Source organism: Chrysoperla carnea, chromosome 5, assembly GCF_905475395.1.
Source record: "Chrysoperla carnea chromosome 5, inChrCarn1.1, whole genome shotgun sequence".
Taxonomy (NCBI): Eukaryota; Metazoa; Arthropoda; class Insecta; order Neuroptera; family Chrysopidae; genus Chrysoperla; species Chrysoperla carnea.
The window spans coordinates 36,376,596-36,448,684 of NC_058341.1; the positions used below are offsets into that span (position 1 = coordinate 36,376,596).

The 72,089-nt window shown below is 29.4% G+C and overlaps 2 protein-coding genes across 2 annotated transcripts; one reads left to right on the forward strand and one right to left on the reverse strand.

The window, feature by feature from the left end:
- Nucleotides 1-7,573: 7,573 nt before the first annotated feature.
- Nucleotides 7,574-34,213, reverse strand: LOC123301150 (muscarinic acetylcholine receptor DM1). Its single transcript, XM_044883884.1, has 6 exons — nt 33,953-34,213; nt 11,709-11,932; nt 10,337-10,678; nt 9,361-9,687; nt 8,781-9,229; nt 7,574-7,905 (listed from the first exon to the last, which is right to left on the reverse strand). The coding sequence occupies exons 1-6, from the start codon at nt 34,211-34,213 to the stop codon at nt 7,574-7,576; spliced, it is 1,935 nt and encodes a 644-aa protein (XP_044739819.1).
- A 34,974-nt stretch (nt 34,214-69,187) lies between these two features.
- On the forward strand, nt 69,188-70,189 carry LOC123301152 (tRNA selenocysteine 1-associated protein 1-like). Its single transcript, XM_044883885.1, has one exon. The coding sequence runs from the start codon at nt 69,188-69,190 to the stop codon at nt 70,187-70,189; it is 1,002 nt and encodes a 333-aa protein (XP_044739820.1).
- The last annotated feature ends 1,900 nt before the right edge of the window (nt 70,190-72,089 follow it).

Genomic DNA, 72,089 nt, shown 5'->3' on the forward strand with positions numbered 1-72,089 from the left:
TTTCTTGGTGTACCTAAATCAGATACTAATGTAACGTATAAACCAATTTTCAAATTAAGGACAAAAGCCGATTAGTTTGACGAAGTTAAATTACTATCTGGTTGTCTAACAATCCTCAAATGCTTGTTTTTAAGCCATCGCCCTTAAGTATTATTTAAAAAAACATTTTAATTACATTCTACAGTCAATTAAAGTGTGTCTGAGATGTTCTAGATGGTACTATTGGGTCAAATGAACAAAGCTACCTAGGGTCATGATCAAACTACCTAGACCAAGAGCTATAATAGCCAATTAAATTATCGCTCTTGATTCAGTCAATGTTTTATAGAGCAATAACGAATGTTTATTTTCTTACCGCGTGAAACATAAACCCGAGGGTATTTATCTGAATAAATTTAATCTTTGGTTTCGTTTATATTAAAAAAATGTTAATACCAAAAATAAGTTAAGAGTTAAAACGTTAAATATGTAATGACTGTCATTACATGAATGACCGTCTTACTTGAGCCTCTAAACATATAATGAATGTCCTTCAAAAGAAAATCCCTGCAATGTATATTTCACTCCGATAAATAAACATAAAGTTGATGATTCAGTGAAATAATTATGCATGTGTTTATTTTACAAACTTCAAAAAATATTTTTCTAGAAAAAAAAAAACAATTAAATCGTAAAAATATTTGTCTTTTTTTTGATACTCTACATTATTCTTTTCGAATAGCTTACATTCAATATTCTTAAATCGTTAATAAATGTATTTTTTTTTTATAAATAATCTAGTACCTACATTTTACATCAGCGTATTACCCGTATTTTTAAACACCATATATTAAGGATGAATTTTTCTTAGTACTTAAAATGTATTTTTTAATGGATATTTTGTTTCTTAATCAGCATGCAATTATTTTGAAATGTTATGAAAATTGTTTAGATTTTTTGTTTCTTCACCTACAACATATTTTTGTGTGTTTTTTTTTTCGTAAGTAAAAAGATGATTTTTTGACATGCTAATACAAAATTTCGTTATGAAAAAATTATTAATTATGATATTTTAATTAATAAATTCATTGTGTTTTGGGGATTTAGTGTATAAAAAACGTTTAATTTAAAGAAAAGAAACGTATTGATGTTCTGAAGAATCAACAAATTAAAACTTTGAAAATTAAATTATTTCCGAAACCATTCATCCCCTTTTAAATCAAACTTAAGACATATTTATTTGTTAGTAACTAAGAGGAAATAATCAAACTGACACAGCAATGGTTTCGTTTATGTTCCAAATTTTGATTCGCACACGTAGAAAGTGATGGTCTATCCACAATATAAGAGTATTACTTTATTTAGAAATAGAGACAAGCAGCTTCGGCTTGACAAATCAAGTTGGGAGCCACAATACTCGTACAACTTGATTTGAAGTCATTCGAGTCGAAGCAATTAATCTCTAAAGGCACCGGCATTACTTTAAACTTAGTTCATATTCGATCTTTAAAAAAATAGAAAGACATGATTTCCTCTAAATCAAATAATTAAATTGGTTCATTTTTACAGGAAGGAGATTGATAAGGCTTAACCGATGAAACTTGGATATTATACCAACTCTAGAGACTATACCAATAAAGATATATTCTCTGACCAACTCGTAGTACTTGGATATACCAATACCATTTTATTGATTAAGCCATTCGCAAACCTTTGAAGGAGTTTTCGGGGCTTTGTTAGGTTTAATTTATTTCTGGCCAGGCGCGAGGAGGAATTAGAATGTGGATTTAGGAATGACAACATAAATTTTACCAGAAAGAATGCGTTTGATAAACAAAATTATTCCTATAATCTAAAAAAAAAATATCTTTAAGGTAACAGATTCTTTTTTGAAGGAGGGGTATTGATGTGGTTTAACCAATAAAATTTTCGATATTCTTACCATCTCGTATACTGGTTATAATACCGTTTTATTGATGAAGCCACTCGAAATTCTTTGAAGGTTATTTTGGGCTTTGCTAGTTATAATTTCTGTTTTGCCATGCGTGAGAAATTATAATAAGGATTTAGGAATGAAAACATAAATTTTACCAGAAAAATTACGTTTGATAAATAAAACTGCCTCTATAATAAAAATAAAAATCAAGAAGATATATTTATTTTAAAAGGAGGGGGATTGGTAAGACTTATCCTATGAAACGGCCCAATGATGAGCGCCTTGCATGAACCGTTTTATTGATTAAGTCATCCAACATTCTTTGAAGAAACTTTCGAGACTTTGCTAGGTATAATTTCCTACTAGTAATACTTGGAGGGAAAATTAAATTTTTCATAGAAAGAAAATGCTTTATAACAAAAGAATTTTAATTGGAATTTAAGAAATAAAAGAGTTGAAGCAGTAAGGCTTTATCAATGAAATGATTCTTCCCTTTATTATTGTAGTCAGCAAACCACTTCACTGATTAAACCTAGAGAGCAAAATCTACCCAGAATAAAAATACTCAAAGAAAAATATAAGAAATGAAGGAATGCTTCCAGCAAGATACAAAAACCAGGATATCGATATTTATTTGGCAAACAAAAAGAAGCCCGGAGATTTTCCATTTATGTTAGAGATATTAGATGCGGATATAAGGATGAAATGGATTATAAATGAAAAACAAGGATATGTACATGATTTCCCCTCGGTTATGAGGGTTTAGGGGAAATCAAGGCTCACGTGGGCAGGGTCGCAAACCTGAAGTAGATACATCTTTTATTGGGATTAAAAAAGATCGTCTACACGTTACCCAAAATGATAGGATATGGATGGTAGCAAATAAGGTAAATCAGAGGAGCAGAAGATAATAAACTAAATGAGAAAGTAAAATGAGAAACAATCTACACCAGCTTAGCTTTGATGAAGATCGTGCCCATAATCTTTGATACCAGAAAGAACTTTTCATAGATTAGGCCAGTTACCAATTATCAAGTGAGCCCACCTTAATACTTTTTCTCTGCGAGAGAAAAAGTATTCAGTTTCCATGAGCATTGGTACGGCGCTTTCAGTGAAATGATCGTTGATGGCGATTTGGAATCCCTGAGCTTTAGAAAGGTTAGGGGGGATTTATAAGAGATAATTATACAGCTGGGGAGACTGGGTGGAGATGTAAGGATAAAAAAAAGTTTAGAAAGGGGAAGTGGATAAGGGAAAGGACATGATTTCTCTTCGCTGTTGGGAAGTGAGAGAAATCAAGGCTCGCGTGGGCAGGGTCGCGTCCCTGAAGTAGATACAACTTCTACTGGGACTGTAGAAGAAATCTACCCGCTACCCTTAACTACAATTTTTTTTGAACTGCTGATTTAAAAAAAATATTTTTACTATTTTATATTAACTAAATGAAATTAGCTCATTTGTACCTGTTTGATAAATAAATTCTGTTTGTTGAATTCGTCTAATGAGAGCGTAACTCGAGTTGATAAAAACTGGAAAGAACTGCATTTGGAAGTCATAGCATAAAAGTAAGTATAACTACAGTCAAAAAGTGCTCTTGTAACCTTTCTCATACATCTCGATAATTTACAGTACCATCGAAACATTAGGCAATCAAAAACATATAAATGGGAAAAATAATGCAATATAAATAATCGAAAAATATGGTTAAAATAATTGGTACACTTATATTATGAAAATGATGGGGTATGATTACTCTTATATTTTAATAGTGCATCACTTTCGACAATGTATTGTAATTCTTAAGTATATCAGAGTGACCACAAGACTAAATTTTTAAAATTCCTTAACGATTTTCATTTTTATTCAACATAAATTATCATACTGCTCCTTGTTATTTTGGAAATTCATAAAGGTGGAAGTCACATTGAAGTTTTTTAGTATCGACCAAAAGCTATAAAAATCCGGTTCTTTTGACAATTAAACAAATATTTTTTAAATCTCTGTTAAGACATCGCTTTTCTTGTGGAATTTTGGACGATATCTCAGCAGCTATGCCCTCAATCATCAAATAAATTCCACTTTTGTATGTTTGGGTTACAATTACTTTATGAACTGAGTTTAATGAGAATGAAAACATAATACTTTTAATATATAAAATAATAATCTCAGATGGTCGTGGTTTTCACAATAATTCATGGGCAGTCATTCATAATCCCTGATAATTTCTGTTTTTTTTTTTGTCACTCTGTATATAGAATAAGTACTATTAACCAGTAAAAAATGATAAAATTTTTTAAAAAGTTAAATTAAAAAATGATTAACAGAAAAATTTATTGTTTTGTCCATAGAAAATCAATACGATTTCAATAACTATAAATATTTACCAATTAAATTAATTAGGTATTATTAACAATTTTAATATAAAATATACAATTTTTTTTTCAAATAAAAAATACATAATATACAATTTTTATTATTTTGTATTTCTATTTAAAAAATCCTTTTGTGCAAAAATTCCATAAATTTGTTTTATATAATATATAGTTTCCTTTTTTTCCTTCTAAAATTAATTTCATTATTTTAACAATAAAACTATAAGAGTATAAATTCGTAAATATGTCGAGAAAATAGTTGTAAAGTTATGTAACAAAGGGTTTCATTAAAAAATTATATTGCATGCATCAATTTTTGTTAACGTTTAATGGGATTACAGTAGTGCGAAAAATAAAAATTCTCAGATCAGTGCTAGACAGTTAGTATAGTTTACAGTATAGACAAGAATCTTTTAGTCTCCTTCATACAGAATACAGAAGATTCCAGGCAAATGCGGGGTCTAAGGCAACGATGGATGGATGGATGTTACCTTAAAGTTTCAACATGTGAAACCGGAAAATGTAAAGTCGAAGCCTAGTACAGAAAAGTATAATAGATACAGGCTTGTTGGCTTGTTTATATTTTTTCCCGTGGCTGTGTGATTTTTTTTCGCTCGGTGTAAAAAACGGTTTGCCAAAACACACGATTTGACCAATTAATGATTGTTAGGCTATTTAACAAATTGTAAAAGAGATATCTTTGATTTAAAAAAAAGAAATTGTTGTATTTCATTTCCTTTTGTGTGATATATAATACTAACCATATGACAACAGCTGCATTACTAAGCGACAGATAAAATAAGTAACGACAGATAAAGTAACTTGACCACATAAATCGGCTTCAATATCATCGAAGGCATTCTTTATTTTTAAGGGCATCTAATCAGAGGTCACGTTACGATGGTGTTCTTCAGATTAGGTATTTACTAAATTAGTTGATTTTTTAGGTATTAGGAAAAAATAGACCGGAAAAAATAAACCCGGGAAAAATAAACCAAACAATATTTCTGTAAAAGTTCCCCATTATTGAACCGAAGGGCAAAAAACTTCAGAACCCAACCAATTCCTCTATAGTCGAAAAATTCAACCCAACCAACTCGTAATTACAACAATATTTGGGGTCTACATAATTTTCATTCTATTTTTTCCGATTATCGATTTATAAATATTTGACAATTGGTTTGCTATTAAACATCAGGCTTTTTATTGGAGGAATTAAATTTTGCCAGATTTCCACTGTAACAAATTAAATCCAAATTTTGCAAAATAGATTGAAGTAGTTTCAGAACAATAAAAAAAGAAAGTGAAAATACCATTACAAATATAATTTTGAAATAACAAATCCGAAATCATGATCAAAATCATAGTTAGTGATTATAAGAAGATTTCTATATTAATATATTAACAACAATAACCATAAAATGAGGGTACTTGCCTTCATAAATAGAACAAAGAACATGCTAAATATCGAACCACCTTAGAATTAATGAACATTTTTCAAATCTCTTATTTACATTTAAAAATATAAAATCCTAGTCTAATAGATCGAATTATATACTCTTACAGTTTTCTGTGTGTTACCAATTACTTGATTTGACTTGAATACTTTTTGCCAAAAATTTTTTTCCCAGTTCGCAGAAAATCGTTGAATAATTCGTTTCAAATACATATTTTACTTACATAAAAATTTTTATGGAAATGTGACGATCATAAGGTATAATGGTACTATTGGGTGATCAAATTGAGTTTTTTTTCTTCAGATTTTTGACATAAGAGCAAAGCGGTAGGGGATATCAATATGATTTCTTTTTAATTAAGAAAATTAGATCTTGGCATTTTTATTTCATGGCGATTTCATGTAAATGAACATCACTTAATGATAACTGCAAGGCTATTTTCTTTTGCAAAAATTATAGTCAATTTCACATGAAATAATTTAGTATTAAAAATTCCATAATCCAACGTCTATAATGCTTAAAAAAATCATATTGATATCTTATACCGTTTTGTTTTGCTTTCAATTTAAAAATGTATACCTCTTATCTGATCCCCTTTATTATAATTATAGTCATATTATGAAAAAATGATAAATATATTTTATTCAGTCGACATAAAAACTATTTTCATTATTTAGATAAAAATTTTACTAATAAAACTTTGTACCATTATACGCTTGTGTAAATTACACAGTTTTTTTTATCGATTGCTTTGTATAAAGACGTTTTTTCTTGCACTATGTTAAATTTTTTATGAATATAAGTTCTGCCAAATTATTATGATTATTGCCGGGCTATTGTACTTATGTTTCAAAGTATGGAAATAAACAATACGTTCGGATTGGAATGGCAAGTATTAGGCATTATTCACTAGTTATTTCTTGGAGTTGGCAAGAATCAAGCAGAAACCGAATACGCTATAAATATACGGAGAAGTATTTCTACGCAAAATTGTAAAGATAAACAATGACTTTCGCATTTCGCTTCCAAAAATACGCACATACTTAAATGTACACTGTAAAACTCGCTTAGTAGGCAAGGTGATTCCCAATAATATAATTACGTCAAACTTTATCGTAACAAAAAGCTTTACAAAAATGTTAAAGTCATTACATATCATTAACTTGAATCAAAAGAGCACTTTCTTGCCTTTCCCGTCTGTTAAAGCTGAGAAAAGATAATGAGATTTTCTAGAAAATTATTAGTTCTCGAAATGAAAATTTAGTTACCAGTGAAATTAAAGCTTTAATAACTTTTGCATTTGGTTTTCTCCAAACGATAGCTGTGGGTAGGAAGAAGTGTGTCGTGAAAGCTTCATATCTCCTTGGGGGTAAGCTTTTTTGACTAACCATCGCTTGTATCATTTTGTAAGAAAAGATTTTCACCCAACACTCCAACCCATCCACAGATAATGTTACCAAACTCTCTTATTAATCATGGGATAACTGTAACCATAGTCGCGATTCGTAGTAGCGAACAGTAGCTATCCCGACATTTAAAGTTTTGTTTTCATGTGAAAATTTTTCTGACCTCTGCCCCGATTCGTGACGATGGTGTCTTCTTAAAATTATAATATTGAAATGTTTGGACTAGGAAAGAAAGTTCGCATTTATAAAAAGAAGAGTGATTTATTGAAACAATTTCCAAAAGAAGAAATGTTCTCTCTAAAGTGTCTAAAAAACGTCTTTATTAGTTGTCATGAATATAAACTGATGATTGATTTATGCTACAAAATGATGATAGTTAAAAGTAAATTTGTAGAGAATGTTTTTTTCTTAAAAATTAATTAGTTAGCCATAATGTCCACGATTCATTGCTGTACGATTTCTAGTATGCCATTTACATTGTAATATACGTAAATATGTTCGACGAAATGATGCATTACATAATGCATAACACATCGGATTTATTGTGCTATTTATGTAACATAAATAATAAAAGAAATCCCATAATTGTTGTGGTATACAACTGGCACACGCTGTTAATGGTTTTATCAATACTAATATGTTGTATGGCGTCCATGTTATTATGAATGTTAATAATATAGCTGATAATGTTTTTGCTGCTTTTTTATCCGCTTTCTTTTCTTGAGATTTCTTCTTCTTTTTTACAACGTGTTTACCTGTACACAAAAATTTAATTATTATAATATGGTTAATGAGCATTTGAATACGATGGCAAACTGCTAGGCCAATCATCTAAGGGCACCCAAATACTGTATCGTTTGGATGAAAATTATTGTAGAAAATTATTTTTATTCAACTAGGAGAAAAAAATAATTTACCGATTTTTTTGCAATTTTCTTACGGTACTGTTTACTACGGTTTAGTAGTAAAAATAGAGAAAAAATTTTTTTTTTCAGAATTTGACAAAACTTGTTTTATAGGGTAAGTTTTACTCAAACATCTAACGAATAAGGAGTAATTTTTGAGACAGCGTCAAAAATAATGTATAAAAAGGGTTTGTTTTATGAGTGATCATGGAGATATCACGAAAACTATTATCCATTAGTCATTATCACGAAATCACGAAAACTATTATCCATTAGTCAAATCAGCTGGATTTTTATGTTTATTCATCTGGATTTTTATGTTTTAATAACCAGAAATAGCCTCATGCGAAATATTTGTTTAAAATACAATTTCAAACTCACAGAAATTCATTCAATTTCAAGAAAATTCTAGATAGAGTTGTGAAAATGTATACTTCGGACACACTGCAGAAATTAGCGAATGTTCGGCTGCACCGAAATCAAAATTCATGCCTGAACTCGTAATAAATCAACAAAATTCTTATTCGAATTAATTAAATTTGTTAAATTTCGCAATAGATTCGACGCTTTCAAAAGTATTTAGGATGAATTTACTTAACCCGACTGCCGTGCAATTGAGTTTTTTGAGAGCACACTTCAGATTTTTTCGTACCAATATATCGTATCAATTTTGCTCGTATCAAAATTTTTGCATTCAAAGCTCTAAATAATAATAAACAACTTACCACCTTGTGCTAATAATGATTTTTCTGCTAATTGTTTTGGAATAATTTTTGCATTTAACGGTATACGTATATCTGGCATTTGTGATGGTCTTCGATTTAAATGATTCGTTAAGCAAAAATCAGTTGGATCATTTCGACGATGTATTGTATTAACACCACTTTCTGGTATCATTTTTATACTTGGCTGTAAATCCGTCACTTCAGTACCCCCAGTACCGCCCGTCGTGGTACCATCTGATGTTGGTTCATTTGGTAACCGTATTAATATTGTATAAACACTCTCTGTACTTATTGCCGTACGCAAACGTGTTTGAGGCGGTAAACTTCGTGAATCACGTGCTTCTAAACAATTACCACTTGTTATATTTGTATTTACACCTCCGCAACCACTAGATCCTATATGTCGTGTTGGTGTCATTTGTCCATAACTTGATGATATATATGGGTCCCTGCAATCATGCACTTTGTTATAGTATGTATCGCAATTTTCTGGAAATAGTTTCTATGTGAGGCAAAGCCTCAGACTAAGCTTTGACATCGGAGGGTGAGATTCAAGGTTAAATTGAATTCAAATATTTACCTGATAACATTGAGACTGATACACCGTGAAACACTACTTTGTAACGGTGTTTCTACACTAACTGGTGTTGTTGCACCTTGAGCCATAAATTCACTAGGTGTATCTTCTGTATCACTCGTATCCTCACGACCAGAATGCCACCATTGAACACACCATCTACGTACACCATTTACACCAAGTGGACCACCACCACGGCCATAACTTCGACCACCATGAGATCCACGTCCCAAACTACCATCTGTACATGATGGTCTACGCCAATCGTCACCCAATTCATGATGTAACGTTGTACAGGTATTATTGGCTTCATCACTAAAAGATAATACTCTACATAGAAATAAAATTATTGATTTTAACATTAATTGAATTTAAATTTAATTTACTACTTCTACTTTCTCTAAGAAGTACCTAAAAATAATTGTTGTTTATTACTACATTGTTGAAATTCGTAGATGCTTTAAAGAATGGTTTATATTTAAAATGTCAGCATGCATTAATCAATTTTTTTTGGTGCTTAAAATTGAAAAAGATGTTTTAGTGAACAATAAAAAGACGATGATTAGTCAGAAAGAAGGCAAATTTTTTCGCAATGTTCAAGATTGTTTTATGGAATAACAAATTCTCATTTTTTGGTGCATTTTAATTTGGTTTAAGAAATAGATTATTTTAGAAACATTTGATAGCTTTGCGGAAACTTCTTTTAAAGAAAGTAGGCGTCATTTTGACAAAATAATTTTTTTTTTGCTGTATTGGTTCCTTAGTTGTTTGGCTAGTTGTAGGAGCGGGAATTAAATCTAGGAAACCTTACAGCAAACTGAATATAAAGAACATAACCGAGATTCCATTATATTTTTCACTGAACTTCCTCGAAAGCTTAGAAACTTTAATATCTTATCAATTTCCATTTTCCACAAACACATACATGCTTCACAACATCTATGCGCAATGTTTTCCATTGCAAAAAATTTCTACCTACCTAGAATTACTTCGTTTCGATGAATCTTTTTTACCAGCTTGCAAGTTTGGTAAATCTTTTTGTCGTTTCTCTGTTTCCCTCCATATTCTCCAATATAAACCACACATAATTGTAACTGGCACATAAAATGCTGCTATTGCTGTACCAAAAGTAATATAATGATTCGTTTCTATAAATTGTATATAACATTGATTATCGGGCACAGTACGTTCTCCTTCGATATACGGCCAACTGTATATCCAAGGCGGCCAAAGTAATAAACTAATACCCCATGCCATACCGATCATAAATGCTGCACGATTTGTTGTTCTTTTTACTCGATACGTTAGAGGCCTTGTCACACTGGAACAAATAATAAATAATTCATTATTATATTTTGGGCTAGTTATTTATATACACAAAACTACTGAAGATTTTGAGATGCATTAAGTTTTAAGGAAATTAATGATTTTTAAAATAATATTCATTTTTACACTGCAAAATCATACTTCATGAAGTAAGAGGCTTAGATTTCTCGGGAAAAATTGCGATAAATGGCACTTGGATGAATGTAACGGAAATCAAAATAGTTTTTCTTTAACCGGACACAAGTAACATACTACAGTAAATTTATTTTCGCTAGTTCACAAGTACATTTCTATGTGGTGAGATATACAGAGTGGCTCAAGTAACTACAGGCAGAAGAATATATCATCAGTTCGTCAAACATCCACAAAAAGTTATTTTGCAGTTTTTGGATCCCAAGTTCCATTAATGAGCTATGGTCTGCTTAGTTATCGTTTGTAATTTTAAAATTTCTGGATGAATATGAATCAAAATGAAATTTTTATGATAAACAAAATTGCGGGAACCGTCAAGTTTTATTTTGCTGGTAATAAGTATTTATGGGAGACAGAAAACAGACAGAAATTGTTCGATTTGCAATTTACAAACTCTGGAAAATCATTTTCATTTTATTTTATGATTGAATGTCCTGTTTTTTAGAATATACGAGAGTTCTATCTAAATAAATACTTCGAAAAATAAATACTTCTATTTCGGAAACAGTCAGCAACTTTTGGCTAGCTTCTTAAATGATTTGTATAATTACATAACAGGAGGCTGTAAATTGAAGGCATTAATAATTAATGCATAACATTTAAAATAGGTTACCATGCAGTCTACAGCGTGAAATTTTGCTTTGTTATGGAAATTTTTGATGGAAATTAATGTGTCATGTGTCTATCTGTCTGGAATACCCTGTATCATAGGATATTGACACACAAACAAAATTCATATTATTTACATACAAAATACAATATATGAGACGTTCAAATGACAATTGTACTAGCGAAATTTAACTGTCTATTATTAAAGAAATGTAAATACTTACCTAAAATATCGATCAAAACTTATAATGAGTAAATTTAAAACAGAAGCATTACTAGCTAAATAATCAAGTGCGAGCCATGTATCACATATAAGTGGACCCAATGGCCAATAGCCCAATAATATGCTCACTGTGAATAATGGCATGGAAATTAATCCTATTGCAAAATCAGCAACCGCCAATGAGAATAAGAAATAATTACTGATTGTTTGTAGTTGTTTGTCAATCTGAAACAAAACAAAAAATTCATGTTAAAATATTGATTATTGTTTAATTTTATTCTATGAAAATATTTTATGAAAAGTGTTACAATATATTTAAATTTTACAGTCAGGCTTCATAGTGGGGTAGGTAGTAGCTAAATTCATATATCGCATTAAATTGAAGAAGACAAACACTAATCGAATACCCTTCGTGTTAAATCAAATACAGATAAAAGGTGTCTCATACTGGTCGCATGTGGACAATAAAGTGATGACTTTTAAAGGACATTGAGACTTATGTTTTAAATTTTGAGGGTAGATTCTGTTAGAATTTGGGATTAGACGAAAATTAAGTGAATTTTTTTTATATATACCTTTGAAATATTATTAAGAAAAAATCACTTATAGAAGAAATAACACACAAATGCCAGACATTTCATCATTTTAAATGTGTCTATTTTATGGAAAGTGTTGCTTGATATAATGTTGCTTGAAGCCTTGTTATATAATAAAGCATACCTTTGAAAAACTTCAATATAAGATTAATATATTATAAACGCAAACTTTAAGAGTTTTAATCTATAAATTTAACACCGTAAGGAGTATTAAAAAATTTAACTTCTAAGGGCATTCATGAAATGTATAAACACGATTTACAGATGACCCTAAGAAAACGTCACTTTTTGGGAATTATGAACTTAATTAATGTAAAAGCTTAATTATTTTCGTTACAATTTCAAAAAAAAAGTAGTTGTCGAACACTGTAAGAATTATATTAATACTTGTTGTTAAAGTTTTTTAAAACATTGCTTGCGTGTCCGTTAAATCTTCATATCTTTAAGTGCTTTTTTGATCATGATAATATATATATATATATATACATAAATATATATATATATATATATATATATATATATCCTTTTCAGAATCAGAATTGTTATCAATTAATTGTTTATTTTAATGACATTTTGCTGATATTAATTTGAATTTTGAGCTAATCTTGGGCGAAACATCGAGTGAAATCGCTGGAATGATAATCTAATTAAAGAGCAGCATTTTTTCTTAGCTATGCAAGGATCTTTGGAAACCCTATGAAGAGGAAGCTCTATAAAGAGTTATTTTAAATATTTAAAATGAATTCTATCCTATATTTCTAAAAATACAATTACTTTCCCATTTAAATTATATTGCATTCTCGTGAGAGGTCGTGTGGTGTTCGTAGCAACTCTTTTTGTTTTATTTCAAAGTAAATAAATAATACGACATTTTATTTATTCATTTTAAAACTGCGTTGCATATAGTTACAAAAAAAATTAACATAAAGAAAATATAAAGAACAATTCTTTTTATTATTGAAACTAAGAAACGTTTCTACACAATCTTTGACACAAAATGATTGTTTTTATATATACTAATTCAAGAAATAGTGGAATGGTATCGTAATAAATGAAATACTTTAAAATGCAACATCAGTTTGAATCATAATATGGTAGTATACGTAGAGGAAAGTAGAATAAATCAATTTTATAAACCAAATTAATGGTTCGTAAAAATAGGCTTATTAAAGAGTACAATTTGTTAAAAATATACACAGAATTTTATAAAATGAAATACATTACTTTTCAAAATCAATATACACAAAATTTAAGGATGTACGAGCGCCAGGGCATTTTCGGATGAAAGGATTGGTTTTTTGTATGTGAAGTTCGATTAAGTCTAAATCAATTCTGAAAATTTTAAGAGTCCCGATTATTTAAATAAATAAATGATTTCAAAAGTAGGCATATTTAACATTTGTCTCATGGGAAAACGGTAGATGGATGATATGTTTTCATAGATTTCTCAAAAACTATTCGGTGGAAATTAAAAAAAAATTTGGATTAAAGTTAAAACCTTAATATTATTAACTATTGAAAACAAAAAAACCCGTTGTGCCCGACTAATTAAGGATTTATAAGCACGGTAGTGGGGACATAAATTTAAAAAAATATATATTCTCAATTTTGTTGGTGAATTATGACAATACAAAACGAAAGGTAAGAATTCAATTTTTCGGTATCTAGAGAAATTTTCAAAATATCGAAAATTTTGATTATTTAGCTTTCGATATTTCGAAAACCCAGACAGATATCGAAAAATTGTATTCTTATTTTTGGTCTACGTTTATGATGCTATAACAAAATTCATCATCAAAGTTGAAAATCAGGTACAAATAATTTCAACCAGAGGTCTTGGCTTGCCTTGGCGCTCGTACTGCCTTAACGATTTCATGTGTCACCTATCCGATTTCAAGATTTTATTTAGTATAGAAGTGCATTGAAATTTTACTCTCAAGCCTGCACTTGTCTCCCTCTAAGCTAACCTTAGGCTTGACAATAAAAAAGACTATTCTTGAGTTATTTTACAGAGGCTAACATTTAAAAAAGCAAAGTACGTTTTTAAAGCACACAGTTTTATTTAAGTAGTTCGATCTTTTGATTCTGACTTAAAATAACTGTTATTACGCAAAAATATAAATTTTAATAGATTAATTTGGACTAATAGGCTCGAAAACACACTTTAAAGTTAAAAACTGGCCTTGGCAGAGTTGAAAATCGGAATGTAGATTGAGTTAGAGTTAGCTGTAATGTGTTTTAGTCTGTAATTTCACATTATCTTAAAAAACACCTCGATTAGCAGGCATGATTCCCCCTTAACATTCCAAGTCTTACTCCGAAAGTGCCCGAAGAAGAAAATGAAGATGATTTATTGATGTTTACGGAAACAAATATTTTCAGTAATAAATTCCAACTGTTTCAGTTTAACATATTTGTATGTAAAAATAAAAGATATTAGTTTGTTGTGAATGGGTGGTAGCTATTTATTTATCCATGAGTATAGTTTTAATCAAGAAAGCATAACTATTCTCTAGAGGCTGCTTTTTGAATAAATACACATATATTTTTCTTTTCTGATGATTTTCTTTGAACTACTGTTTTTGTTTAATAATTATAAATAGACAAAGATGTATTCTTTTTGAGAGGTGTTAAGATAAGTTATATATTATTTGTACCATGAGATTATATAATTTTAAGATATTATCTTAATATAACCAAATCAAAGACCATTATTTGCCCTTATTCCTGATGTTTCTTTTTATAAGCACTATTTATACATTCAAATTTGAGGATGAAAAATATAAAAATACCAAAAATACTTTCGAAATGGACTTGTGTTAACCATTTATACCCATTATTATATTTTATAAATAAGTTAAAGAATTTTAAAACATAGTACATTACTTAAATTACTTATACCATAAAATAATCCTACAAAAATGGGGTGGAATACCTGTTATAAATATATTTCTCCCTGAAAATGATTTTTACTTAATAAACGTCCTATTTTTAACCTATTTCGATGTGAAATGGGCCTTGTCGGCTATCAAAATTCCCTAAAAAAATCATTGTCAACTATTCGAGCGACTATAATGGTGACGATAAGATACTTTTGGGTTCTGGACAACGCTCTCTCCAACCGCTTCAACTAGTTCATTGATATACCAAAGTCCTTTGCTTAGCAAAATTTGAAGCCCTTTTCTAAACATTGTTTCGTTGTGAAGAGCTTCATGGGTAAAATTGTACTGTATTGGTGTTTCAAAAACATGTTTAGGCAACTCAATCGGTAGACAAATGTCCAAGTTATTTAATCTAGATACCAACATAAAAAAAATGTCGCACTCTGTAGTAAAATCGAAGTGTAATCTTACACCTCGAGTTCCCAACAATATCAGTTCCTAACAATCAATTACAGCTATTTTAGCCTACAACTTATTGAGGCCATCTGTGATTAATAATGTGTTGTCTTCAAAAGTTTTGTTGACATTTTTAAACAGATCCAATGGTTTGAAGGAGTTATGACTGGAGACGCGTAATAATTATTTAGGTACTGCGGATTGAAACCATTGATACGATTGGACTTTTCATATAGTACACATCGTTTTTCAGTTTAAGACTCGTACAGCCGCTAAAAACGGAAATGGAAAAGGTTATTAAAAAATAAAAATATGGTCACGGTAGCTATATTGGACTTTTATTATGATCATACAATGATGTGCACTTAAGCAACAGGACCTTAAGGACCCATAACATGTAGTTTTCATATATTTACATTACATTAGGTATAGTTTCATTACATTACCTTTAGAGGGGGATACAGTGGGGTACGATTTTGAAAACAATGTAAAAACATATCTTATCTTTTTTTTTCCAATTATCTTTTAACTACTTTACACCACATAAAACAGCTTTTAAGAAAATGTAGTGGATCACTATCAGTTGATACAACGGCGTAAACATATATAGACAAATATCTTGTGGAATAATTTTAATTAATGAGAATTGAAGAAAAAAACACTAGCACCAGGACTCGAACCTGGACCTCTTGGATTCATGCCAAGCGCCTTATCGTTCGGCTATACGAGCTTTAGACACAGAGTGTAATTTTCTTAACTCATCGAACTTTTTTAAAATAAATCATTTTAAAATATCTTAAAAAGCACTTAATTCTTTTTACGATAAAATTATTTTTTTGAATTTAAAGAAATTATTTTCTACCTTTTAGTTCAGCCAGTTACAAAAGCGTGTTTTTTAGTTTTTTTAAACTATTATTTATTTAGTGTTTTTTAGCTTATTCTTTATTTATCAAAAATTCAGTATAAATATGGTGGAAGCGCAAATAAATGTATATATTTCAAAGATGGAAATCGTATTTCCTAACAATCCTGGCCAGGATAATTAAATTATGGTATTGTCATCCTTGAGAAGTATGTCAAATTTCGATTTAATTCAACGTTTTGAAGGAGGTCAAAATCATATTCAAAGTTTCCGTTACATATTAACATACGTATGATTCTAATAAAAGCGTGTTTAAAAAAATTGATGAGATTTCTTTTTACAGCGTTTTCAAGAACGCACACTTCTCTGCCTTACTCTGTATATGTTTAAATGCACAGTTATGAAAAGATGATGCATTTTCCGCTTTTTATAGTCAAATGGTTGTTACATAATAATCTATTATTCATTTTTATAAAGTACTTTCTATTCTATAGGTACCTACTACCTATCTACCTTTTTTTTTCTAAAGTGGTTTATTTAGAATATCCGTTTGCATAATACGCTTTTTGTATGTGTGTCTGTCTGTCTGACTGTGTGTCTATGCTGCTATGTTATACAAATATTTAAATTTTAACATTTAAAAAGAGTAATAAAAACTTTTCCATATGTTTATGTTGTATCATATTAAAAAAATCTGATGTTAGCATCACCTGACTTCCTTGTATACACTAGTCAGAATGGATTCAATAATTCTACAAAGAATATTTTTATTGTGAACGCTACAATAAGTACAAAATGATAGGGAAGACTATCACATTGCGTACGAGTGCTTAGTTCATAAGGGACGATTTTCTCATAACTGTTATATGGTACTTGAACTGATGATGGCCTGGTTTCCTATGATGTAAGAATGTGAAAAAACTATCACTGAGAAAAAGGCAATCCCACCCTAACACAAATACGCAACCATTTTAACGTTGTGTGCTAGTTTTCATTAAGATAACAAAGTCAGTGCATGTTTTTTAATTTGCGAATGGGAAATAATTTACAAAAAATAGCTATAATAGTTAAAATTAGTTTATTATAAGCAGTTCATTTTCATACCAAAACGTTTGGTCATTGATTGAAAGGTCACTTTCAGTTTTTTGTTTGATAAATAATTTTACTAGGAATTATATGTTACAAATTGGGTAAAGTTTTCTATGATGGTCCAGTGCATCTGTCCTTAGGAAGACTCGAATCCGGGCCTTTCTAAGCTTATAAATATTGTATTTGATTGGCCTCGAAACAATCAAACATAGCCCACAAAATATTATGACTGAAAATAAATGGCTGATTACCTACTAACAACTTTTACCTTATATTTTGTTATAAATAAATATGATAGATCCTATCATGTGTGATATTTTTGATTTAACAAAAAAATTCATGTTTTGTAGCAATTTGGAGTTGAGTTTGATAAGCCAAAAATGCTTCCATTCTTAATAAAAAAAAGGACATTATTAATGAAAAATCCTAAAAAAATTATAATTTTACCTAGTTTTGTAACTATATTCCTAGCATAGTCTATTAACACTTTTTAATTTCTTTTTTTTTTTTCATTTTAGAATCATTTAAATAGCTTTATAAAGTTAAGCAGCTAAGTGCATAGGGATAGGATGTTACACCGACCAGTCAAAATTCAAAATGGGTTCTTCCATTCAAAATGAAAACTCAACCGTTAATTTTTTTCGCGATTAGAATTTATACTATTTAATTTTGTACAAGGAAGTAGAAAAAAAGAGAAATGAATAATTTCTGTTCCGGTGAAATGGGAAAGTTGTTTGCCTCTAGCGCTTCTGTGTAATGTAGGTATACGAATGGGTAATGATTCAAGTAAATATAATATACAAGTTTTAATTAGTAGCATAGATTTTTTAAGCGAGTAATAATGAACAACGTTTTACCGACTTCAAAAAAATATTATAAGTTTTTGCAAGTATATGTGAAGGAGTTTGAAATATCGTATTTATTTACCAAAAGTGTTTACTTTGGGAAATTGAAAAGTTTTGTATTTTTTTTTAATAAACTATTAATATCGAAATGTATTCTTGTGTTTTTTTTTTAACGCTTGGTTTTCCAAATAAAAGAAATTATTCAGATGCTATTTCAATAACCAGTACTACAAGAGTTTATTACACAACTGAGAAAATTAATTTGTCCAATATTCTGCGCATAGCATAAAAATAAACAAGCTCTGGATTACTCACGTATACACTGTGAAGCATTTACGGATTGAGATTACATATGGAATAACTTTGTACTTTTTAGTCCACATGTTAAATAGAATGTTTCATTTAAGCAATAACTCCTAGAATGATATTGTATAGGTTGGACCATTTTAATCAATTATAGTTAAGAGCTCATTTCTAGTAACTCAGTCAGATAAAACTTCTAGAGTTTGATGGGGGACATCATGTTCTGACATCAGATTGGACCGTAGTTCTCCGGGTTGCTTTAATAGTCAATATAGATCTTAAAAGGTAAGAGGCAATTAGAAAGCTGATCCTCATAGAAAACTATCATTTTTATTAAAAACAATTTTGTTTTCGCTAGCTTTCCGGGGAAATACGACTTAGAAATATGCTATTATTTCATTTAATCGAAAGAAAATCCCTTACTTAAGAAAAATACTTTGGACAAATTAAGCTATTAAGGACAATAAAGACCATTTGATTGTAATAACTTTTAAGCCCAGGTAAATTTTCAAGGTAATTTGAAGATTAAGGTCAAATAACCTTGAAACAAGAATTTCCGGCCGAACTTATGAACACAGACCAATGTCTATTTTTTTTTACCCGTGCCAATTTTTTTCTAAAGCATTTTTTTGTAACTAACGTGTTTTCTTTCGATTAATTGCAATAATGACATACTTTTCCGAAAGCTAACGATTTTCGAAAAACTGCTTTAAATGAAAAATGTTATTTTTTTTATAAGCATCAACTTGCTAATTGAAAGTGTTATTATATCTCTTATACCATATCTAAATTGACTATTAAAGCAATCCGGACAACTAGGTCCAATCTGATGGCAGAAAATCATACCCCTCCATCAAACTCTGCAACTTTTATTTAAGTTATTTTTTTATTGACGGGCTATTTAGACATAATATATTAAAATGTCCCATCCTGTATATTTATAGATATATAATCGAATATCTTCCATATTTTCTTATAAACTAAAATCTTAGATAAATAAATAATAAATTCAATAAATAAAATTCAATAAATTTTATATTTATACAAGAGGGATGCAGCTGTTTTTATGTACATTCAATTTTACATGTCAATAATTTTCAACAAGTTGCAACTTTTATAATCTGTATATATCTTATAAAGGGTACAGCACAGAAGTGTGCGATTTTGGAAACCTTGGAAAAAACGAATTTTTTCCTAATTATCATTTTAAACTTATACTTATTGTATTACCTTATACTACATAATAGCCCAAAAAAATAAGATAAAAAAAAGTTGATCTGCTTATAAAATCCAAGTGATTCAAACAAATTTTACAATAGATAAAACTGCAATATACTTAATAGTTTACGATATATTTGAAAACAAGGTCCTTTTTTCGAGACCATTGACCTTGAATATTTTTTTGGGTACATGATTTTGCAATGGAATTTTCATAGGCATTTCTTCCGTCTGAGTCACATATTCTCGGTGACAAAAAATCCACTTGGATTTTTTCAGAAGAAAAACCTTTATTTTCCTGGGCTAGTAATATTTATTTTTTTGATTTGTCCTATTGGACTAACCAATCCATACCTTGGCCCTTATAAATTAAAAATAATATAAGTAAGTATTATATGTATATGTATCACAAAAAAAAAAGAAGGTAAATTGGAATTTAGAAAACTAAGATTAACAATTATTATTCTAAAAACTACAAGTGAAATATTGGGTGACGATTGTCAAGTAATTAACTCTGTGAATTAGTTATACATTATACTTTACTTTCCCAGATAATCTCAGTGATCCGTTGTTAAGTGTGTATTTCAAAACACCGTATACGATCGTCATCTTATTGAAGTTTGGAGCTTAACGGAGGAATTAAAATGCAATAACTAAATTAACTGAATTTTCTTAAAAACAAAATAAAATTTGCTTTAAATCATAAGCAATTTTCTTCAGTACCTACCGAAGTGCCTTCATTTTATTTTTAAACGGTTGGTGGTAAAAATATATTTTTTTAACATTAAATGAATTTTTATTTTACAGCATTTTTAAAATCACACACTTTTTAGCTCCATCCTGTATAAAAATAAATATAATATGATTTTATACCTATAATATCAGTAAGTACGCTATAATTCAAGACTTCTAAACTTATCTCAATGGAAAATTGAATGGAAAAAGATATCCAGCTTTAAATATTATACTGGTCCCACTGTACAGACTTTTAATACACCTAGTTTTTTTTTTATATTTTATGCTGTTGTTATATATCATATACATTTAACACGGTTTTATTAGCTTGACCTGTAACAATTTGATTTTTACCCACTCTATCGTTTGCGACTCTTAGTACCAAAAGTGATACGTAGTCGTGCGTCCCAAATAAAACTAAAGTTTATAGTCCATGAAAAGTTTTTCTGCTTGAGAATTCTCATCTCGAGAATTTCGAGATGGGAAAAATACCCAACGCCTCGAGAACTCGAGAAATCAATTCCGTGCGCTAGGCAACTTCAAAAATACGCATATAAAACACAGATAATAGATTATATCCAAATTTAAATTCTTGTTCAAATGAAGTTTCCGAGATCACAAACTAGTAAATGAAGAGGATCTCAAACATTAATTAATTTCAATGATTTGAGTCTACTGGGCAGTGGCTATTAAGCCAACATTGACGGAGAATGAGCGTGTTTTCTTGTTATCGGGAAACATTGTCACTGAAAAAAGAAACCGCCTATGATGCTGTTAATGCTCTTGTATTTTTGAAAGCTTATTTCATAAGGACAATTTGCAATTACTCTTCAGAACTTTATAAAAGATGATGAAAAATGATTTTAGGATTTTTAAATGCTCAAAAATTTAAATTATTTGCATTAATTTTCAGATTTGAAAATAAACTTTCTGGAGTTTTTCCAAACATAACAAATAACAAGGAGCTTTTTTGAAGTTAAATTAACCAAAAAACCTCGAGTAGCTTTATTTGAATAAAAAAAATTGACATTTGACACTATCTGTGGAGGGGAGGGATATAAAAAAATTGGACCTAAAGGGTTTCTGGCAACATCTGGAATATTAATCTTTAAGCCTTTCTGAATAAGAATCAATGGAAGAAAAACTCTACTTTTGCACACTCAAATCCATTTAATGCTTGCTATAATTTAAATTTGTTAAGCATTATTAATTAAGAAAGACAAAATAAAATCTACATATAACTGTTTTATAATAACTGCCTCTATCTAAAGTTACATAGTTCTTTGAAAATCTCTTCATTTAACGTCATTTTTTTTTTTTCAATTTAAAGCATACTTAGGTGAATAATAATACAAAAGTGGGAAAAATGAGAACAATTTAATTGTATTTATTTTTCTTTTACAACAATAATTTTTTTACATAAATATAACAAAGAATATACCATAGAACATATATGTATACTACATATAAGGGCTGTTAACAATGTTAATATGAGGGATGAAAGCAAAAGGTCAAATAATAACGTAAACATTTTTCATAATTTTTTTCTTGTGAATTTATTAGCCAAGAACTATATGCTTATACTTCTTCATATATATATGCGAAGGTATGTATGTACGTTTGGAGGAGTAATGGATATATCATGCAGTATACTTTTGATTTATTAGTATATATTTCGAGATTGCTGAGGAAGTAGTACTCCATTGAACTTGAATGCCAAGTAAATTCACTTAGAGGATATGAAATCCTGAAAAAAGCTGCGAAAAATGCTGATTTTTAAATTATTTTAATACAATCTTTTTTAAATAAGTTTTCATGTTCTTTTATTCATATAATTTACTCGTATGATATCCGCCCGCTTTGCTGGGTAATATGTTAAAGCATATTTATGCAAAATTTGAAGATTGGGCCAATGAATCACATTATCCTATATAAAGTTTACCCCACTTTCACATTCCCATAGAGTTAGAATTTCATAAAATTCTTTCTTATCGGACACCTTCCAAGTTGCAGATCTCCACGATCAGTGGTTAAGGCTGTGTCACCGCTTTAGTCATTTAATTGTCACTGCAATTTTATTATATAATTTAGTTTTATGATTAAAACATGTGCAGATTTTTATTTGCCAGACAGAAATAATTTATTTTAATATATATCATTCAACGTTAACTTTCGTAATCGTTCTCAAGTGCGAGACGTAAGTACTTGATTCCTATCTAATAATGAAAAATTATCCGAATTTCAATTTCCTTAAAATAAACAGCCGAAAACTTTTCCCCACCCCTCTTACCAGTTCTCACTTCGATAGCGTATGATTGTTTTTGTTGAAGGTAACTATTAAACAGATGTCAATCTTAGAAACTTCCAAAGTTAATTTTACATAGACCCAATATTAGTATTTTTTGAGTCAGTATTAAGGTAAAAAAATGGATTTTTATCTAGATTGAAGAAACAAATTTTACGATTCTTTTGCTATTTTTAAGAGATATATAAGCATATCTTTGGAATAATTGAGAACATAAAACCGCACAAGATAGGGACTGCGTGGGTTTTATTCTAAAACCATTCTATATCGATACCTCGAAAAATACGCATCTAATCTTTAAATAAGCTAAATTTTTATGTTTAATAATAAATATTCCATTTAAATAAATCTATTTAATTTTGCAATACAACGACAGGTTTCTCAAATTCACAGCATATTATTTTGAAATCGGTCAACAAATAGTAATATATTGAATTAACCTATAATCGATTTAAAAATAATAAATAAATGTAGCAAAATAAAATACCTACTAAAAACAATTTTTATATTTTTAGAATATCTGCTATATATTAGATTGATTGATTGATTACCTATTAAAATAGGTCTAGGTGGAGTTATTATTATTTTATACTATCGTAGTTTTTATGAAGGGTTTTTCAATAAGAGTGATACTTATTAAAATGCTAATTAAAAAAAGAATAAAATTCAACATTAAAATTTTGAATTTTTTTATTTTAACGTACGTTGTACGTTTGTACGTTGCCTGTTGATTTTTAGATCTTCAATTGCTTGTGAATTATTCGCAACATCAGATTTTCAGATTAATTCAAAGATAATAATTCAAAAACCTAATGAAAAGAAAATAACAATTAATTTAAAAGGAATATACCAAGTTAATCCAATCTTTTCATTACAGAAATTACATAAAAAAAGCATTCCGTTAGAGTAGTCGTGGATGAAATTTTCATTATATTTTGTTCACAAAAAATTTATTTCAAAATAAAACACAATTTAATTTCAAATTTTTAAAATGTATCATCTTTCTTATTAAAATTTAGAGAGATAATATGTAAATTACTGTACTTTTATGTTACTCTACTCTTACGTTTTCAACCCTCAAGAAATTCAATTGTTTTTCTGATCTTATATTCTCAGCAAATGTCAGAAAAAATTAAAAATCAATTGCCCCAATATTTTGATTTTTTAAACCTGGCTAAAATCGATTATCAAAGCGTTAAAATGAGAGAAAAAATTTAAGAAAAGGGGTTTACCCATTGGAAAAAAATGGAATTAGTCATACGTGACTCGTGGAGCCTCCCACGAAAACTAATACATTCTAGTTTTATTATGTTCCAGAAAATTTCAAAAATCAAAATGATGTGAACAGTTGTAAAAACCAGCCATTGATCAAAAGTGTTCAGATTGTTGTCTTTACGGACCAGAAACAGATCTTCTTGACGTTAACTGATGAAATTCCAAACTTTCTTAAGTTACAAATGTAAATCATACAGAAAGAACTCAGCTGATTTTTTCATTGAATAAAAAAGCAAAAGGTACCTACTTTTACATTTTAATGTGCTGTACTCTTTTATATGTGTAGGGTATGTGCGAATGGTTTACAAGATTGTAAACAAACAGTTCCGTTTAATATTATGTATCTATGGGCGTTGCAAATTAGAGTTCTTTTTTCTATCGCTAGATAGAATCTTTCTTAATATTAAAAATCCAATAAGGTTTGGGCTTCTATTTGGTTCTATATCTCATCTTACGCTAATAAGCTTCACTTATTAGCGTAAGATGAGATACCCGATACATTGCTAAATTTTTCATTAATTCTACATTTGCAAAGATTTTTTTGTTAATTCTTTAAGTTGTTTCTATTTTTGTACTCTTAATATTCTAAAAAAAATGTGTTAGCCAAGTATTAAGTTAAAATCTTTTAAGTAAAATAAAAGTAAAACTTATGAAAGTTACTTTTACTTACTTATTTAACAGAATAAAATTCGATAATTATTTTATCTCTTAAGAAAATTGTTTTTGTACGATCATATAATTCGTATATAGTATGTAATAAGCACGAACCAAATAATGGCCAATAATATCAGTTATTTTTGATAAAACTTCACATTAATACTTTGTGATTGATTGACATATAAAGATACATCCAACATCAACTGAAGGCAAAATTAATTTATATTTACTACTTCTCTTTTAATTAGTTCGAATTCATATATTTTTAAGATGATTTGGTAAGAAAACTTTTAAATTATAATTTCCCTAAACTTTTCTTTTATTATTACTTTAAGTATTCACTTTTTTAATTATTGTTTTTATAGAAATTTATTTTTAAGGTTGATCGAACTATAAACTGCAATTTTACGGCAGATTCTAAATTTTTTTTATCAAAAATTATAAATTTTAAACTGAATTTTAATCTGATTTTAAGAATATGTGGTAGATACAAAAATATTCTAAGCAACTTTTTCTAATAGTTTTTTTCGATATCTCTAACCATGATCTCTGACCATCTCATCTGATGCTAGGCAAAATATTAAGAAGCGGCCCTGTTTGTCAATTTGTACTAGGCTGAGTTTGAAGTTCTGATTTCGGTTAAGTATATAGAAAATGTGACTCATTACCTTGTATGACTGTGCAAAATTTCTAATCGATTTTAATATAAATATCGAAAATAAGAGGGTGTCTTTACCTTAAATGCGACACACTGCATATTTCGACTGCTATACAGAGAGGAATAAGTGAGATTGTTCAGCGAAGCAGGCGGGTTACTGCTACTAGTTAAATATAAGGATAAGGATAAGTAATAATCATGTTAGCTGAAATAAATCTATTAGAAGTCCATAGATTTTGGTACATATAGATATAATAGGCGGACAATATGGGTGGGGTTTGGTTTGTGATATATGTTGTTCATCAATTAGGTAAAAGCTGCCTTTGAAGTGTGCAGACATAACATTTTCAGTTTATATTCAAATTAATTTTCAATGTACATCCAAGGATATTATATAAAGTGTAGATAATATAATTGAGTTACATAATAATTTTTATAAACAATATACAATTAGTTGAAATAGGTCTGTTAAGTTTGTTAAGGTGAACAAAATACTTACATTATACGTAAATTGTTGGTACTTTGTGTTTTGGTGTAGTTCACTGGGTGTGATTAGCACTAGGAAAATAAGTGCTAACCTAGTACATTAAGAAAATCTTTGCCTTCTTTCACGGACTGTAAAGTATGAATACACTAGGTGCGTTTCACTACGTGCTTAGACGCTCTTAATATCTCTATAAGGTATTACTATCCGCAGGTCTAACACGGTGGTTATGGCTGATGCGAAAACGTTACTAATGATTTCATTTATTGGCTCACGCCAGCTCACGACGACCCATCCAAAGAAGTGGGTTGAAGTAGACATTGAGTGAGAAATTCGCGCAATTTTTAAAACTTGAAGATGGTGACAGAAAAAATTACGTGATGATTCGAAAATAGATATTTTAATGGAAGCTCTTTGATTTTTTTTAAAAACTTTTGATAGTTGCTCCAACAAACTCTTTGATTATATTGTAACAACTATAAATTATTTGAATATTCCTCTATGAAATATAAAAAAATAAATTGTTTCCAATAAAATTAAGACCAATTATTTTTAAAGTTTATTATTAATGTTTATAACCTTTTTGCTTTATTTTTTCAATCGCACCATTCGTAATGTTTACGTCATTTTGTTTCGATAACAATTAATCAATACTAAATGACCCATTATTAACTAAAATCGAGTGTCCATCGATGAGGCTATTGCTCGCTCGATGAGCAAGAATGAATATCTCGTCAATGAATGTTAATAAGGCTTGTAACTTTCCGCTCTCGAATTTTTATAGTCTCCACTTCAGCTTTTGTAGGCATAGAAATACCACAGAATGTGTTGGTTATATGTTTCATAATATAATAAATGTGAAATGAAATCACATTTAACTAGAATGAAATATAAAAAATCTGATGTGAATGCCACACAATCTCTATATACAAATAATGAACTCGCTTATAACTGATATATTGTTATATAACCGATGTTGTTATAGCCGATACATTAATATATGTATTAACTTATATAACTTAAAACTTACAATTTCTTCTGGATTCCATTGGGACTTTTCGATTTCGCCATTATAATTGATTTTTCGTAATAAACGGTTTTGATTGTATTTTCTTGGTCCAAGAAAATTTTTAGGTGAACTGTACTTTCTTGGTGGAAAAATTATTTATTTAAATAAGGCGGAAATTTGATTATTGTTTTTTGTTAAATTTCATTTTTACTCCTACAAACATTACAGTTCACTGCCTTAAAAATTTTGGTGGACCAAGAAAATACACTCGAAATCGTTTATAACGACATCGATAATATTGACCAAAACTAAAAGTCCCAACTGATTTGCTATTTTTGATTAAAAATTTTAATATAGTACCTATAACATGAAGGTTTTTTAGCACTGGGACACTAAAAAGTCTAAAATAAAGTAAAGACTAAAAACAAAAACCTGAAAACCAAATCTGAAAATAAGGAACAAGTCCAGTAGTTTACATACCGACTTTAACCGGGGCCGGGGCTCCGACAGTTAAAGTCGCTTTGTAAATTACTGGACTTTATTTAACTCAGGCGGATTATTTATTTATTTATTTTATGTTAAAACAACACTAATCGTAATACTAATTTTGACTGTTTCAAACTTTATTTTTAGCCATATTAACTTTATTTTGAACCTTTTTAACTCTGAATATCATATATAGAGACAATCTGTCATTGGAATTACTTACATTCACTTTAATATATACAAAAATGATCCCTTGAATATCGTTCTCACCAAGAGGATTTTTCCCCAATTTCCAAGATCAATTTTTGTATTATAAAATACCAAGTATTGATCGTTAGTATAAATTAGCCAATCGTAATTATTCTTATAAATTGCGCATGTAAGTCGTTGCTAATTTAGTGACGGTCTGCACAGAGCCGTGTAAAATTGATCTAGGAAATTAGGGCAGAAATCAGAATTTAGTTCTAATCAATTTTGAGTGTATTTACTTGCTGTCCCCAGTACTTTTCTAGTTTGTTGGTACGATATAAACAGCTCACATTCTAACGTATTTTCAGATGAGTTAAATTGAGTTTGATATCAATTTCAATAGCTCTTGGACTGACACATTCTCTAGATAGAGGTAAAGTTATGTAACATATTTGTATGAAAATGCATTCAGTTAATATATAAATCAGACATATATTATGTTTAACAACAGGCAATGTTTTGTATATTGTAATATAGCTCTCTTGGCAATAGTCTCAATTAAAGTGTCGAGACTGCCATTTGCTTGCTGCTTATACCATTTTCTACAACATATATACACATATATTATACATCTGGGTACATAACAAGAACAGGGCTAAATATACATATATGTACACAAAACAATGGTCGGCGAACTTATGGGTTTGTTGTATTTAAATTGTTGTAGAACCACACCGTATGTATTATGTATATTATGGTAGAGCAGTAGCTATTGTACCAGTATTATTTAATTTATAAGCATTTGTTACTCAAGTGTTTTCCATTAACAACGATAGAAATTTAAAATAAACTATTTCTGAGATATTATAATTTTTAGGCAAATATTCTACGTAAATAATGACTTTTGTCCTGTATCGCATGTCAAAGGGAAGGAGTAGGGTTGTATTATAAATCCATTTTGTATCCTTATTCTATTTAAGGTGTTTTGGGAATGCTATATGCATACAGTCTTGTTCAATTAGATGTTACCACTTAAATGGAGGTTCTTCAGAAAATAATATAAGAGTATTTCATATATATTATAAATAATATAAGTTAATAGACGATCCGTGAATTCCACAACGCTGTACCCGTGGCTGCTACTGATATACAAATTACATATGGAACAAAATTTAATCTGAAAAACCATATCGATAGTATACATTTTTGTACTAGAAGTGGGTTTAGTTTTTGTTCTTCTTAGCCAGTACGATTTTAAAATGAGGGATAAATCATTGCCATAAAATATTCTTTCAAATAAAACAAATTGTTTTATAAGTTCTAACAAGTTTTTAAAGTTCTATAATTCTTAATGGAGAACTCTTTAGTAGTCTTCAGGATAAATATTTCATTGTACATGTTTGTTTGTTTGTATGTTTGTTTCTGTTTTGTTTATTATGTACTTTTTTCTATAATTAAACATACAAAGTATTTAATTTTTTTAATTTATAATATATTTATTTTGAAAAATTTGTGTAATAAAGTGTAGAAAATTATCTATAGGGGGAGGAATTTATTTGTTCGCTTTTAAAATGTATATTAAATAAAAATGGAAAACCTTCCGATTAGGAATGGAAATCGAATTTCAATCAAATAATTATCCTAACGGGATATTTAGTTGACCAATCTGACAACTCAATTTTCAGTACATTTTTAATGGATTGACCCTCTGTTAAGATTGATCTTCACTTAAATTGCGTCTTTCAAAGCCTTAAAAGATAACCATCAATGTTATGTTTTAAATATTTTGTTAAATGAGATTTAACATTTCAATACTTTCAATAGCAAGTTTTAGATATCATGGTTTCCCTTTAAACCTTTTGAAAAATAAAAAAAAACAATTATATAAGTAATAGTAGTATAAAAGTATAACATTTATGATTAAGTAAAATTTAGTTAAAGACCAAGTGGATAAAAAAAACTCTTGTGCATCACTATTCATTTGTGAGAAGATCGCCCATAGCCAAAAAGTTATTTTAGAAAGCCATTTCTTTTTTAGTAGAGCAACAAGTTTATTTCGCACTTAATAAAGCTACATGGGTATTCTGCACTTAGTAGAGCAACAAGTGTGGGAGAGTTGATCAAAAATATCACTTTAAACAATTATATTCATGTTAATTTTTTCGTTATAGCTTTGATTCTGCTGCTAGTGCAAAAACTTTGAGAGTTCGTCTTAATAATCTATAAAATTCAGCACAAATTCAGCCGAAAAATTGGATATGTTAACTGCATGTAGATATTAACTGCACACATGTTTCGTTGAACCTTTGGTGGTTGAATATTTATTACTTGGGCTCGGTGTTCGGTGTTCAGACAAATTACTTTTCCTGGCATAAAATAGAAAACAGCTTATATTATCCTATGTCTCGTCTTTCATGACTTCACTAATAAGGCAACGTTCAATAAAGCTCTCTCTTATAATTTGAGTCAGCGTTAATTGAGTATTACATGTAATATAATATATATAATTCCTGTTAGAATAAGCGTTTATTAATTAATTTTACAATTATAATATTGCATATACAGTTGTAAAGCTGGCATAGAAATTAAATTTAACTAATTCTCGGTATAATAATTACACAACGTATAAATGCGTACACGGAGAACTTATGCGAAAACTTATTGAATTCCTATAAATATTAATTAGTTTACGAAATATAATTATGATCCAAAAATACAAATTAGTTATATACTAAAATAACTTTCTTTACGAGGGAATCAAACGGTTAGGGATCATCCTGACAACCAAAGTATATTATAATTACGCCAAAAAAGAGCCTAGAAGGATCGAACGATAACAATTGGTCATTGCATAATCTCATTTTCGATATAAATATCTATAAAGATTAAAGTAGACGTATTTCTAACTGTAAAAAGTTTTTGTAAAATATAAAAAGTTTTTGCAAAATACTACAACTGTACATAAATCTTATATTTTTTAATTTTTGTTATTTTGTTTCTATAAAATTTTGGGACAAGTCGCAATAATCGTTTTAGCTCAGACAAATACAGAAAAATGTCTGGATATGATAATACTTTCAACATACAATATTAAATATTTTTAAAATTTCTCCGAGTATTTTATAATAATGTTTTAATTAAGTGTGAAATCTTATAATAATGATTAAATTCCAGCTAGTCCATATTTTTTTTTATTGATTTAATTAAAAGTTATAAATAAATTTATTTTATTTCCTGCATGCATTATAGATAAACACTCAGAACGTAAATAATAATTTCCCTTCGATTTTCTGTAACATATTTTAAAGATAATAATATATATAAACTTATAATAATATTTAAATATTTGATAACAATATCATGATTTAAGAAAGTTTGTTTCAAATTTTAAACAAAAATTTTCCAAATTTAAAATATAATTTTATATTATTGGGTAATTTTATGAAGTATACATAGTTAACCAATATTTCTTTTAGCCATTTTTGGTTAAAGTGAAGTTCTTTGGATGCAAAAATATATACGGCAATTTTAAACAGAAAACAAATGCCACTTTATTTAAAATCGGATATAGATTTCAAATATTACTTTTCAGTTTCAAAACAACATTCAGTGTCTTTGTTATTAGTCTAATAAAACAATCCAAGGGAACATCCCTCCTCTCTCCTCTTTAGGTGAGATTTGTTTTGATTCTCTCCCCCTTACGTGAGATTTATGTTAAAGAACTAAATTAGTTTTTATAAATCGGAAAAATACAGATTTACAGAACATGTTTCTTTCTTTTCAGATTTTATTTAACGTAGTCGGGCTTTTTTTTAAAATTATTTCTTTTATTAAAAGGAACATCTTCCAAATTACAACTGACCTCTTCTGTTTCCTAGTTTCCTTGATCAGCGGTAGGTTCATGACTTTTTGAAAACCCTGTATGTACATTCAGATTACACAACATTAAACATGAACTGATATCTGCAAATCTCATCGTTCGTTCACATATGTCGAATACTGAACCGAGTTCGTGGAGATTTATGTGTGAACAAGGCTTATAAAAGTAAGTATATCAATTTTAGTTAAATTGCTTGACATTTTGAAACAATTCTTATTCTGCTATGTACTCTCTCACTTTAAACAAAATTACTTTAAAAACTTACCCTTAAATTATTGTAAATAATTCATGAAATGAATATATGGGTACAAATAAATCGTACAAGTAAAGTCCCATATAAATAGATGTGATTCTATATGGGTGGGTGGTAATTTATGTAAAAAAAAAAGCTGGTGAAAAATATTCATACGTCGTCTATATAAAATGCACATGTACATATCTAATAGGAATAGTCTAGTCAATAAGTTCGAATTGGTGAAGTATAGAAATAATGGTCGTAAAAATACATGAGCTAGCTCATTGAATTCGGAATGATGTCTTGAAGAATGTGCTTGAAGCGTATAACAGCACATAAAAAAGTTTTAAGCAATTAAGGAAGAAGAAATAAGTATTTCGTTTTTCGCCAATTTTTCATCAAATATTAATATTTAAGAAATTAAAAAAAAAAGATTCTTAAAGAGGAAAAAATTTCCCATAAAAAACTTCCACTCACGGAAGTCTATCTCCATTATTTATTATTTTCCAACGCTGAAAATAGGCCCCTTTGCGTCATATTTAGATTGTTGTTATATCGCCAAAAATAAGTATCTCACACTAACTAATTTTTTAAGGAGATATGCAAGGATTGAATAATACTAGGGATTTCAATAAAACTTTATAAATACATTTTTTGATTCACGAAGATTCCAAAAATCACAACAAATTCCTAGGTCATCGGGCTTTTTATTATTATTTTATCGTTCAAAGCTGGCTGAAAAAATGATGAATCATATAGGTTATTCTTTTCAATTGAATATCTCTATATCAAAAAATCTAGAGAGTGTGATAAAAAATTAACTAAAATATTAAGACAATCTTGTAGTTTATAATAATATCATAAAATATAAGGTTGTCGATGATATAAAAACAAAATTTTAATTTAATTATGGTTCATCGAAGATCTATCATTTGATTACCAAAGACGACTATAGTTAGGGTATTGATGATTGAAGAAAATATTTATATTATGAAATTTATAAGCAGCACACAATATATTATATATTTTTGTAGTTGCATGGTATTGTAAAGCTAAAATGAACAAATTATTTAACTACAAAGCATGTATTTCTGTTTATATGTACGTACCGTGCAATAAACCAAAAGTTTTTACAATACTGAAGGTTTACAATCACCTTAATATGAGTCTCAAAAATTTTAGAAATTGAAATATATCTCTGTTTTGTGTGAATTTAAATAAAGTCGAATAATAAATACTTAGATTTTAATGAATATAGAAAACATATGTTTTCCGATTTGGAAAATAAAATTCATTGTGAAAGTGAGTATTGTGAATTAAAAAAAAAAACAATATTTTGTTTAAAATTTTTATTTTAATTTCTTTGTTTTGGATGGTGTTTTTGCATCAAAATATTAAGTATATATGGAGAGAATATGTGTTCCTTTTTTGTGTTATTTTACATAGCAATAAAAATAAAATATATTTATTTTTTCCAGTTTTATTTTTAAACCCCCATACATATTACAATCAGGTTGAGATCTTACATACTATTTGTTTAAAAATATGACCCATTGTATTGCTTGGTCCTTTGATCACGTAAAGTCCCTGTAGTTAGAATAGTAAAATTTTGTAGGCGTTATCCAAGAAGAAAGTTGTACTATAACATCTCCATATAAATGAAATTTATTATATTACCTATATGTTAGCGGCGAAAAATTTTGCTCAATTGAATATTAATATATTTAAATAAGAGTGCCGAGTACCTTTACCGCTCGAATGTGTAAAAGACAATTCAATCTAGTTTTATACGCTATTTTAGCAAATTCAGAATTGGTTTTTATTCACGATTTTCCTTAGAATAATTTACTAGGTGCATACAAATAGTAATTAGCTGTTAAATACCAAATTTGCGAACAGATAATACTTATCTTGCATGAGGAAAGAAAAATAAAATAAAATAAATTAATTAAATATTCATGGTTTAAAATTAGTGGCTTGCGCTTTCGCTTTGTCAAGTAACAGGCAGCTATTTACTCCCACTTCGTAATTCATTAAAAGAGAAAAATTTCTTTTACAAAATAAATAGAAAATTTTCTTACCTTAAACGAAATCATGACCATAATGTTTCCAACCACTGTAATAATACTGAGAAAAGCCGCAAATGTTCCAATAATAACTGTTTGTGTAATTGAATATGTGCTCATTGGCGATGGGGCATCGGTTTGAGCCTCGCCTAATGGCGGCCATACTGATGCGTTTAGGGAGGTGTTCATGCCCCACGACCTACACCGGTCGTCACCTCCTACAACTGCTGTTGTCTCTGCTTCTGCACCGGACCGTACCTTTCTGCTGCCACACATGCATCTGAAGCAAATTAAAAACAATTCTTAATTGATATTAAATTTATAATTGATATTATATTTATGATTTGTGTATTGTCAATTAATTCGAGTGAATTAGCAGGGTGTGCCTTTAATATTCAGGTATACTCAAGAGATAATATCTTCGAGTCGAAATAGAAAAAGTACATATTGTCACTACACTTCGAATCAAGATCTGAAATCCAGCAATATTGCATTATTTGAGCAATTTGTGAGCGTGTGTTTCATGACCTATCTGTCTTATAATTAACCAAGGAATTGTTATTTTGAATATGGCTTAAATGAAGCACTGATGTTAAAGAAATTTTGATAAAATAAAACATTTATGTTTAATGTTTAATGATCTAAACGGTGGCAAAGTAAATTTATAACATAACTTTACGCTCGAAATTTTATACGTATATGCGTTCAAAGAAGAGGTGGGTAGTTGCGGGCCTGTATAGTTTCATGAGCTATACCTTTTGTCCGATACGTATCCGATTGTAAAAACATTCACTTTGGTATACTCACTAGTTCTTTTTTTGCTGAAAATCGGTAAAGTAAGTATGGAATTATGCTTTAAGAGCTTTTTTCAAGTGCCAGTTTAGGGTTCCGTTCTCGAAATAACTAAAAAATAGCCGACGATCCTCAAAATTGGTTCAGTTTGAAGAAGGCTATAAGGAAAAAGGTAGTTTAATGGAGAGTGTTCTTAGAAGTGTGTTTTTTAAATTTTGTAAATTTCACTTATAAATTCATTTTAAGTACATAAAAGTTTGAAAAGACTTGTTTTTAATTAATAAAATTTCATTATATATTTAAATATATAATTCCATGAACTATTTCCTTTTCGCTCCCAAAACGTTTTAGATTCAATCCAGTATTAAATTTAATTTGGTGTTTTAATTTCACCGTTTCATAAATAAATTAAGTTAATGTATCAAAAAACATAATAAATGATGGTCAGTAAGTTAAAAAAATATTTTTTGCACAACATATTTGAATTCAACACAATAAAATCCACATTTGCTCCTTAGTGCTTGATTTTTGCCTTAATAAATATTATAATTAATGTGTTTTTGTGGTCGTAACTCTTTTCTTTATTGTATAATGACTAATTTTAGTGAAAACGCTGTGAAGTATTTGGAAATATGTTTTAAGTATTACAGTGGCTAGCGAACATGCTTCCAAATAACGGGTATCCCGGTTCGTAGCCAGCTAGAATCACCATGGAATTTTGTATTTTAAAAAGGTTTATAGCAACACTTTTTGTAGCGCCAAATGTATAACGCACGATAAAGATTTTCGTTCGAAGCAACCAAAGTAATTTGAACTAGATTTCTTTATTTTGATTGGCAATTTACCTGGTAAAGCATTGTATACACTTTACGAAGGCACCTTGTATGTGAAAATAAATATTTTAATAGTAGTTCTAATAGTTTTTACATTTTATCCCCCAGGTTGATAGATATGTTATTTAATATAATCAATATTAATAGCTATATGCCAATATGCCACTTTGTACGTAATCCATGTCTATTTATATATTTTTTTATACGTCATTAAAAAAGTGTGTATTTTTTTTTTCAAACCTATTAATCAACTAATCAACTGAAATTAATATTCAAAATATTTTTTATACTCGTGAAAGTATAGATATATTGTGATTTTCTTTTAACGCCATTCATTTAATTTTGTTTTTAAATGGTTACCGGATTTTTGTGTATTCATCGTGCTCAGAATTTTTCTACAATCATGCTCACATAATTTTTTTTTTAATCCAAAAGTTGAGCAAAAACTTTTGATCTCCCATACGAGAATTTTTGATATTTCAAAAGTTATTATGTGAAAATCTTGGTGAAATTGTGCAATCAGATATGTGTACCTTATGCATGATTCAGCTCAATAATTGCACGCTTTAACTACTGAAGTAGTTTCATACCATTCATAAAATTAAATCGGTTAGATTTAGCAAAAAAAAGAAGGTTTTTCAAACTTTGGAGACAAAATATTTCTGGACACTTTTGACCTGAGATAAGGATTACGTATTGAAATTTTTAGATTGATTATGATGTTGTCCCATCTTCCTAAAAAGTGGTAACTCATTTATCATAAAATCTTAATTATTACCGCCGATTTTTTAAGCGTAAGCCTTCCAATTAAGAATATATTAATATTTCCTTCAAATAATTGCCTTGACTCGATATGCAGTAACCCATTCTCATAACACATTTTTGGTAAATTTTTAAATGGTTTGAGTCTCTGCTAGGTTTGAGCTTTGTTTAGCCACTTTAATTACATTCAAAGCCTTTATTGTGCCTGGATGATTGACATAACATTTGTGCTTTTCTCACTGCAAATAATAATCCAATGGATTACAATGTGTTACGTTTTAAATATTACGAAAAATGAAGATTTTGTGGTGTAAATATTAAGCATTTCAACGCTCTAAAAGTGTTGATGAGCACCCAAGCCAAAAAGAGACTTATTTGACTGTCTTTATCTTACACACATGGGCTTGAACTTTGCTCTCGGTCTTAGTCCTTTTTAATTAACTGTCTTACACATGCTGTTACATGTGTAAGACCAAAACCAATTAGTAAGACAAAGATTCTTTTACACCAAATTCATATCATTGACATTTGTATAGTAAATTAAAATTCCTCTTGCAAACCTTTTAACAATAGTAAACTATTTTCTGTTTAAATTCTAAAAAGGTAGACACTCCGTATTTAAACCATTTTTAACACTTTTGAACGTCTTATTAGAAGCCACAAAGAAAGTATAACAAAGTCAAAGCCTGCCCAGCTATGCCCTATATTAGGATTTCATCAATTTCTGCACATGTTTTGTAATCGTTTTATTCATTATATAGTAAAATACGATTTAAAAATATTAAATTCCAGTGCAATAAATGTCACACTACTGCATTGTGATAAAAATATGTCTGCTCATCCTTTTGGTCGTAAATATAATAATATTTTTCTAGAATACATATCGAAGAATATTTCTTTTTTTTTTTCATAATTAAATGATAATAAAAATGAAGAATTTTTATCAGTTATGTATTCCCATTTATTTTCTCTACTTGGCATTTGTCTATATGTAAAATCTTAAAAATTGTTGATAATAAATTTTTAATAGACATCGTTTTATGCTAGACTACACTGCATTCTATAAAAAGATACGGTGAATTTAATTTTTATTTAAGAAATATTTAATAATAAAATATTCTTTTTCAAGGAAATGGATAAAATGGAAATTTTTATCATTTACAGAGGATGTTAAAGGCTAACCCATGTATTTAAACGACTTAAATCAATGAAATAACATGGTACAACACTATAACGTAATAAAGTAGTATTCAGGCTTTACAAATTATTATTATAATTAGCTTCCTCTTTCCTATTTAGAGTAGTTGGAAAGAAATAGATGAGTCGAAGATGAGAGTTCAACTGTGTAATTTCTTATAGAAAACCCTATTTTTATTTCAAATTAAAATGGTTTACGAATGAAAAACTGGTTTTGAAGATATTCCTTCAAAGTACATTACTCCATATAATGGGGTTCGTGAAAGTCAAAAGCTATTTTTCATTGTTTGAAAAATGTTATCCCATCCACATAACTGATATTCCCATATTAATACATGCTATAAACTTTGCACCTAATTAGCACCCTTGTGGGTTAACGGTGATGTTTACAAGAAAATGTTTTAAACAAAAGTTGTTCATTTTTCTATAAGGAACAGTTTATACATTTAAACTTTTGTTTAAATAATTTTTAAGCGTTACAAACTTTGAACTAAAATTAATATACTATGTATATTTCATACATACATGGTATACAAATTAAAAAATTTTGGAAAAACTCCAAATAAGCTTAGGAAATGGCAGGTAAATGATAGAAATTCAAGGAATTTACAAATTTACTAAAATATTTTTGGTTTTCCATGATTCTAAACGGTATCTTCAGAGTTTTTTGCTAGCAAATATTAACTTTGTAAAAAATGAATAGAAATCTTAAAAAATGATAAAAATAATAAAAAATAATTTTATTATTAGTGTATGACTACAAGTTTTATTATTTGATCTCAAAATTTTTCGAACTTGCGTTCATTCTCAAGAGATTCAATTTTAAATTAGAAATCTTAAATTAGTTTGCGACAGAAATCTAAAATTAGAGGTTTAATCTAAAAGAAATCAATATTCAATGATTGTCTCTATAAACTACAAGAAGCAGCTTCAATCAATCAAAATGCACTTCAAAAAATGAATAAAAAATATCGTGCATTAATTAAATCATAATGCGTATATGTAGAACATTTAAATCCACTTAATTGAATATACTTTTTTTTAAATTCGTATTTAATCTAATATTAAATGGTAATAAATTCCATGAATTTAAAACAGTTCTCTATAACTATTCCATGTAATACCACCAACCACAATCCCTTTAATGATATCTATTTTGTTTTAAATAATATTTAATCAAATATAATTGCATTTATTATAGAAAATACTGCAACATAATCTCTAGAATAAAATTTTATCAACGTTCTACTTATTCATGTTCAAATTAATATTCAATTGTGGAAATATGAAATATGTATGCAAACATTGTAAACTTTTTAAACTATCGGGTATCTTAAAATAAAAAAAATAGGGAAATATATTTTATGAGCAGTGACAGTGTCTGCCGATGTATATTTATGTATATTTCGTTACAAAAAAGGTGGCCTTGAATGCCTAGGGTCTGTTTAGGGTTCAATGGAACTACAATAAAATGTTATCGCCATCATGAATTTAAACGTAAACTATAAAATTTGTTATATAAATCAAATAAACTGCTGTCGCTGCCATATCATAGTCCAAAATTATATACGAAAAATTTTTTCTACTGCTTTGGCAGTAATGCTTGAAAATTTCTGTAATATTTGCCATAAAAAAGCGGGTGGTTGTATCAGAATGCAACCACTCGAATGTTATTTACAATAGAAAATTCACATTTGGCTATGTTTTTAAATGTTACTTATACTCCAATCAACGATCCAATCAGGTTCCATGAACTTCCATTAACCCGTACATAGATGATTTTTGGCAAAAAGTTTCCTTAGGCCTTAACAAAATTCATCCTGTGTCAGGTATGTTGCGGCAGTTTGAGGTAATAAAAAAGTCACGGTTTTCGGATAAAAATGAGAATTTCAATATGATTTAAAAACCTATTTTTGCTGGTTAAATGTATTGGGAGATTTTGTAGAGCAAAAATAATAAACAAGTGAAAACAAGCAATTGGTTGAGTTAATTGTTGAAATATCATGTATAGACAGTGTTGATTACGCAATCGTAATCACTCTGACACACAAAGCAAAGAAAGTATCTTTCCTCTCAACAATTGATCAAGTTAAACCATTTCGAAGTTTATGTAAAATTCCTGATATTCATTAAAATAATTTTATTTTCTTTTTATAAGTTTAAAAAGTACAAAATTTAAAAGCACAAAATAATGTGGTATTATCGATATATTTTGTTTAGAATAAAATAAAACAATAATAAAAGGCATGTTATTTTCGCAACACCCTGTATAATTAAATAACCATAAAAACGTTTACATTTCATGTAAATGGAAGTTGGAGTATTAAATTAATTCCAATAAACATTATTTGTACATTCAAACCATATTTTCCATTTGATTTAATACATAAACCATGTAATTTCAAAGTAAATATTTCATAATTCATGATAACAGACCAAGTTTCATGCAGAGTTCTTAACTGGCAGTAGTTAATTACAAACTATATTTCCCGTTTTCATTTAGTTGAAGCCCATTTTTTTCTTTTGGGTGGTTTACAGAGATCTTTTATTCATTTCACATTTCTGTTTTGACTAATTGCAAGTTTTGGCTACCAAACTAATGTCAATATCAATTCACATTTATCAAATATATTAACTCCTTCTTTCAGTTTCATGCAAGCTATCAGCGAACACAGTTGTTGCAAATTTCCAAACATTTCATTTGCAGGCTAATGGACAAACAAGACAATTTTTTAGAGTCATTGCCAGTACGAATTTGTTTATATTGTAAGGCTATACCCGCTAACCCGTCAACCTTCGCGTCAACCGTTCGGTAAACTTTAGTCACTTGATAAGAGGTACTATTTTAAAACTTCCCCTCGATATCTAAATCAACAGGTTTTCAATCAAAACAATAAATCAAAACCTTTGAAATTAACACACTGTATTAAATAATAATTCAACTGTTCGCACTGTAGTATCAATCGTACATATCAACTATCCGCAGTGAGTTTTCCTTATTAGGTACTCGATTTCCATATATGTCGTTTCCATGGGAACCCCGTTCTATTTTTGTTATTTGCACAGGCAACTTAGATGTCAGACTTTTAATAACGTTTTTTCTAGAAACGAACTTCATAGCCACCCACGTTACTAGACTCGTTGCAATATAATAACTCCTGGACAAAAGGGAAGGATTTACGTAATCGAAACGTGGTAATCAAAGCTTGAATGATACGGTTAATATCTTTTTCTAGATACGGTTAATATCATTTTGCTAGTAAATAAGAGGGTTCAAAAGTTCAAACATTTCTTCGATGATAAAGTTAGTTTTGAAATTAAATACTAAATATTATCTCAATGTTGGACTCATTAATATTCAACTACATATTACCATATTACCATTTTACCATAGTCAGTGGTACCTATGTAGTTATAAAAACTATACATTTTATCCCAGAAGAATTACTAAATGGTCGGGATGTATTTGCTGGAGGCATTGTGTCAATTATTAAAACTTGAAAAACCATTAATATTTAAAAACGCATGAGACAATTCGTTCTTTAACAATTCTAAAAATTATTTATATTTAAATTTAAGTTACTTCGATTATCACTAAATTATAAAACAAATTTTTAAATAATGTTTGTTACCACAGAAACTTTTATTAACTCATTTTCTTGTTTGTTAATCTTTTCGGTGTAAATCTAATAAGTATATGAAAATTAATATACCTTGACATGGAATATTATGACAAAAAATAGTAAACTTAAAGAAATATATAAATTATTTGTTTATATTGTTCCCATCGTTTCCACCCAATGTTGTATAAGCTACTTGTTTTTAGAATTAAGATATTGTCCAAAATATATCAAGATACAGATACGTACCGCGTAAATTAATCAAGGTAAAATTCAGACAGCCTTAAAAAATAACATCTAGATACAAAGAAATAATGGATATGCTTTAGCAATGCAGCTGAACGCCTTGGATTAAAATAACTAAGTGTACGCCAAAGCCCTTGTAAAAATCTTATAGAAACACTGGAAGACAAAATAGTATTGTATTTTTAGGCTATTATTTCATAAAACTATATTATCAACAAGCTGACCCTGTGAATTCCGTTTCGCCTACAATTAAATTAATAAATCTCAATTAATCCTTCAGCTTTAATTACTCATTAATAGCCTAATACTACGTTTAGGCGAACTTTCGGTCAGCAGCGATCATTAATCTTAATTAACCGGCTGCTCCGATTCATTAATTCCCGCTAAGCACGTTAAGCTCACATGCAAACTCGCCCGCTAAACACAAATTTTACTACCATCTCTTGGACAGGCCTTCGACTTCGAGATTGGCTGAAGCCTCTGCCAGTGGAGCTCTCGGAGCATTTATATAGCTCTAATAAATACCTATTTATAATACCTGAATAATAATAAATAATACCTCATATAGGGGGGACGAAGAGGGACTTTGTGTAGTAACTCGAGCGCATCAGATTAACATGTGTTGGATTCCTCGGTCTTTCCTTATTATCTCCACCAAATTTTAGCCCTAAATTCAGGAGGATGCGCGTAGGAAATATCAGATTAGTAAAAAAGAAATTTCGATAGGTAAATTAACTCTTACATTTCAATAATCTGAAAAAATTTTGGTCACGCTCGAGTTACTACGGGTAACGCCACTTTGCAAGCCTCCCATTTCCTTGCGTCACGCTTAAATCATCAGATTATTGAAAAGTACATTTTCAGCATGTAATTAATTCACTATATCTAAATCTGACGCGCTCGAGTTAATTCACCTATCGCCATTTTTTTTTTTACAAATCTGATCATCTGCCCTACGAACGTCCCCCCATATTTAGGACTAATATTTGAAGGAGGTACTAAGGAAGGTACAAGAAACCTTTCATATATTAATCTGACTCTCTCGAGTTACTACACAAATCCTCTCTTGGGCTCCCCTATAATCAATACTATTCAAATACCTGTTCACAATGCTTGACAAATATGGTGGAAGCGCAAATAAATATATAGTACATAGGAAGATGTATGTAATGCATGATTTATTTTAATATTTTTCTAAAATTTTCTAATGATCCGATCAACTTTCTTCATTTTTTTTCATACAAACCTTCTCCTGACAATAATTAACACAACAAAAACTGAATTTGCGAAATTGTTCCATCAGTTCACGCATACTTCGATGATTACCTGACCCTTTCCGATCACTTTATAATAGGTATAAAGATATTTCTCCGAACAAATAATTTCTTTATTTTATGGTCCAAATGTATTTACAAAAGTATCTAGATACTTATTTAGATACAAAAAGATGCATCCAGGTGTATAGAAACACTATACAACATTTCTTTCACTATTATTATATATTCTATTCTAAGTTTTTTTAGTTTTAAATAACAATTTTAATACAAAGAGTATAAAGGTTTGTGAAGATGGCACCCCCATGACCGAATTTTACGTTCTTTGTGAGCTTAATCGTTTGACCATCGTAGGACCACTTTTGACCACCCTCAATTTTCGTTTGACCACCCTCCGTTCGGAAAATATTCACGATTCAAAATTTTATTTCTCGTAGCCTCCACCATAACCAGCATAGGGAAAATAACATGGTAGCACCCCCATGAACGAAATTTAATTTAATTGTAAGCTCAATCGATTCTAAATCGTAGGACCACTTTTGACCACTCACAATTTTCGTTTGACCACCCTTCGTTCGAAAAATATTTAGAAAAAACAATTTTTTTTTTAACGAAAAACAAAAAAGGCTGGATTCTAATGAATTACTACAAATTCTGGGGTGTTTTTGTGCTCAATCGTTGGAGAATCGTAGGACCACCTGGGAATATTAACAAAAAACGTTAGACCACCCTCCGTTCGAAAAATATTTAGAAAAAACAAATTTTTTTTTAACGAAAAAACGTTCCCTCCACCATCCAAAGATTGTAATAACGACAAAAACAAAAAAATCGATTTTCTACTAAAGGAGTGAAAAATTTAAAGATTTTTTCATCCAAATCCATTTAAAATCGTAGGACCACTTTTGACCACCCACAATTTTCGTTTGACCACCCTCAGTTCGAAAAATATTTACAAAAAACGAATTTTTTTTTAACGAAAAAAAATGAAAAATGAATTTTTATATAAGCAGCAGGAATTCTGGGGTGTTTTTGATGTCAATTGTTAGCGAATCGTAGGACCACCCCAAAATATTCACAATTTTCGTTTGACCACCCTTCGTTCGAAAAATATTTAGAAAAAACAATTTTTTTTTTAACGAAAAACAAAAAAGGCTGGATTCTAATGAATTACTACAAATTCTGGGGTGTTTTTGTGCTCAATCGTTGGAGAATCGTAGGACCACCTGGGAATATTAACAAAAAACGTTAGACCACCCTCCGTTCGAAAACTATTTTGAAAAAACAAATTTTTTTTTAACGAAAAAACGTTCCCTCCACCATCCAAAGATTGTAATAACGACAAAAACAAAAAAATCGATTTTCTACTAAAGGAGTGAAAAATTTATAGATTTTTTCATCTAAATCCATTCAAAATCGTAGGACCACTTTTGACCACTCAGTTCGAAAGATATATAAATATTAAATTCATAATCGTCTAATCGTTTGACCATCGTTGGACCAGTGTTGAAAAACCTGAAAATTCGTTACCACAAACCACAAACTTTATTGGACCACTCTTAGTTTGAAGAATTCTGGTGGTGAAAATTGATACTTTATATTCTTATATTTTATTTATATCATACGCAAGGATGTTAATGAATACAGTTTAGATTCATTAATTAGTGAAAAAATAATGTTCGGAAAAACTAGTTATACTATTTTACACTTATTATCTATATTACGATAAAAGTTAAGCAACAGCGATAATTAGTATTAAAAATTTGGTTTTATGGTGGTTTTTTTTATTACTTTTTACAATTAAATCAACCAATGTATTTCATAAACGAAAGACTATAAGTTACTTTTTATAAAATCCATTAAATTAACAGGAAAAAGATAAGCTTTTGCAATTAAATTATCAAAAATGCTTTATAAACGCAAGAATTTATGAATGTTTTCTTTAAAAAAATTTTAAAAAGAAGGTTCCAGTTTGTTAGTCATTTCCACACCACCTTCGAGGTTGACTTTTTTTTAATGTGGTATCCCCAATAGGCCTATTCCAAATGAATCTAAGATTATGAGTTTTTAAGACTAATAGAATCAAATTAGATCCTTTGTTGCCATAACAACGTTTTTTTTTTTCTGAAATGTTATTCTGTTAGTTAGCGTTCTTATTTAAAATTTTAAATAAATGTCTAAATCTTATTTTAAAAGCGGATTTTGAGAATGTGTTTTAGATTTGTCATTATCTGATTTCAAATTTTGTTTTGATGTCTATGTTTAAATAAAAATTTCTTTGTTGAACAAATTTTCATTTTTTGGCCTATTATTGCACACATGTTAAAAAACTTAATAAAATTTTAATTTATTGTGCGTACACTTAACATAGTGGTGTACGGTTTTCTAGCAAATACTATAAAGTTTTTAAATTTTTTAATACTGGAACTTGATAAATGTGTTCCATTTTTTAAACTTCTCTAATTTATTAGAAATAGTGCAACACTGATATTCGTTTTTCGTTAAAAAAAAATGGTTTTTTCTAAATATTTTTCGAATAAAAGGTGGTAAAACGATTTTTGTGAATATTTTGGGGTGGTCCTGCGATTCGCGAACAATTGACATCAAAAACACCCCAGAATTCCTGCTGCTTATATAAAAATTCATTTTTCATTTTTTTTCGTTAAAAAAAAATTCGTTTTTTGTAAATATTTTTCGAACTGAGGGTGGTCAAACGAAAATTGTGGGTGGTCAAAAGTGGTCCTACGATTTTGAATGGATTTGGATGAAAAAATCTTTAAATTTTTCACTCCTTTAGTAGAAAATCGATTTTTTTGTTTTTGTCGTTATTACAATCTTTGGATGGTGGAGGGAACGTTTTTTCGTTAAAAAAAAATTTGTTTTTTCTAAATATTTTTCGAACGGAGGGTGGTCTAACGTTTTTTGTTAATATTCCCAGGTGGTCCTACGATTCTCCAACGATTGAGCACAAAAACACCCCAGAATTTGTAGTAATTCATTAGAATCCAGCCTTTTTTGTTTTTCGTTAAAAAAAAAATTGTTTTTTCTAAATATTTTTCGAACGAAGGGTGGTCAAACGAAAATTGTGAATATTTTGGGGTGGTCCTACGATTCGCTAACAATTGACATCAAAAACACCCCAGAATTCCTGCTGCTTATATAAAAATTCATTTTTCATTTTTTTTCGTTAAAAAAAAATTCGTTTTTTGTAAATATTTTTCGAACTGAGGGTGGTCAAACGAAAATTGTGGGTGGTCAAAAGTGGTCCTACGATTTTGAATGGATTTGGATGAAAAAATCTTTAAATTTTCCACTCCTTTAGTAGAAAATCGATTTTTTTGTTTTTGTCGTTATTACAATCTTTGGATGGTGGAGGGAACATTTTTCGTTAAAAAAAAATTTGTTTTTTCTAAATATTTTTCGAACGGAGGGTGGTCTAACGTTTTTTGTTAATATTCCCAGGTGGTCCTACGATTCTCCAACGATTGAGCACAAAAACACCCCAGAATTTGTAGTAATTCATTAGAATCCAGCCTTTTTTGTTTTTCGTTAAAAAAAAAATTGTTTTTTCTAAATATTTTTCGAACGAAGGGTGGTCAAACGAAAATTGTGAATATTTTGGGGTGGTCCTACGATTCGCTAACAATTGACATCAAAAACACCCCAGAATTCCTGCTGCTTATATAAAAATTCATTTTTCATTTTTTTTCGTTAAAAAAAAATTCGTTTTTTGTAAATATTTTTCGAACTGAGGGTGGTCAAACGAAAATTGTGGGTGGTCAAAAGTGGTCCTACGATTTTGAATGGATTTGGATGAAAAAATCTTTAAATTTTCCACTCCTTTAGTAGAAAATCGATTTTTTTGTTTTTGTCGTTATTACAATCTTTGGATGGTGGAGGGAACATTTTTCGTTAAAAAAAAATTTGTTTTTTCTAAATATTTTTCGAACGGAGGGTGGTCTAACGTTTTTTGTTAATATTCCCAGGTGGTCCTACGATTCTCCAACGATTGAGCACAAAAACACCCCAGAATTTGTAGTAATTCATTAGAATCCAGCCTTTTTTGTTTTTCGTTAAAAAAAAAATTGTTTTTTCTAAATATTTTTCGAACGAAGGGTGGTCAAACGAAAATTGTGAATATTTTGGGGTGGTCCTACGATTCGCTAACAATTGACATCAAAAACACCCCAGAATTCCTGCTGCTTATATAAAAATTCATTTTTCATTTTTTTTCGTTAAAAAAAAATTCGTTTTTTGTAAATATTTTTCGAACTGAGGGTGGTCAAACGAAAATTGTGGGTGGTCAAAAGTGGTCCTACGATTTTGAATGGATTTGGATGAAAAAATCTTTAAATTTTTCACTCCTTTAGTAGAAAATCGATTTTTTTGTTTTTGTCGTTATTACAATCTTTGGATGGTGGAGGGAACGTTTTTTCGTTAAAAAAAAATTTGTTTTTTCTAAATATTTTTCGAACGGAGGGTGGTCTAACGTTTTTTGTTAATATTCCCAGGTGGTCCTACGATTCTCCAACGATTGAGCACAAAAACACCCCAGAATTTGTAGTAATTCATTAGAATCCAGCCTTTTTTGTTTTTCGTTAAAAAAAAAATTGTTTTTTCTAAATATTTTTCGAACGAAGGGTGGTCAAACGAAAATTGTGAATATTTTGGGGTGGTCCTACGATTCGCTAACAATTGACATCAAAAACACCCCAGAATTCCTGCTGCTTATATAAAAATTCATTTTTCATTTTTTTTCGTTAAAAAAAAATTCGTTTTTTGTAAATATTTTTCGAACTGAGGGTGGTCAAACGAAAATTGTGGGTGGTCAAAAGTGGTCCTACGATTTTGAATGGATTTGGATGAAAAAATCTTTAAATTTTCCACTCCTTTAGTAGAAAATCGATTTTTTTGTTTTTGTCGTTATTACAATCTTTGGATGGTGGAGGGAACGTTTTTTCGTTAAAAAAAAATTTGTTTTTTCTAAATATTTTTCGAACGGAGGGTGGTCTAACGTTTTTTGTTAATATTCCTAGGTGGTCCTACGATTCTCCAACGATTGAGCACAAAAACACCCCAGAATTTGTAGTAATTCATTAGAATCCAGCCTTTTTTGTTTTTCGTTAAAAAAAAAATTGTTTTTTCTAAATATTTTTCGAACGAAGGGTGGTTAAACGAAAATTGTGAATATTTTGGGGTGGTCCTACGATTCGCTAACAATTGACATCAAAAACACCCCAGAATTCCTGCTGCTTATATAAAAATTCATTTTTCATTTTTTTTCGTTAAAAAAAAATTCGTTTTTTGTAAATATTTTTCGAACTGAGGGTGGTCAAACGAAAATTGTGGGTGGTCAAAAGTGGTCCTACGATTTTGAATGGATTTGGATGAAAAAATCTTTAAATTTTTCACTCCTTTAGTAGAAAATCGATTTTTTTGTTTTTGTCGTTATTACAATCTTTGGATGGTGGAGGGAACGTTTTTTCGTTAAAAAAAAATTTGTTTTTTCTAAATATTTTTCGAACGGAGGGTGGTCTAACGTTTTTTGTTAATATTCCCAGGTGGTCCTACGATTCTCCAACGATTGAGCACAAAAACACCCCAGAATTTGTAGTAATTCATTAGAATCCAGCCTTTTTTGTTTTTCGTTAAAAAAAAAATTGTTTTTTCTAAATATTTTTCGAACGAAGGGTGGTCAAACGAAAATTGTGAGTGGTCAAAAGTGGTCCTACGATTTAGAATCGATTGAGCTTACAATTAAATTAAATTTCGTTCATGGGGGTGATACCATGTTATTTTCCCTATGCTGGTTATGGTGGAGGCTACGAGAAATAAAATTTTGAATCGTGAATATTTTCCGAACGGAGGGTGGTCAAACGAAAATTGAGGGTGGTCAAAAGTGGTCCTACGATGGTCAAACGATTAAGCTCACAAAGAACGTAAAATTCGGTCATGGGGGTGCCATCTTCACAAACCTAGAGTATAAAAATAAAATTTCAATTATCAAAACAATTCTAGTTTTTTATACAGAACATTTTATTATATTCTTGCCGCCCATTGTGTCATACAAATCTCAATTACTATAAATTACAGTCAATTACTACTAAATTGTACGTACATACACTTGAAAGAAAAAAGAACTTATATGGATTCTGTATAACTTCGTTCTGTAACATTTGATTGAATACTTTAGGAAAAATACTATACATTTGAATCATTTAACTATGTATATTGGGCGTATTTATTTATCACGCATGAAAAGGTAGAAAAACATTAATTTATTGTTTTGTTTATATTTTTGTAAGACCTTGAATAAAAAATATACAAAATTGAAAAGAAACTATTTTTATTTTAACAAGTGAAAAGAAACAATTGAGTGAGTTAATTGATGAAATACCCTGTATAGGCGTTTTATTATAACTCTTTTTGGAATTTATTCATATTTATAATTTGTAATGAGCTAAGACATAAAAAGTCTTCAGAAAATGGAGGCTAATAACAGTAGATATAGGTAGTTGCTTGGATAAGAATGAAGATATCCATTATGCTTATTTTCTGTAGTTTCCCTTCATGAACTACAGAATTATTACATAATTCCTGTCAAAGTAGTTGATACAGCGTTACTTACAAATTTTACCAACCCCTACCCCCGCGATTTCCAGAACAACTGTTAATAATATATATTAAATAAAGTATTAGATAGGTATTTATCTCAAAAAATTTGATTAGAACTTTGATCTGAACACCACTCATGTATTTTATAAATGGTTGTATGATTGTGTATGATTTCTTTAGTGTTATATAATTGGGATTATCATACAAAAATTTGGATCAAAATCCCAATTGCATGAGTAAAAAATTCGTAGCGCAGGAGCTGAGCAAATTTCTTCAGAGATTGCAAAAATAACATATTTTTCTAACAATCGAATATTGCTTTTTATTGCAAGAGTACATTTTTGCTTAAAACTGATTAAATATATACAACAATAGTTTGTATTTTGAAAAAAACATTTTGTAATTTGCGGATCTAAATCCCTCCCCACCCTTGTTTATCGGTCGATTTTTCTCATTAACGAACTTGTCAAACACCAAAACCCTTCTTGATACCAAATGATATTCAAATCGGACTTACGGAAATTACGACCGCTAGAGAGTTTACAGACACCTAAACGAATAAATACATATATATGTATTTATATATAATTTTATGATCATTTTTGACATCTAGTAAGCAGGATCGATGAGTTCAATAAGATATTACCACACGAAACATTTTGCCTTAGAAGAAATTGCACTTAAATGACAGAAACGCATTTTCCCAACAGGTGTTAACCACTAAAATGTGGGAAGATATTGATTTTAAGAATTCAAATAACTGATTAAATGTAACTATTACTTTCATATTATATTCTTAAAATACACGTCACTCTCATTTAAGTGGTAATATTCTTTTTTGGGACAGAATGGCTCCCATTTACGTGGTAACATCTTATTGACCAACCCTGTACACTTGTGAATAAAGCTCCAAATTTATCAAGAAATGCAATCTATCTATTCCAATTATTCAATAACACTACATATTTTATGTAGATACTATTTGTTCCACCAGAATAATGTTCAACGAGACGACATATACCATATTACTAATAGATAAAGATAACAATATTCGAAAAGAGAGAATCAGCATACGGTAGGCACATTGATGGCGACATTTGTTGACGATCATACTGATGATGATGATGATAAAGACGAAAACGAAGAAGTACATCATTCATTCGTATTTGATAGTCGATGTGAAAACAAATATTTCGTTCAGAGGTACCTACTATAACGGTTCATAGAAACGGATGAGAACTGTTTCTCTGTTTGTTTGTTACTACGACTGTCTCAGAGGCTGAACTGTGTGAATGTTAATTCAACGAAGTACTACAATTTTCAGTTATATTATTAGTTAGATAGAATATATATATGTTATTATCAATTATGTTTTTCATATAATTCTCAATTAAGATTCAGTTTACTTCAATTAAGAGGATATAAATTTAATATATTATTTTGTATATTCTATTCGAAATGCAGTGAAAATCATTCTTTATGACAGTGTTTTATGGCTATGCAATAGGCAGGCCGAGATTCGAGAATATTGCTTTATAAACCTAGTTTTGGTTTCTATCTTAGTCTTCCAGCAAGACTTTTTTTTTGTTTGGCTGTAAAAGTATCAAATTTGACTAATTCATAAATTGTTGATTATGTCGATTAATCCACTTTTTTAATAATTCATTGGTCAAAATTCTTATAGTTTTTGGGGTGCTGAATTCGAATTCGGCTTCATAATTTCTGTAATACATAAGGTTTTCGAAATATTTTTACCTAAATAAGGAAAAAATCAGATTTTCGATTATATTCAAAATTCTATCAATGTATGGCCACTATGCAATTATTTTCTCATATGGAAATTGGAAGGCTTCCTTTTTTCCCTTTTCCTTTAAAATACTTTTTGAATTCTTTCGGGATTCCTTTTGATCTTCGAGAAATCGTATGATATTTGCTATAGTTAAAATACATATTATGTTAACACTTATATAAATATTTAAGTATTCTGATTTAATTCTACTTATATATTACCTATTTATTCTCTTTCCTGGAAATTTCTCGAAAACGTAACGTGCTGAGCAATTTTGCACTCAGATTCGTGTCAAACACGTCAAAAACCTTTCAAAAAGTAAACTCATGCTTCTGTTAAAAATTTGTGTTGACTAGTGAATTTCTAAACTCTAAAGAGAAATCAGTTTGCTATTTCAGCATTTTATTTTACAGGACCGTGCGTAGAGTTGTTTATGAAATTGATCCGAGAAATCGCTCTTCGTATAGGTTTAAGAATGATATGAAAGAAACTATGCATCCAATCATTAAATGTGCAAAACTGTTGCTTTTTTGGGTCCAAATCACTTTTTTACAGATTATTATCGGAATTTGAGAACAAAATTTGTTTCGATCTTTGTAATTTTCATTCTTTTGAAAAAGTCGAATTTGAAAAAATGTCGGGACATTAGGCGATAGGTTAAGTAATTATTACTCGAGACTCTATAGCCTTGTAGTTTGGTAAATTTTCAAGTATATCTCCAGAATAACGCCCATGGTCAAATGAAACCGATTTTTGTACTTTTGGCCAAAATTACCTTCTATGACGTGATTTTATCGAAATTGAAGACTAAAAATTGTATAGCCCCTTTGAAAAAGTCATGTGTAATTTTTTTTCGGAAATTAACAAAAAAATAGTAACTGTATAGAATAATATTGACCAAAAAACTATAAAAATCGAGTTTATTTGATGATTGATTGCTTGATTAGACTAGATTCTATGCTATCATCTGAAATTCTATATGAAACATCGTTGTCATCTTTAACGGTTTTCATTTTATCTGTTCGTATCATAAAATATATTTTAAGATTTTATTTAGAACAATATCATTTATTATTAATTTAAGACATTTGTTTTTATCATCCATCATATTATCATCATGGACGATAAATTCAGTCATGAATTATCTGCGTTGTTTATAATTTCTGCTTGCATCTGGGTATAGTTCCATTCAATAAAATTCAACCGAGTTAAAATAAATTACTATTGTGATTAAAATATCTCATGGGAATAAATACAGGGCCGGTTTAATTTCGCTTTTCATTTTAATATAGTTTTGTTCAACAAGATTGAAGCAAATTAAATAAATCATTTTCCTTTCATATTTCACGTAATTATTATTATTTTACTTTAATCCAGATGGGACGTACGATAAATGAAAGGTCTAATAGCTGCAAGTCGTAGAAGCACTTCATTTCAGAATTTTCCGTTCGTTAAATAATTCAATCTTTAAAAAACCATAATAGTAAATCGAAGAGAAAGTCCAAATGTTTGTGACAATAAATTTTGTTATTCATTCATTCAATAGGGAGTTGTTTGAAGACCTTAAATCTGATTTTTCGTACTCGGAAAATAAATCCTTTCAGCGCCATCTTGGAAAACTACTTTTTTGCATTTGGGCCCGTTTCCTGCGTTCTCTTCATTAAAATTTGATGATTTAGGTGTCGCAGGACTTGTCTACATTTTATCTTCAAACCAATTTATTTAAAAGTACTACGTACTACGGTTGATAGAAAAAAATTTCTTCGTGTTCCAAGTCCAAAATTTTGCTTTTTGTAACAGTTTCTGTTTCTTTTTGTAATGTTTTTTTGCAAAAAGTTTTTTAAAAGTGCACCGCAGCTTTTTAGAGATATCAAGCTGAACTTTTGATAACGTACTTAGAACATAAAAAATGAGGTCGAGTTCGTAAATTTGCAACATAGGCTAGTTGAGCCTTGGGTCTCTGGGACCAAGCGTTAAAGCCGTTAGAGGTTGAACAAAAGTTTATCCTAATAAAAAATAAACAACTTTTAAAAACTCTTAAACATTTTTTCGTAAGCATCACTGTTTTCCCTCGAGGGCAAAAATTAAGTTAGAAACACAAATCGTTACAAAATGAAACTCACAAAAAAATTTCTGACTTTGAACACGAAAAACTTGTTATCGATCGTAGCATGTGTTTTGACATAAATGAGTTTGAAGATAAAACGCAGACAAAAAGTAATTTATAAGCAATTGAAGGCGTAAGAATTTGAAAATAACTATCACGATTAGTACACAAATCACGATTTTATCATCACGGTTTCAATTTGATACAGTTTTAAGGCCAAGGACACCAGAGAATGAATATGATCCCACCTTGGTTTCAACGGACGTTAAATTAAGCGGATGGTTATTTTAATTCTCTAGAAGTCTAGAATTACATCGTACGAAAAAGCCTTTCATATTTTAAAATAATATTTTCGTATAAATTTTTTAATTTAATTATTTCCATATTCACAAATGGAAAATTCAAAGTATAGATGATATTATCTACCTACTGATGATAGCAAATTTATTTTTACAAATTCTAGCTACAGATTTCGAAGAAATAAATACGCTAGAGGTAGTTTTTTTTTAATTTTTTGCCAAACAAAAATTATATGTGTAAAATATTTGATATTCATAAAAGTATTTTTGATAAAAACTAAATATTAAAATTACATTTTCAATTATGCAAATTCCCTTAAAGGCCAAGTAATATATTTTAAAACCACATGTCATATATTTGACAGATTCCAATAGTGCAAAAGAATATGTGATGAATTCGATCAAGTTTTAGTTAAAACTACAAGAGTGATTTTTTCTCTCAACTGAAGACAATTTAATAAATATGTTGGGAACGCAAATAAATGTATAATATACGATAAAAATTGTTACACTGTATAACTTAATTGCGCTTCCACCACTTTCTAAATCTAAAGGATATCCCAAAACTAATGTTATTTTTGTAGACTGATATTGAATCTGGAAAATGGATCGATACTCTAATCAAGTGTCGGGATTGTATCAAACAAAACTGCTTGGAATATACTCTAATAATTTTTATTCACGCTTAATTCGAAATATAACGAATTTAACATATTTCTTAAAATAATTTTTGACAATAGACTCTTGTTTAAAAGCTTGCCTATCGTTTATCATTTATTGTTGGTATAAACGGCGCAAATTGAATTGATGAATCACAAAAATCTTGTAAAATTTGTTTTTCAAAGAAAATGTAAATAAGAATTATCGGACCAGACTAAGATAATTATTTATTTAAGTTATTTTACGTCTGAAGCCAGGCGAACTCAGTTTCAAAAGGCCAGAAATTTAAGAGACCGTTATCAAGGGCAGGCCTAAAAACTTTTTCACCCACGAACTCACGAAAATTTGCATACCCTAGAAAATGTTTAAGCTTAAAATAGAAGAACATTTATTGAGCCCGATATTCAAATAAAGAAGATTTGAATAAAATTATGCAATAATTACTTTGTTCGACATTCAAAAGAACGAAATGTCCGTTGCCCGACATCTTAACAATTGCGATATTCTGGACAACCATCATCAAGAAGGAATCATTAATGTAAGGTATGCCAAACAATTTTCCGGGCCTCCAGAAAGAAAAGTTCTCGACCTCGTAAATTTCTGACTTTTTTCAAGTGAGTTTTCAAGCTTAAAATCCGATATAGTTATTAGTTATTTTGCAATTTATATGGATACTAATTTCAGTTTGAGCTCGTTTTGATGGTCCTAAATCACTTTTTCTTAAAAAAGTTAATGTTGATAAACCAGACCAGGTCCGTTGATTAAGACGCTTGACATGAATCCGGATTCAGTTCCGGGCATATTATGCATATTTTTTCAATTCTCTTTAATTAGCCCTAAATTAATTTTGCCTTACAATAAAATTTAATTTTAATAATATTTACGTACAGTTTTGGTTTAAAAGACAACTTTTTCACTATAAACCATTTGAAACAATCAAAATTTAATGCAGATGAAGAAATTGTATTTGAAAATCCTAATTAAAAATAGTAAAATAAATTTAAAACAGCAAAAACTTGACGTAAGTTAAATGAAAACTGAAAAAAAAAGTCTAGTAGTTTACATTACGAGTTTAGAAGTCGGGACCCATTACAATTAGGACCAGCCAAATCTTTCCAATAATGAGTCAGAACTATTAAAGTATAAAGTCGCTGTGTACTATGAACTATTGGACTTGTTTTTTTGTTTTCAGTTTTTATTTAATTCAATTCTAGATTTTTAATTTTTTCTAATTTATGTATTTATTTCCTGTAAAATTTTACTTTTTGGAGATAAACGTTTGATTTTTCAACTAGTAATTTTCTCGTATCTTTTTATAATGTTGTGTGTATATAATATGCATGTAAACATACATAGACAGTAATATAATGTATGAAAATAGAAAAGATGTGAAAATCTGGAACAACATTGGAACGAATACACAACAACTCGTATTGTAAGGTGTGTAAGTATATAAGAATGAGTGAAGATATGCGTGTGTGTGTGTGTGTGAGTGTGTATGTGTTGGAACAAACCTACTATATATTAGTAGAGGGAATTATTTCAAAAGCATCGCGGCGGCCGCCCTGTGATCGATCCAGCAAGCAAATGTGTATATACAACATATATAGATGAAGCATATACACATTTACATTCTCTTCTGGTAAGCAAAGCACACAATACATACATAGAGAATAAAAGCTCCTGTGTTGTGTAATACACATACATTCGTTGAACTTGTATATGTGTTTGTATGTTTTGTCAGGCAAGTAGCCGGGTCGCTGCTTACATTTGGAATATGCGCAATTGTTATAAACACCACGTGTGTGTATATTGTGTCCTGTAATATGTTCCATATAATATAACCATTAATGGTTATATAGTTATGGAACCCATGATTCAGAAATCCTACTATTAACAGTTCCAACAAGTTAGATGAGATTTCCTATGATTTACTGAAGTTTCTGGTGCAACAACGCCAACAATGCATCTGCATAAAAAAGGTGATTTAGAAAAAATCAACGATTTTGTACATTTTTGAAAATAGAAAAAAAGTTTATATACTTATCGATTGTATATTTTACGCTATAAAAATTTGTACAGGAGTATTTTTCCCTAAAATAAATTCTATCCTTGAATAAATTCTAAAATTGAGGAAAATTTTATTTAAATATCCATTTTTATGAAATTGCGAAAGATTGGGAACAATCAAAATATACAAATCGATTGGAAATTTTAAGCTTAACAACTTTTATTCAGTGTATTTTTCCCTAAAGTGCACAATTTTTAAGAAAAATGACAAAAAACAAACCAAAAACACGGAAAATTTTACATTGCTGTAAAATGTTTTTCATAAGATATGAAAGATAAGAAAAAGTTTATATATACAAATCAATCGGAAAGTTCATGCCCGATAACTTTGAACTGACCTATTTTTCACCAAAATGCATGGTTTTTTTCGCACTTGAAAATTTTTATTCTACTGGTAAAAAACAAAAAATTGGCATAGAAGAGATTGCAGTACCCAAAACTTACAGTTACTTTCACCTAACTAGAAAAATAGACAATTTGAATCATCAACCCTTTTTATGGGTCACTTGACCGAATTTCAGGCAAGGTAATGTCCATGTGCAATGTTTTTGAGGATGTAATATACTTTTGAGAATTTTTGAATATGCGTCCATAAATATATGCGTTATATGCGAATATGTGTTAATATTTTTAGCTGCAATGAAAAAAGTGACTATGACTTTTAAAGAAAACGTTCAATTGTTGTTAAAAGAAAAAAAAACATTTCTTTTTGAAAAGCGATACAAAAAATAAGCTATTTTTTTAAAGTGATATTCTGGCAGTTGATGATTAAGAGGGGGAGGGCCGTACATTCCTTAATAATCATCAAGTGGTAGTTCTTCCAACTTTTTACTACTGTTCCATTATTGCGTTCATAACTTTTTAGGCATTCTACATTCTTCAATCCTTTAATATGTGGCCAAATCAACCTTTATGAATTTACTTGTGGATCAAAGTGTGGCACTTACCTAATTACAAAAATACAACCATATAATTTATGTAGGTATGACAACAGGTGTTATAATATGTATTATAATTAGAATTATTATATTTTTCGAATTATATCCTGGAATGACACATTAAATTTTTTACTTGGTACTCATGATATAATAATATATATATAGAAGTAACGCACAATATATGTATATGAGTTAATCGAAGAGTTAGAATATAGATGACAGGATATATACTAGCAAGTAGGTAGATAGGTAGGTATATACCTATATAAAGTAAAGTTGTATTTATGGATATATAGGTGTATAAAAGTAGAGTTGAAGAGTATTACTACTTAATACTTATCAATCATCATATGCTTGTTGGTTATAAAACTTGACTATCAACTAAATTTGTGAATAATCTATCAGCTATCAGTATCTACCTATACAGTATATTTATGTACATATTATATAGGCAGGTACTAATGCATTTATAATATATACATACATATAATACGTTTATTATATACATATCTATATAACGCATATTTTGTATATATAATTGAATCCGTCAAATAAGTCCGGCATGAAAAATCCATCATACATAATGTGACACGATATTTGTTGATTTGAATTTGCAAATTGCACTATAAATTGCTGATTTAGGATTAGTGTAGTCATTTACAAGTGAAATTTACAAAATTTAAAAAACTCCCGACAAATTTTTCAGTACTCAAACCTAAACTTGCACTCGAAACATGTCTATGAAGACTCTCCATTAAATTACCCTTTTCCTTAAAGCCTTTTCCAAACTGAAACGATTTTGAACATCATTGCCAATTTTTTAGTTTTTTCGGATACGGAACCCTAAACTCGTTGAGGCGCTACGATGCCACAGACAGACACACACACATAGCAGTCAAACTTAAAACACCCCTTTTTTTAGTTCGGTAAAATCCATCATACAAGATATGACAAGATAAATTGCTGATTTGAATTTGGAAATAGCACGATAAGTTGCTAATTTGAGAATGCAAGTGGTCTTATTTGAAAGACCAATTCTTAATGTTTTGTTTGTCGTTGGTAATCAAAGATGGCACACATTGGACTAGAAAGGATTGCCCGTTTGTAATAGAGACCTATTTTTCAATAATCCCCATCCAATGTATCACATGATGCACCAAGAGTGAGGAAATATGCAAAGAAGTGAGAAAAGAGGCACCCGTTGAATACAACAAGAAAAGGTTGAAGAAATGAGATTGTTAGTCTCTTTAGGACATGTAAAACGTTCCGGAATTAACAATTTTGGTTGAATAAATATTTCGATTTTCGCAGGTATCAATGGACTGTTACAATTTAGAGTAAGCGGAAACGAAGAGTCCCCTTTCTCTATCACTGTTCAGCTCTTTTCAATAAAAGAATGTCTCGCTTAAACAGTCATTCTTTACTGACCTCTTCGATTTGACGTCTGTTGACATCAAAGTAGTTAATTGTTTTCGATTCAAACTGAACCTTAACAAATACTATTTAAAAAGGTGTAAGATAATGGTCTAAGTGTACCCCATTCAAGCACAGCTACTATAAAATAGCCATAAAAAATGTTTGTATGTTTTATCTTTATTTTAAAAAAAAACTTCGTCAGAGTATTTCTCGCCAATCTCATCAGATACAAGATGCTAAGTTACTTTACAAGTCATGACAATAATTGATGTGATGATTCTGATCTTAATTTGGAAACTTGACTATCATGTAGGTACCATACACAGGTTTATTAAAGAGATTCTATATTCTCATTAATTAAAATAGGTTTACTAATTATGTATAGCATTATATTGCACTTACACGTAGAAATTTTTTTTCGTGGTAATTTTCGTTGAATTTTAAAATCTGCCAGCACACAATATTGCCACTCAGATAAATACGGAAACACAAAATAATATCGATCGCCATGATATTCGGTTCATTGAGAAGATAATTTTTTCGAAAATTATACATGATATGCATTGTTTCTAGTGGGAGGGAATTTGGCAGCTAACATATGATTTGTGCTCAGTATTTTTTTTTTATTCCACCGTAAAGAGACCTACGTTTCAACAATGTGAAAATGGATATTAACACTTTCAAAATCTGAAAATTGCACTGTTTGTGTGGTCTTACATCTATAAATGATTTTCTGGAGGAAAATGTCAATTGACTAGATTTCACCTATAAAGAACTTACTCAGGATACGTATCTAACTGCTCGATAAAAAGGTTGAAAGTACGTCTCTAAGATTACGCTTTATTGGAGCTTAACACGGTTCTCTTAGGACCAAAATCATATTTTAACACAAAATAACATAAAATTAACTTTCCAATGAACTCAATTTCATAGCGATTGATATTATTTTTAACCCTAGAACTAAAAAAAAGGGTGTTATAATTTTGACCGCCATGTATGTGTGTCTGTCTGTCTGTGGCATCGTAGCGACTAAACGGATGAATCGATTTTGATTATTTTGGCTTTGTTTGAAAGATAATTAAATGCAGAGTGTTCTTAGCTATGTTTTAATTGCAAATTTAGGGTTCCGTACCCGAAACACTAAAAATTGTAAATGATCTTCCAAATCGGCTCAGTTTGGAAAAGGCTTTAAGGGAAAAGGCAGTTTAATGGGGAGTGTTCTTAAATATGCTTAAAATGCGAGTTTAGAGTTCCATACCCGAAAAATTTGTCGGGGTTTTTTTAAATTTTGTAAATTTCACTTGTAATGGGTTTAATTTCATTTTAAAGTTTGTTCCCTGTAAAAGAACACCCGTTTCGAGGGTTCTCCGTGTATAAAAGAAGCATATTCATTATGTAATTTCATAGTCTCATGTTGTTTCATAAATAAAAACATAATTAATTTTTTATATTATATTTTTGAGTATTTAAAAGTGCTGTTACCTGAAACCACCGAATATATAAAATATAATATACATACTCATATTTTATTTTCATTAAATACAGACACACTTAATAAACCACCCATCGTCAGTCAAACATGAACACCTAAATGCATATACCGGTTGTGTATTCAATATAACAGAGGAACAAATTTTGGTGAAAATGAACTCAGAAATTCAACAAGTGAAATTTACAAAATTAAAAAACCCTCGAAAAATGCGATTAATTCCTTGTAAACCCATTTTTGGAAACTTAGCTATAAAATGTTCTAAATCGAGTCGGTTCGACCGTTTAAGCGTTACGATGCCACTGAGAAACACACAGACGCACAGATAAACACTTTAAACTTATAACCCTCCTTCTGAAATCAATATCAAAGTGATGGTCAAGGACATCAGATGATATCATTTTTTGGGACAATATTTTGGAAAAATTATAATTTAAATTTAAATATTTGAGTTGACTTTGTTCTTTTGAATTATTGTTTTGAATTACTTAATTATTTTAACATTTCACTTTTCGAAATGAATGGAGCCAGGTTAAAATTTAAATAATTAAATTTAATATGTTAAAATTCTAGGTCATGCCTTTTCCAAACTGAATCAATTTTGAAGCAATCATCGCCAATTTTTTAGTCTTTTCGGGTACAAGAACACTCTCCGTTAAACTACCTTTCCAATGAAACCAAAAAAATGTGTTAAGACGAACAACTGTTGACTTTTAAAAGACCTCGTTATCCTAATCTCAACTTAATTGGGACCACGGCTATACTTAATTGTTCAACTATTTGTGAATTAATTTTCGACGGATCAACCTGTCCAAATACACATTATATCCCTTGTAACTCTCGTCCAGTTTTTAATAGTTTTAAACTTATAATACTTATTTAACTCATAAATTTTAAAATATTTGGATGTAATCCAAATATATGTAGAAATAAATAAATGATGGTTCATAACAACAATATAATAATACATGAACAAAATATTATTATTCTTGAATTCATCATCATATTGTAAATATAGTTCATATTTTATTAGTATTATATTTGACATAGATCGTTTTTGTTTGATTTTTTTTTTTTTGTTGGAATCCATTGTTGTTATTATTTCACACAAAATTCATAAAAGGAACGTCAAATATTTTTATATTTAGTTTTGTATTGAGAATGGGACCACTTTATACTATTATAGTTCGCAGAAAACTTGTGTCGATTGGTGTCACTTCTGTGCAACTTCGTTTGTGAATTTTTCATCAAAAGTATGTTAAAAAAAGGGATCCCCAAATTTAAAATCAAGCTTCTACAGAAACAAATCAAAGAGTATTTTGCTCTGCGTTCTCTTTAAGAAGTAAATTTAAACAAATATTTTTTCTGGTACTAAAAATAGCGCTTTGATAGAGAAACATGTTTTTCTAAATGGATATACATACAAAAAAAAATGTTACCTACATATCCTTTCCAAAAGCAGGACTAAAGATAATATTAAAAAGATTACGGCAGTTTCCTGATGTCGAATTTGCCATATTATGCATAAAAATGTAAAACTAGGTTTTATACTATAACAAAATTTGAAAGTTAAGTTAAAATTGATTAAAAAACGAAGTTATAAGCATTCAAAGATTGATATCACATCTCAAAGTTTTATATGTATCTCATATGGTGATATCGAACAATGAAAGATATCGTGTCTGTGAAATATATCCTGCGATTTAAAATCCAGGAAATGACAAAAAAAATCAACTTTTTTTCAAAAAAATCAAAATTATTCGATACCTGCCTTGGTTTTCGAAATATCTTAAGCTAAATTAAACAAAATTCTAATTTTTTGGATATTTTTAAAATTATTCCAGATATTGAAAAATTGTATTCTTACTTTCCGTCTTATATTGCCAAGTTATAACATAATTCACCATCAAAACTAAAAAAATTATATTTTTTTAATTTGTGTCCAAACTACCGTACTCATACATCCTTAATTAGTCGAGCACAACTGGCTGTTTTATTTTCAATAATTAATTAAGGTTTTAACTTTAATTTAAATAGTTCCTTTTTAATTTCCACCGGCCATTTTTTGGAGAAATCTATGAAAACATATCATCCATCTATCGTTTTCCCATAAAACCAATGTTAAATATGCCTACATTTGAAGTCATTTATTTATTTAAATAATCGGTCAACCTCCCTACTCCTCCTAAAATTTTCAGAATTGATTTAGACATAGTTCAATTTCATATTTTTAAAAAATCAAGCCTTTTATCCAAAATTTCCCTGGCACTCGTACATTCTTAAACTCGTCAGATTTAATCAATATCAAAATTTGGACATTATCCTTCTGCCTATCCTTATTTTGCTGTAAAAATCAGCACATATAAAACGTTAGAAAAGCTTCCAATTTTCGACGAGACATCGATCGTTTACGAAAAGCGACTTGACTCATAGATTTTTAATAGTTCTTATAAATAAAATGATTGATGAATGAAGATTAAATATTTAAAGTAGTTATTCCAAATGGAGCATCATGAGCTTTTAAATGAATGATTTCATTTAGATTTAAGTGTTCAAGCTTTTATAGTTGAAAACATTCAACATAAATAGATATACCTAACATTATAAGCTTCAAATTGTTAATTATACTATAATGAAATTGTCATCAACAATTAAAAAGGAGCATTAATAATGTACTTAAACTACATAATTATATCGTAGCATCTAGGGTAAAGTTTTGTACCATGGATCACTATGCAGTTTCTTCAAAAATATTGCTGTTTATGAGAAAGCAACCGAGGGACTGGTTGTATAAGTGCTTTTGCTTTCAAATAAAATACAAAATTTTCAAATAAAATATTACTTTTGCAGTTTATTTATGAGTATTGTGTTTTGAATCTAATTCTACCTAGATCACTGTTTATTGGTGGGTATTTTGCTACGCCATATTTGCGTAACATAACGTAAAATGTTGAGAAGTTTGAAAATATTTTTTGTGTACCCCTGATCAATGATTCTAGCCTGCAGGTACTGATTGTTACAAAATTATTTTGTCCGCGTTTACATGTAGGTATATTTATGTTAGCAAGAAGAGGTGGAAAATTTATGGTCGCCAAAAAAGAAATTGATCCTCAATCTTCCTCAACTTTCAGAGAAATTAATACGAGGGACAGGAACTTGTAACACTATGTTTCAATCTCAAACATTCTATGAAGTTGCTCCCTAGAATGAACTACAGTGATGCTAAAGCTTTCAGAAGAAATCGGTAAGAATCCAATAGACATTACGAATTACATACACGAAGAATCCAAAGTACAGGGATTGTAAAAATGAATATATCTATTGAAATTGGAAAAACAAAAATTTTCAAAATGGCTACGTGCCATAAAATATACAACGGAAGTTTTAAATATTCTACAGTTAATGAGTTTTGAATTATGCGTGATATATATACGGACATACTTATCTGGATGAACATTAAGATTTCCCGCAGAAAATTTAATTTAATTTTTTTACAATTTTTTTAAATAATTAATCCAAAATTTTGTATTACAGTAAATAGATGAAAAAAAGCTTAATAGGGGATCGGACTTAATTTTATTTTATCGCCTCAGATGATGAATTCTCACTTCACGAATAGAAAAGTGAAGTTGGTTTTTAAAAATCTTTAGTGTACAAGATATTAACGTTTAAAATTACTAATTAAACAAAGAGGAAGATACCCACTAGTGACGTCATGTTTTGCTAAAAGGAGATGGGCAATCTTTGTATGCAATCTTTGATTGCTTATAACTTCTTCGCTTTTTAATCAATTTTAATTTCACTTTCAAATTTTGTCATAATATCAAGTCTAATTTTACATTTTTATGGGTAATATGGCCAATTTGACTTCAGGAATATTCCCTATTCGTCCAAATATCACTAATTACAATATTTTTCATATTGTAAAACAGCCTTTCACAATACTTTCTATTCGTAGTACAAGGAAGTAAAATTGACAGGTAAAACATATAGACATATATATCGTGATCCAAGGTACAATACTCTCTCATACCATATAACCTGACATATCTCTTCCCATTATATATGGGTACATGGTATACAATACACAACAATAATACCTTTTACCTAGCTCAAATAAATATCCGTCTAGACATTTTGTGTAAACCAGAGAGTAAGTAGTTGACTTGGAGTTGGTGTTGTGTACGAGCAACCAAAATACAAAACTTTATTATAATAGAAGTAAAAGATATAGAATACCAAACAACTTTTATCATTATGATCACACTTTTGTGTGTGATGAGCTGTGTGGATACTGTCTCTATGAATATCTCCTATACCTAAGTACTATAAATATTATTTTAAATACTTATTATTTTGATTTGAATACGTCATCACATATACATGTCATAAAATGGATGATATAAAATGAACGAGGTAGTTACGTATGAGCATATCCTACATATTATTAGAGTTACGGTCATCTATAAAGAACAAATCCTACTCTAGACAATACGGTAGAGCACTAAAAACGCTTTGACTTTGATCTCCGAGTACCGATTTAAATGCATTTCGTGACAATTTTTGAAAAATGCCCTGGAGATAAACTTTCTGGCCACGTTATCTTAGTCCCCAGGAAAATTCGATTTATTTGAGCGCAATCATAGTTCGGAACGGATTTCAGCCAATGAATTCGTTTTCTCCAAGTTCAAAATAAAATTCAGTTATTGTGAAAACTAAGAATAAAATTTGTTTAAATTTAAAAAAAATTGTCAATTTTAATGAAAAATCAAAATTTTTACCCTGAAATTACGACAATCGGATTTGAGTATGAGTGAAGCTCACTGGAAATACATTGAATATAGGGACATTTATCAAAAAAACATACATTGAATGTCAAATTTTCATGCCCAAAATGTTTTACATAACACATCGTGATTTCAAAGAACTTTTTCGTTTTTTTACTTAAAAAAAATACTTATCACGTATCACTTTACATTTTTTACGAATCTACAATGGTTGGACCTAAGCAATTACCTCGGATGTTGGCACGCTTAAAATCGTTTGACACTCAGTCTATATAACTCTAACGTCAATGGTATCACGACAATATTACATTTTATTCAAGAACTTATTTGATGCCTTTTACTATAAATCATGTTCTAAATTATTATATATATTATCTATGGTAAAATTCCGTTTAAATAGGTTTGTTCACATTTGACTGGAAAAGTTGTATACAGAAAATGATATGACATTTTATTATATTATACCACCTGACATGTATGAATATGTTTTTAACAACGTACATGTTAGTACTTATTTACTGTCATCATGCAAAATGCAAATTTTATAACAATTATTGATGTTTAATTAAATATGATTAGAGTAAATTACGGTTCAGTGCAATCATATTTTTAATATCTATTTAATTCTACAATTTACGTTTCAAAATTAAAAGTTCAACCATGAATATAAATTTTAAAAAAACTAGTGATGCTACGAATTATTTTTGAAGAGACTACTGATGGGAAATAAATTAATATTTTTTTTATCATTTCAGGTGAAAAATTATCACTCCAAGCATAGAAAAATGAAGTTTTTGAAAATCTGTTGATGTACGCATAATACAAACGTTTAAAACTCCTAATTAAACAAAGAGGAAGATACTTTTAAAGTGACGTCATTGTTGAGTATCGCCATAGATAACTCTGTTTGCAAGAAAGAGGTGCGCAACGTTCATTGAATGCTCATAATTTCTTCGTTTTTTAATCAATTTTAATTTAACTTTCAAATTTTGTTTTGGTATCAAGTCTACTTTTACATTCTTATGGATAATGTGGCAAATTCGATATCAGTCATCTACCCAAAGCTCCTGTAAATCATTTTGTATATCAAAAATTTCTATGGAATTTGTTCACAATGTATACAGGGAGCAGTGCTGGACCAAGGGTACAGGAAGTGGAGCGGGCGTTCCAGGTCCCAAGTTTCAAGAGGCGCCAAAATTCGAAAAACTATTTTTAGCATGAACAGCACAACATTAAATTCTAATAAATTCTAAAAGATAATTATTGGCTCACCCCTACAGCCACATGATGATTCGTGTACTGAACACCAAACACACAAACAATGTGTGTAAATTAATGATTTAAATATTAACATACATACAAATAAATTACAAGTACAATATATGAATAATTGTATATTTATTGCATTAAAAACACATACAGAGTAGGGCATAGAAGTGTGAAATTTGTAAAATACTGTAAAACACAAAACTATCAATTTTTCAAAATTATTTTTCGGCTATCTGAGAAGAACAAGTGAAACAAACAATTGACTGAGTTAATTGTTGAAATACCCTGTATATGAAAAGGTTGAATACCAGCATTATTTTATTATAAATTAGAAGAGTTTAGAAAACCAACACGATTATGGAGGCCTTTCGGTCGTCATTTATTTAGTTATCGAAAATTATGTTATTTTGAAAATGTTTCACAAGATCGCTAGTTGAAGCTACCTGCAATTTTTCAACTCTCCATCTTTTACGGTTTTGGAGAAATTGGACACCAAAGTTTTGTCCTAATTAGCGCCCTCACAGATAAACAGTGACGTTTACGAAAAAATGTTTCAAACAAAATTTCTTTATTTATTTAAAGGAAACATTTTTTATATTTAAACTATCTCCAACAGTTTACCCAAACGACCTATGTTGCTCGTAGGTAAACAGTGATGTTTACAAGAAAATGTTGCAAACATTTACAAGATAGAAGGTTTACAAGACCCAATTGACCTATGTTGCTCATACTAACTAGGCCTCACTTTTAACGTCCTGAGCGCACGCTTAAAAAGCTTGATATGTCTTTTCGTTTTTGAGTTATCTTGATCACAGTCGGGCAGACACACAGGCGGACGGACAACCGGAAATAGACTAATTAAGTGATTTTATGAACATCTATACCAAAATTTTGTTCATAGCATCAATATTTTTAGGAGCTACAAACTTGGAACTAAACAACATTTTTAAATTTTATTATTTTATGGTAAATATAAATTGAAGTATTTGATAGGTTTCTGTTTTACAATGTTTTCAAAATCACACGTTCCTCTGCTCCACCCTATGCATGGACAGAAACAGATAGCCATATTAAATCACCATGAAAAACATTATATCCAGTACTATTACACATGCATAATGAATGATACAATTCAGGCCCGTGTACACGGGAGGGGTTTTGGGGGGTCAAAACCCCTCCCATTAAGAGATTCTGTACATATAAATTTTGAATTAACAATATATAGTTATGTAAATGCATCTCCGGTGATTTATGAGACGCATTTCCATTGATCAATCAGATATCCCTGCATATTTTGAGCTTAGTAAATTCTTTGACTTTGTCGAGTACTTCAAACAGAAAACCGGAATCTTGGCAAAGCTATCGAACTGGCTGATGCTGCAAAACATAATTTGATTGAAAGAAGAGGAAACGCTGGAGAAGAGTTCAGAAAAATTTTCAAACCCATATCAGTGATATCTGCTACGAATACGACATAGAATTTCGAAAGCTAAGTTTCACGTCATAACAGACTCAACTCTCGTATATACAGACTGGTCAGTTAAGAAAAAGTTTATAGACCGATTTTTAAATCATCGCAATATTTTCTCAAATTTTGCTTGTCTCATTCTCAACAAAAAATTACTTGAAAAATTTTGATGAAAATCCTTGCTCGACTTTTTGAACTAGAATTTTTCATTTTACACGATGATTCCCGTGACATCTGGATCTAACAAAGTGTAAAGTAGTCATAATTCATTGATTATATCAGAAAAGTTGGCCATGAACTGTTTTACATTAACTATTTTAAATTTTTACAGAACTCTTGAATTTATGGTTCTAAATGATGATTATAGATGGAGCAGTAAATGTCAGATTAAATAAAAAAAATTTAATTTTAAAATTACTTACGTTCTACTATGAATGAGAATAGACTAAAAAGTTTAGCTATTCTATGCATCGAATCAGATGTACTTCAACGCTTAAATTGTGAAGATTTAATTGATCAATTTGAAAATCAAAAGTCAGACGCGTCCTCTCGAATTTTTAGGCTACATAAATGCCACTCATCGTCAGTTTTTGTAGAAATTTTTTTGCCAACACTGTACATATATCCAGTTCGACGATTCAAGTGTGCAAGGAAGTCATACGGATAACTACATCAGATTTTTTATTTACTTTTTATGAGAAAAGTTTCAAAGTTGTTTTATGATTTACACTAAAACACTTCTCATTGAATTTCAATTGTATTTTAATACATTTAAAATTTAGCTTAGCAAGTTTTCCCATTAAGTGTATATGACTTGTGTTAATAATCTGAACGGTAGATTAAATTGAAGGTTTTAAATTTTTATCGACACAATTTTATCAGATTATTAGTATTTTATTTTATCTGTATCCATTTTATTATTTTTAGAAAAATAAATGCTGGTAAATATGCTATGCAGTTCATAAAACTAGAGAGCTTTTATGAAAACTGCATAAAAACAAATAAAAATGGTTTTGCAATATTATTTTGCTCGATTTGAACGGACATAAATGTGATGTTGGCATTCCGTTTAACGTAAGAGATGGTTGTATAGGTTGATCCAAAGAAATATTTTTTCTTATTGTCTATAGCGAAATTAGTTTGTTTACTTTTCCCATTGGTATTTAGCTTTTTTCGAGCCATTTCTCATTTGGAACGATTTGGCAAAAAGTTGCATACAACTTTAGCAAGAAATTAAGTTTCATACATATAAAAAACAAAAACATGGAATCATATGGAAGTTATTCAATGACATCACGTGTTTAGCTATGATGTAACGCAATGCCGATTTTCGTCAAAGCTGTCATTTATTTAGATAAGGTTGACTAGAAAACTAAAATTAGATAAAATAAACTGAGAGTAAGTCATATAATATCTTTTTTTTTTCATTTTAACGGTCCATTTTTTTAACAAGTACCTAATCTTGTAGGTAATTTATTGTTTGAATTTGAAGTGATAAAAGCGAGGTTAAAATTGACATTTTTTATCATCTTAATAATTAGCAAGAATTAAATATATAAATAAACAATTTTTAAATGAAATAAATTATTTTATTAAGTTTTAAAAAATAATATAAAATTTCAATGATGACTGGAATGATACATTGTCAATTATGGATGGGCAATTTAGAACCATTCATGACAGAAAGTTTTATCATGTTAGCTTTTCAAAAAATGGGCGAACATCCACAAAATGTGAAAATAATGCGAAACAAATTTACGGGCGAACCAGCTGGATATTGTTTTGTACATTTTTCAAGCGATGAACAGGCAATCCATGCAATGCATAAATTAAATGGTAAACCTATACCGGATACCAATCCAATTATACGATTTCGTTTAAATAATGCAAGTAACACGGATCGATCACTTTTTGAACGTGAATTTTCTGTTTGGATCGGGGATTTAAGTCCAGATGTTGACGATTATAGTCTGTATCGAACTTTTGCGTCACGTTATAATACGATCAAATCTGCCAAAGTCATTCTAGATAACTCCGGATTTAGTAAAGGCTATGGATTTGTTCGATTTGGTTGTGAAGACGAACAGAAAAATAGTTTAACGACAATGAATGGTTACATTGGTTTAGGTAGTAAACCGTTAAAAATTTGTAATGCAGTACCAAAACCAAAAGGGGCGACCACAATATTATCCCCACCACAAAGTACCATCACACTATCGCCAGCACCCGTAAATTCCGCAACTCAAGCACAAACATACACGACACAATCTCAAGACTATTTACAGTATTATGATCCGTCCGCTTACTGGCAAAATTACGCTTGGAGAGGTTACTACGATCAGACACCTGATTTTTTTCAATCGACCACGGAGAGTGTGTTAATCGATACGTCTGCGCTGAGTGGTGCCTCCTCATATAATGGACATGGTATACATAATTCTCATGGTTCCTTACCAGAATCAACTCAAGCGAAAATTGATGATGATTTAGAATTAATTGAATACTCAACAAGTTTAGATGTAGATAAACTAAATAAGGAATTAAATGAACAGGATCAAGTTTTATGGGACGCCGTAGAAAATTCTAAATGGTTACCTTGTGAAGATCTGCCAGAATTTTGTTAACTTTCTTCCGTATCAACCACTTATTTTGTAATTATATTCGAAAAAAAATTTGATTTCTATGTAACCAATACAATAAATTATTAACAAATACAAAATTATTTGTTTGATTTTATATGAATTATGTGTGAGTTGGAACACTTAGAATTAATCAAATTTTTATTATATTTATATCGTTATTGTCGCCCTGGTAGCTCAGTTGGTTAAGGCAACAATTCCGTCCGCGATATGTCCAGGGTAGCGGATTCGATTCCCGCCGTCGCAACAAAAGTTAATTTAATTAATAGTTGTGATGGACTGGTGTAGTGCATGGTATAAGCATGAAGGAGGTGCACTCAGCCTCTGAAATTGAGGAACTGATAAATGAAATTATCAGCGGAAAGGTGGTAAAACACATGGTATCACATTGTTATTGTCGTTTATTTCGGTGATAGTCACCTGACGATCATAAACTATACAATTGACTCAGTTTGCGCCAATATTTGTAAAAAGTATCTTCGGAATATAATCGCGACTTATCTTTTTTATTTTTCATCCTTTATTCATTAGTTTGTGAAAAGATAGAAAAATACTCTTTTTCCTCTAATTTTTACCATAATTTGCTTAGACTGTTCAAATTCTTCTCTTAATGAAATATTCGAACAAAAATCAGCCCACCTTTACAGCACTCTCGTATTACATCGAATTTCAAACTAGAGACATGATGATTCTCTCTTGATAGGTCCGACAATAAACTCTAAAAATATTCATATAAGAATAAAACAATAATGTAAGATGATAAAAATAACAAGACACACCACTTGTGGCATTCATAAAATACATACTCGATATATTTATAGAAATGTATTTCTATTATGAATAAAATATTCATATTTGAATAATTTATTATCATTTTGACTGTAAAAGTTCCAACTCTATAAAAAAAAAACTCTAAACCCATATTAATGTATTTCATTTGCCTTTTTAAATACTAAATGGAATCATTGTGTCAAAAAAAGAGTGCGTTCCTTCGACCCCTGCTAGGAACGAAGTTCCTTACGAAACCTGTACAAAAACAAAATGTAAACGTTAAATAAACACTTGCATACAATTTTATTAACTTACTTTTCTAAATCTGTACTATACATGTAATCTGTTTTTGATTGCTCACCTAATAAAATAAAAACTAATTCACCGTGCTACAGTGATTTTGCACTTTTAAAAGGACCTAGTGTAGGTTGTAGGTCTTGGTGAGTATTGTAACTCCGTCAACGGTTTGGAAAACCAGAAACAATAAGCTTTCAGGATAAATGTATTTATCTATACTTTCTAAAAAAAGTTAGGACTAAGATTCCATTTTTCCATATTTTTACAGGCTGCATTATGGAAAGTGGAATTTTTCGAACTTATCTGCTAATTTGACTTTATTTTGAGTTGATTGGTAAAAATTCCATCTTTCTAGCATCTATCTAACAGAAAATCGTTATTTTTGGGTGGTTTTTTTCGCGCTCTCTTAACAATTAACAATCAAGCACTTAAAATGCATTAGGCTCAAAATTTTAGCGGGATATTGTTGAGTAAGCTTTACACTACAAATACAAATTTTATAGGTACCTATTAAAAATCTGATTTTTTCATAGACTTTTTGACGGATAAAAACGGAAAAATTGCGTTTTTTTAAAATTTTACGAATTTTTTACTCGAAAACTGGAGGGTTTAGAGAAAAATATCTAAGAACTTTTTTGTTACTTTTGCCCCAACTATACGATGAAATTTCCCGAAGCAATTCGGTCAATATTACTTATTTGTTTAAAGAAATTTGTTTAAACATAATCCTACTGGATTACCGACATCGATATAATGATGAGAGTTAAATTTTCTTGTTTACAAAAAGCGTTGTTACTTGAACATTTTTCAATCGATT

Bases quoted from the DNA above. Each gene is read 5' to 3' on its own strand.
- LOC123301150 (XM_044883884.1), bottom strand. From the start codon at position 34,213: ATGTGTGGCAGCAGAAAGGTACGGTCCGGTGCAGAAGCAGAGACAACA. The intron at 10,679-11,708 runs GTAAGTATTTAC...TATTTGTTCCAG, and splicing joins AGTTTTGATCGATATTTTAG to TGTGACAAGGCCTCTAACGT. The intron at 7,906-8,780 runs GTAAGTTGTTTA...TTTTGTGTACAG, and splicing joins ATCATTATTAGCACAAGGTG to GTAAACACGTTGTAAAAAAG.
- LOC123301152 (XM_044883885.1), top strand. From the start codon at position 69,188: ATGATGACTGGAATGATACATTGTCAATTATGGATGGGCAATTTAGAA.